The sequence below is a fragment of the Artemia sp. Qi Xiang Cuo genome, chromosome 16, assembly GCF_049724085.1.
Source record: "Artemia sp. Qi Xiang Cuo chromosome 16, ASM4972408v1, whole genome shotgun sequence".
Classification (NCBI taxonomy): Eukaryota; Metazoa; Arthropoda; class Branchiopoda; order Anostraca; family Artemiidae; genus Artemia; species Artemia sp. Qi Xiang Cuo.
Genome location: NC_142809.1, coordinates 58950551 through 59022639, shown reverse-complemented (window position 1 = coordinate 59022639; position 72089 = coordinate 58950551). Strand labels below are relative to the sequence as shown.

Sequence of the window (72089 nt, the reverse complement as noted above, 5' to 3'; positions counted from 1 at the left end):
TAAAATATTCCAACTCTTGCTTTTCAATGAAAGAAATTCAAGATTAACTTGTAAAAATCAAGAGAACGTAACAGTTACAAGTTAAAGCGCAACAAAACACTACAGACATATTTCAACTCATACATTTCAACAAAACAAATACAAAATGAACTTTGAAAAATTAAGAGAATGTAACTATACCAAGATAAACGACGACAAGACACTACTGACATATTCCAACTATTGCATTTCAACGAAAAAAATTCAAAAATGAACTTTGAAAAATCAAGAGAATGTAACAGTGACAAGGCAAAGCACAACAAAACACTACTGAAATATTCCAACTCTTGCATTTCAACGAAAGAAATTCAAAATGAACTTTGAAAAATCATGAGAATGTAACTGCGACAAGGTAAACCACGACAAGACGCTACTAAAATATTCCAACTCTTGCATTTCAATGAAAGAAATTCAAAATGAACTTTGAAAAACCAAGAGAAGGTAACTGTGACAAGGTAAAGCACAACAAAACACTACTGAAATATTCCAACTCTTGCATTCCAACGAAAGAAATTCAAAATGAACTTTGAAATATTAAGAGAATGTAACTGTGTCAAGGTAAACCAAGACAAAACACTACTGAAATATTCCAACTCTTGACTTACAACGAAAGAAATTCAAATTAACTTTTAAAAATCAAGAGAATATAAGTGAGAAAATTTCAAATATGAAAAAACAGATCTGAAAAATTCCAACTCTTTAATTTCAACTAAGAAAATCCTAAATTAACTTTGAAAAATAAAGAGAATGTAAGTATGACAAAGTAAATCACAACAAAACACTACTGAAATAATCCAACTCTTGCATTTCAATGAAACAAATTCAAAAAGAACTTTGAAAAATCAAGAGAATGTAACTGTGACAAGGTAAACCGCGACAAAACACTACTGAAATATTCCAACTCTTGCATTTCAACGAAAGAAATCCAAAATGAACTTTGAAAAATCAAGAGAATGTAACTGTGACATGGTAAACCACGACAAAACACTACTGAAATATTCCAACTCTTGCATTTCAATGAAAGAAATCCAAAATGAACTTTGAAAAATAAAGAGAAAATAACTGTGACAAGGTAAAGCATAACAAAACACTAATCCAATAGTACATCTCTTTAATTTCAACGATAGAAATTAAAAATGAATTTGTAAAAATCAAAGGAATGTAAGTATGACATGGTAAACCATGATAAAACACTACTGAAATATTCCAACTCTTGCATTTCAATGAAAGAAATTCAAAATGAACTTTTAAAAATCAAGAGAATTTAGAAATACAAAGTGAACTTTGAGAAATCGAGAGAATATAACTGTGACAAGGTAAAGCATGGCAAAGCACTACTGAAATATTCCAACTCAGGAATTTGAAGGAAATAAATCTAAAATGAACTTTGAAAAATCAAGAGAAGGTAACTGTGACAAGGTAAACCATGACAAAACACTAGTTAAATATTACAACTCTTGCATTTCAAGGAAAGAAATTCAAAATTAACTTTGAAAAATCAAGAGAATTTAAGTGTCACATGATAAACCCCAAAAAAACACAATTGAATTATTCCAACTCTTGCATATCAAGGAAAGAAATCCAAAATGAAATTTGAAAAATCATGAGAATGTAACTGTGACAAGGTAAACCACGACAAAACACTATTGAAATATTCCAACTTGCATTTCACGAAAGAAATTATAAATGAAGTTTGAAAAATCAAGAGAATGTAACTGTGACATTGTAAACCACTACAAAACACTACTGAAATATTCCAATTCGTGCATTTCACGAAAGAAATTCAAAATGAACTTTGAAAAATCAAGAGAATGTAAAAATCCAAAATGAAATAAATTCAAAATGAACTTTGAAAAATCAAGAGAATGCAACTGTAACATGGTAAACCATGACAAAACACTACTGAAATATTCCAATTCTTGCATTTCAAGGAAAGAAATCCAAAATGAACTTTGAAAAATCAATAGAATGTAACTGTGACATGGTAAATCACAACAAAACACTACTGAAATATTCCAACTCTTGCATTTCAACGAAAGAAATACAAAATGAACTTTGAAAAATCAAGAGAATGTAACTGTGACAAGGTAAACCACGACAAGACACTACTGAAATATTCCAATTCTTGCATTTCAACAAAAGAAATTCAAAATGAACTTTAAAAAATTAAGATAATGTAGCTGTAAGATGGTAAACCGCAAAAAAACACTAAAGAAATATTCGGACTCTTGCATTTCAAGGAAAGAAATTCAAAATAAACTTTAAAAAATCAAGAGAATGTAAGTGTGACAAGGTAAACCACAACAAAACACTACTGAAATTATCCAACTCTTGCATTTCAATGAAAGAAATTCAAAAAGAACTTTGAAAAATCATGAGAATGTAACTGTGACAAGGTAAACCGCGACAAAACACTACTGAAATATTCCAACTCTTGCATTTCAATGATAGAAATCCAAAATGACCTTCTAAAAATCAAGAAAATGTAACTGTTACAAAATAAATCCTGACAAAACTCAACTTAAATATTCCAAATCTTTCGTTTCAAGGAAGGATATCCAAAATAAGATTTGAAAAATCAAGAGAATGTAAGTCTGACATGGTAATCCACAACAAAACACTAATCAAATATTCCAACTCTTGCATTTCAACGAAAGAAATTCAAAATGAACTTTGAAAAATTAAGAGAATGTAACTGTGACAAGGTAAACCATGACAAAACACTACTGAAATATTCCAACTCTTGCTTTTCAACGAAAGAAATCCAAAATGAACTTTGAAAAATCAAGAGAATGTAAAAATCCAAAATGAACTTTGAAAAATCAAGAGAATGTAACTGTGACAAGGTAAAGCACAACAAAACACTACTGAAATATTCCAACTCTTGAATTTCAAGGAAATAAATCGAAAATGAACTTTGAAAAATCAAGAGAAGGTACCTGTGACATGGTAAACAATAACAAAACACTTCTGAAATATTCCAACTCTTAAATTTCAAGTAAAGAAATCCTAAATAAAATTCGAAATATTTAGAAATTTTAACTGTGACACGGTAAAAACCGACAGTAAAAAAATGAATTAATACGACTCTTGCATTTCAATTGAAGAAATCCAACATGAACTTTGAAAAATAAGGAGAATGTAACTGTGAAAAGTTATACCAGGAAAAAACACTATGGAAATATTCCAACTCTTGCATTTCAACGAAAGAAATTCAAAATGAACTTTGAAAAATCAAGATAAAGTAACTGTAACATGGTAAACCACGACAAAGCACTACTGATATATTCCAACTCTTGCATTTCAACGAAAGAAATCCAAAATGAACTTTGAAAAATCAAGAGAATGTAACTGTGAGAGGGTAAACCAGAACAAAACACTACTGAAATATTCCAACTCTTGCATTTCAAGGAAATAAATCCAAAATGAAATTTGAAAAATGAAGAGAATGTAACTGTGACACGGTAAACCATGACAAAACACTACTGAAATATTCCAACTCTTTTCAATGAAAGAAATCCAAAATGAACTTTGAAAAATCAAGAGAATGTAACTGTGACATGGTAAACCATGACAAAACACTACTGAAATATTCCAACTCTTGCATTTCAAAGGAAGAAATCCAAAATTAAATTTGAAAAAATCAAGGGAATGTAACTGTGACAAGGTAAAGCACAAAAAAACACTACTGAAATATTCAAACTCTTGCATTTCAACGAAAGAAATTCAAAATGAACTTTGAAAAATCAGGAGAATGTAACTATGACAAGGTAAACCACAACAAAACACTAGTGAAATAATCCAACTCTTGCATTTAAAAGAAAGAAATCCAAAATGAACTTTGAAAAATAATGAGAATGTAACTGTAACAAGGTAAACCACGGTACAAGCAGACAGTACAATGACCATAAAAAAAGTTAAAAAAAAGTAAAAAAAAAGCTAAAAAAAGTTTAAAAAAAGTTTAAAAAAAGTTAAAAGAAAAAGTTAAAAAAAAAGTTGGGGGGTAATTTATTGTACACAGTAATTCTACTGTGTACAATTAAAGTTAGCAGACAGATTGGAAATTACTACAGGACAATGGAAACGAATCACTACCATGAAAACATCACGCACTTTGAACAGAGATCAGCACGAATTTTTCACGGTAGTTGAATCCGGTCAATACACTGTCTGCTTGTAATGGCGGGAGTACTGTCCGCTTGAAACTGTTATAGCTATATGGGGAGGCACCCCCCTTGAAACTGTTATAGCTATACTACTGAGAACTTGTTGCAAAGACGAACAAGGGTCATTATTGCATCAGTTTCCAAAGTTTTGCAATCCGACCAAGCGGAATTTTTTTCTAATTTTCTTTGTAAGACCTGCTCACATTTATGGACATCGCATGAAGTGTACACAGAAACTGCATCAAAACTAGATAAGATAGTTTTTTTCTGTTATATTTTGATTTTTTAACTTCTCAACAAGATCTAGGGAATTTTTATATAGGATTTCTGTGTGCTTAAAAGAGGCTTAAAAATGGTAGCTAAGAAACTTCCTATACCCATAGCTGGAGAACTATAACAACTACAATAGGACGTTACGGAATATCTTTCTTATGGATTTTAGGCAGACCGTAAAACTTTGGGGCTGAACAACCTTTGGGGTAAAATTTTCTATACATTTGAGGAGTAATTAGTCTACTGTCTTTTAAAATTCTTAGTTCTTTTCTCAACTCTGTGTGTGTTTGTCCGTGGGATCGATTCTTATTTCTTTGTAATAAAAATTTGTAATACTAGAAAATGATATCGGTTGGAAGAACACAAGTAATATTGTTTGTGTGGATAGAAATTCTGTGAGAATTTTGATCTTCTACATAACTGAAGCCATCACAACCTCTAAAATAGAATTTTCTTATCGGTAAATACATTACATAGATTTTTTTAAATACATTGAAGTACTTCATAGAACTTGAAAAACAAAATAACACCATTTAAAATTGCTGAAAAATAAGTTCCTTGCAGTATTTGCCACCCCAAAGAAATTTCCTGATGGGGCTGATGATGACCTGCCTTGCTATCCACCCCTGTGCTGGTAGAAATGAGAATGTAACATTTTTGCTGTACAGCGAAACAATTTAATTCCTACTCTCCCTACCTCTTTCAACATTTATCTGAAGCCTCGTGAAGAGTAATCAGTTTGTCCATTAAGATGTAATTTTTTAGGAATCTACCCTACTCCCACCTAAACAATGTCTCACCCCCCTCTCATTATAGCTGATACGCAATTACAGATCACCAAATATAGCCTAATTTCATTGCAACTAAAGCGAATCAACTTGGTTGAATCCTGTACCGCCACCGTGTGGCATTTCTTCATTTACAACTGGAAAGCCTAAAATAAAGTTATTCATAATTTTGAACCAATTAGCTTCTCAGAATTTTAAATTGATTGCAAATTCAACCTCTTTGGGGCAAAGCTGTAGTTTTGTGCCCTAAAACAGCAAGAAAACAAGACCTTTCCCTGGTCCAATCTATATGGTCACTTAAAAAGGAGCTTTAAATTTACGTTTGAACGAGCTCCCTCCAAATTTTCTTGGACCTTCGGTTTGATACAGTCACCCCTGGGAAAAAACAAAACAAATAAACATGCATCGACGATGTTTCTTGTGAAAAAAAAAAGCGAAATTCCACAGTCTGAAGATTGGAGCTTGAAGCCTCTATGGCAGGGTTCCAATATTCCAATCTTCCACAGTCTTTGGGGGGAGGGTCCCTTTTTCCAAGAATCAGGCCAATTGTCCCAGATTTTTGGTTTTGGGTGGGTAACAATAAACTAAAAGAATTTTAAATGATTCGAATTACCATTAAACGCCAATACTGCCGGTGTAGCAATTGTCACGAGAATTAAATTTTTAGTTTTGGTGAATACTGGTCCAAGTCACTCTTTACTTCAAGTTTTTTTTTTTCACAAACTATTTGATAAGATTCTTTTGTGACGAAAATTGTTTTGAACTTGTTCATTTTTTTTTTTTTTTTTTTTAGTTGAATATGACAATAAAGATAAAGAGGGTAAATTTGACAGCCGGATAGTAAGTTTAAATTTTGTTTTTCTTTCGCTATTCTATTTTTTTTCTTAATGTATGAATATAAAACGGGTTAAAGTTTGAGGGGAAGAATTGTCCTGTTATGAAAGAGGTATATTTTACATGGTCGTTATAAAATCAAAACATGGTATCTGTGCAGTTAGGATGATTTTTGAGTATCTCTACTCCTTGTTTAAACTATTCTAAGGCATAGGAAATTGTATAAAGGTAAGTCTATAACTTTTATATCTACGAAAACAATTTTTCTGTAATTTTGGTTTGAGTTTGATTTTCTATTAAAATTAAATGCATAATAATTAAATATACTATTGATTAAACAAATTGATCCTTTTGCCAGGAATGCTTGCGGTTTAAAATTTACTGTATTCTGTGTCATTTTGCAGGCACTTTAGTTACTCTTTTTTATTTGAGAGTTCAAATAAACTTATTCCTACGAAAAAAAAATCCCTGAAATATATTCCATGCACCTAACCACCACTGATATTTTGGCGTTCAACCCCCCCCCCCCCAAAAAAAAAAAAAAAATCTGCCGGTGCCCTTGTATTTCACACAGCACTTTTGTGAACTAACTAGGCCAAGTTCTTCTTTAATTGCATTTCTCTTCTTTCAAAATCTTTGACTATTTTCATAATATAATGAAACATTCCTTTATCATGCCAGTCGATAAATATTGAAACCCTGACTGTTTATCACCTGAAGACAATATAAAACTGATGGTAACAACTTTTAGTAGAAACAAATAAACTTATGAAAATGTCTTTTTTGAATTAATTAGAAAAAAAAGTCAAGTTATTCCTTTCAAAATCCTCTACAAGTCCATGTTAATTTTATTGAACTTGTATGTACCGTTCTTTTTGACAAGTTGAAATGGAATTTGCACGAAAAAACCTAATTTAGAAAGCCCAGAAAAAAAATATAGCAAACTCAGATTAAGTTGCTAGATCAGGGGAACGGATAGAAACCAAAATTGATGCCTTTATGCGTCTGTTGTCGCCAGACAAGCTAAAAATATTTAAAATGGAAGAGATAGCCGGGAATTGTTCTATCCCGTTCCTCCATAAGATCATTTTTATAACAAAATTGGAGAAATTTGCTAGGACTGACAATATTGACAATATTGACAATAATCGTTCGAGCTTGAAAGTCATATTCTAAGATACAAATTGCTGAGGTTGAGCCGGGAGTGGGGGGTGTAATTAATGTTGCCTCGGCTGCCACTCACCCTAAGAAACGACCCGAATGAACCCATTATGAATGGGTCTTTTCCGTAACAGTATAGGTGCAACTGCCCCTGATCTCTAGGTACAAGGACCATACGTTATTAAAAACTCGGGAGAGTCCTGAAAATGAGGTTTGTGTCCTTGCAAATACGTCCCGCCACACACGGTTTGCTGTAAGCCGTGTACTGGTATAACAAAATTATGAGACTCTAATTCCACGATTTAAGAAAAGAAAAGAGAATGCGACTCTTGAAAAGATTCAAAGTTCAATATTTAAAAAAGGAGGGCTTATAGATGGACCCTCTGGTAGTTATTTCACAATTTTTACAATTCCACTCAGTGGCAAAAGCCTCCAGTTTCATTAACTTCAGTTCTAAATTCATTTTTATCCTTCATGAATAAAGTTTTTTTTTGAGTTTAGTATGAAAAATTAAGTTTTTAAAAGAAGCTTTTTTCAGCGGTAAGATGCCTTCCTTAAAATATGTATATGAAATACAACGTTTATGTGGCCAGTTCTGAGAAGGTAAGACAGTATAGGCTATTTATAAATTCAATGATTAATTCTAAATTGACTGACTTTGTTCACCTTTCGTGACGAAATCAGTTATTTCCGTATAGAAGTAATTGATCTTACCATCAATTAAGCCTTTTTTATTTCCTTTTACTGTGTAGCTTAAAGACTAATTCCGAAGATAGGAAAGTGTTCTTTGGGTTCAATAGTACTTCCAATCATGACAAAAATATATTTATCAATCTATTTGTTTGGCAGTGTTAGATGAACCTTAAAAAAATAAATAAGATTAAGATTTAAAACCCTACACCCCTTACCAGCTGGGTACCTAACAGTTCCCAGGACATCAAAATAAAAACATTTTTTTCGTCCCTAGGACCATTGGCCTATTCAAGTCTGAAAACAGCGATTTTAAAAGTTCTTGTTCAATAATCATGACGTTTTTACGGCAGTACCAAAATATTTTGACGGCAGTGCCAACAAAATAAGGCCTACATGTTATTCCAATATCTAAGATACACCCCTTTGTTTTTGCTGTATGAAATATATCTCCTTGTATGTTATATAGTGCATCAGACAATTAATGGTAGCAAGCAATATTTTGACATCCATCCCAGTAACAAGTAACCGAACCTCAAAAAACAGATTTATTATCAATACATAGAAAAATGATCTGTTTTTTATTATTGTGATTCCATATTTGAAAAAATTCATTCAGTTCTAGTTACCATAAACAGATCCTGGCCTGGGAAGGTTTGGATAATAAAAAGAAAATTAGGAAACCACGTCCCCCTTTCTTCAAAAGGGGTGTTATTGCTTGGTATAGGATTTTATTTATCAAAATTACTTTCTGTTGACTTGTATGTTTTCATATAAAACTAAGCGATCTTACTATCAATTAAGCCTTTTTTTCTTCCCCTTATAGTACAGTTTAAGAACTAGTAACGAGGAACAAAGAGTATTCTTCGGGTTAGTTCTTCGGGTATTCTTCGGATAATAACGACGGATACCCAACTGGCTTTCCATCACGAACAGCAAAAAGAAGAAGAACAATAGAAACTTCTTTTCATAAGACAGTGAAGATAATTTGAACAAATATTTCGGCCCAATGTCCAAGGGCTGTCCTCAGCAGAAAAAAAATATATAAAAGAAAAAAGACTCACAACAAAATGTGACTAATAAAACTAAAATGCAAACTTAGTTATGGTTGAACTTAGCTGGAGTAAGGATGCCAGGACTGTTTAGAAAAAAAAATGCGTTTTAGTTTTATTGGTCGCATGTTGTTGTAAGTCTTTCCTCTTTTATATATTTTTGTTTTCCTGAGGACAGCCCTTGGACATAGGGCCGAAGCTTTCATTCAAATTATCTTCACTGTGTTATGCAGAGAATTCCCTATTGTTTTTGTTATTTTTGATATTTTTCAGATTTAAAAGTACTTCCAGCCACGACGATAATACATTTATCAATTTTTCTATTTGGCAGTCTTAGATAAACTGTAGAAAAAAATAGACAAGATAAAGGACAGAAAACTTACGTCCCTTATCAGATTAAGTACCCAGAACATCAAAATAAAAATATATTTCATACCTAAAAAAAGCGATTTTCTAATTGTTTGTTTAATAATCATGACATTTATAGGGTAGTAGTGCATTTTGTTTGTGTTGCCATGCTGAATTTAAAAATAAATACTAATAATACTACTAGTAAAAACTCATCGCAGCACCAAGCCACCTGAGGCCAACACAGCTACGCACGCTCCTCCTCCATCCAAATCTATTCAACGCCTCCCTTTTTACAGCTCCAACGAAGTTCCCACATCCTATAAATCTTTCTTTATGACGTCCTCCCACCCCAGACGAGGACGACCTGCTTTCCGTTTAGCCCTAGACGGATGGCCGAAAACAACAATCTTCGGCAATCTGTCATCTTTCATCCGCACAACGTGCCCTAGCCACCGTAACCTTTCTTTCATTATAGCCCTAGAGAGCGGCACTGAATCACATTTTTCGTAGAGCCTATTGTTTTAAATACGGTCAGTCAGCCGGGTACTCAGAACAATCCTTAAGCAATTTTTCTGGAAAACATCTAGCAAATCTTCACCCACTTTTCGAAGCGTCCATGCTTCAGAGCCATATTTGACTACTGTCATCACTGTAGCTTCTAATATTCTAAACTTGGTTTGCAGACTTATCTTCCTATTCTTCTAAACTTTTTTTATCTGTAAAAAAAAAAAACAACCAGAGCCTTGGCTATTCTACTTTTAACATCTTCACTGCTCCCACCATTTTTACTAATAATACTACCAATTTAAGTGAAGCTGCCCACCTTTTCAATCTTTTCATTACCCAGCGTCATCTTTTCATATTCACTTATTCCTAGCCTTAGTCACTTAGTCTTCTTAACATTAATTTTCAAAACCTTTTCTAGCACCCTGCACTCACAAAACCTCTAAAAGTTCATTGATTTTGCTCACACTTTCCTCCAGGATGCTTAAATCATCAGCATAATCTATGTCCAGGAGAATTTTTCCTCTCCATCTGATTCCACGGTCTCCCATTGCCTTTTTTGTGCTCCTTAAGACAAAGGCCATCAAAATGATCCATATAAAGCGGGATAGAACCCAACCCTGCTTAAATCCTGATTTAATACAAAACTAGCTGCTAACCTGCTAATCTTTTATTTTTCACCCCAATTTTCTATTTTTTTTTTAATTTGGTGGCCGCTGCCACCATAAACTGCATAACCGCATATGGAAGTCTTTTTATTAAGGAAAAGAGTTCCCAGTGTTCTTAACTTTTTAAGATATATATGGTTGTGCAAGTTTCCACTTATTAATTCAAAAGGTCAGACTCATTTTCATTGTCCTTGCTAATCAATTAAGTTAGACTCATTTTCACTGTACTTCGTAATCAAATATCGGAAGTTGGGCTTCTGTAAGGAACCATGTTTGTCAAAACAGTCCCTATTTGTCCTCTTTTCAAGGATTGGCTCCACCAAGAGAAAATAATAGTGATTTCGATTATTCTAATTGACAAAAGGATTCTAATATAATTACGAAACAGCTCTTGGGTCAAAATTTTAGTCATGGCTTCACCAGTGATGACGACTCGGTCAGAAAAAACACACCTCACCAATGGTAATCATACAAGGCCCAGGGTTTAATCTCCACCGCAGTAAGATTGGGCGACAAGCATGCTACTTGTCCCTGTAACAAAAGACCCAGCAGCTGAAACGTCCATTTGTCCAATGGCTCCGGAGGGTCTTTATCGTTTTTTTATAACGGTAATCGTACATTAAAAACAAGACCAATAAAAAAGGCCAAGAAATAACAAAGATTGTAAAGTAAAACACAATGAGATAAATAGCAGATATTTCGGACCGGCATTCAAGGTCTGTCCTAAGCATGAAAAATAGAAAGGGATAGACGGACTAACAAAGGCAGAATATTGGAAAGAAAAAAAAACAGAGACGAAACATAATTAAACTAAGAAATAAAAACAACTAAAACCTAAAGAATGCACAATTACTTTTCTAATTGAAAATAGAAACGCTTCATCTTAAGCAACTTGGAACATTAATATGTAATTACAGCTAAATATTGGGAAGATTTACATTTACGCAAGTCAGAAAACCTAAGAATCCAGAATTAAACTATAAGCACGCATTATATAAATTTCATAAAGCCAGTTTTGACTAAATATAGTTCTTGAGTTACTTAAATGACAATTGTAGTTGTCGTTATGCTCACAGATGATTGTCACTTCCATGCCTGTTACTGTTGTTCGAAAAAATAAGTCAACAATATTTTATATGGATGTTGATAATGGGTGAAAAATATGCCGGAAAAATGACTTAGTTGCCTGATAAATGTGAAATTTTTTAGTCAATAAGTGACCAAACTAAAATTGATCAAGCAACTTCCCATTCTGGACGATACCTATTTACCCTTTAGCCCGTGTTCTCGATTATACTACATAGGTACTTGGGGAAGGGGTGGTTGAATCAAAGGGGGAATATTTAAACAGAGTTTTTTGCCCCTTGCTAGATTCTGGAAAATCCTTTTTTCGGGGTATTATAATTAAAAATACCTTTTTTGGCTAATTTTATTTATAAAATTGAAAAAGAAACTGAGCCCCCCCCCCCGCTAGTTCTTGAAAATAAATTTTGTCCCCCCTTCCTCCTACGCTTCTGTGAATTGACGCTTCTGATGTTACCCAGTTCACTGTATTTGAGAATGTAGTCTATCAACATTACAAGGAAAGGTAGTGAAAGAACGCAACCTCACTATACTCCTGAGAGGAAGCGAAAAAAGTCTGACTGTCACAGTTTTTGACGCGACATTCACTCGTTTGATGCATAACAGTTACAAGGGCATCTTGTTTCTCTGACTTTGAGACGCCGTAACTTAGAAAGTTCTTTGATAAACTTTGACGGTCTACAGAGTCAAAAAGCAAAGAAAACAAAAATGGGATTGAGCAAAGCCATTTACTAGCTTAGACCTTGCTTTTACAACCAAACGGAGCTTACGCTGATAAGCATGTTTTTTTTTAATCATTCATTATTAAGTTGCATCTAAGAGCTAAAATTACGTTCTCTGCATAATCCATCTTTTGAATTTTATACTAGGCTTTTTTCTACATGCGTTTCAACCGGTGAATGGAAATATTTTAACGCATGAGTCAACCCCTTATAAAGCAGAAACAGACGCAAGATCACGGATAGACCTTGATAGATCACGCAAAAACAGTCATTTTTTAGTGAAAGCCACAGACAAAACGTATATAATGTCATATATTCTTTGTCTGTGATGAAAACCACAGACGAAAATGATACAGATGTGTAAGTGGCCTATCTTACAATGTTATAAAAAAAGGGTCAGGTATTCGGATACCTTTTGGCTAAGTATTAAGACGTTAGTGGGTGCTAGAAGCCAAAGAAACTAACGATAGACGAGCACAAACACCTACCTGATTGGTCCCATTAAAATTTTTCAGTTGGAGGTCTGTATTACTTACATTTTGTCTGCGGTCAAAACGCAGCAGTGTGAGGAAGGGTCATAAATGGAAAATGACTAGACCCCGGCGCCACGCTGCTGCATCGACCAAACGGCGCCAACGAGAGGCCCGGTTGACCACCGCCGATTTTTCACCCCACCGGTGCACCGCCACCGACAGAGCCGGCGGCGTTCAGTTGACTTTGAATTAATTTTGCGGCAATTCTTTATTGCGTCAACCGCAAAGTTGGAGCTTTTCTTTTCTCGTGTGGTTAAGTATTTCGATTTTCCTGATTAGAACTCAAGCAGGGCTTGCACTATCCCCGCATGTTCGGGGATTTCCAAAGAAACTATGTGTCACCCCGAAAAAAAAATATGGTTCCCCGAATCCCCGAAAATCACCCAATCACGGTGCCACCCCTAGTGGTTTATCACTAGTGACTATCCCTGCCAAATATTACTTTGTATACTATAATTCTTCACTACTCTCTGATTCGTTAATTTCAGTCTCTTGTGTTACTTTGCATATAAACCAGACAGGTACAATTGCAATATACACGATTCTTCATATGTTGAAAAAAGTATTGTCTTTATGAAATTAAATTTTAAAAAAGTTTTCTTTTTTAACTGAAAGTAAGGAGCGAAATTAAAGGTTAAAACGAACAGCAATTGTTCCGTATATGAAAGGGGATGTCCCCTCATCAACGCTTCGCTCTTTACGCTAAAGTTTTTTATTGTTTTAAAAAGTAGAGTGGTAAAAAAGAGTCAAACTTTAGCGTAAAGAGCGAAGTGTTCCGAAGGGGACAGCCCCTTTCATATACGGAATAATTGCTGTTCGATTTCAGGTTTAATGTCGCTTCTTACTTTTAGTTTAAAAAAAACTTGTTTTTTTATTTAATTTCTGAACGTTTTTCAACTAATGCAGGTTTGAATTTGGCTAACCGTACATGAAAAATTAAAACAAAATATGCATATTAATTTTCTTAGATTTATTCCGGATATGAAGGTTCGCCCCTCCTCAATACCTTGCTCTTTGCGCTAAAGCTGTTAGCACTTTTTAAAAAGCTTCCGATTCTAATTAAACAGCCCCTTTGTTTAAATTTTAGTAAACAGTCAAACTTTAGCGTAAAGAATAAGGTATTGAGGAAGGGGCAACCCTTCATATATGGAATAACTTCTTTTCGTTTTTTAAATAATGCCTGTAAATTTGGCTCACCCTTTATGAAACATACCCTTCTCGAAAATCCTCCGTTTAAATCTAATCCTACGTAAAATGCACCCCCCGTCAAATTTCCTCCAGACAGTTCCTTATCGCTGAAAATCTCCCCCTCTCTGTAAAACTGCTTGTGGACGATTCACCCTGAAAAATTTTCCTTAGTATTTTTTCATTGGAACAAGACTTTAATCTATAATCGGTTTCTTGGTCACTCCAGATATACCCCCTTCCGTGGAAATTATTTCCCAGAAAACAAAACATGCGGAAAAAATCCCCCGGATAATCACTCCGAAACATCTCCATTGAAAAAATTTGGCATAGAGAATGTAAGAAAATTAAAAAGAATTTCGTATAGTAAACCTGTCAAAACCCCCCAGTGTAAAATTTCTCCTAGAATATTCCCTCGTCCAAAATTTCCCTCCCAAAGGAAGATTCTCCCATTAGAAATCTATCCCAAGCACGCCCCCCCCCCCAAAAAAAAATTGCTGTATACTTCCAAATAACAAATACTATATATAAACAATGGGCAAAGCTAACTTGCAGCCCTTCCCTCGGGGACTGTGGCGGGTCATTTTACACCTAAAGACATAGTTATAAGATTTTTCGACTATGCTGAACATAATGGCTATCTGAAAATTTTGATCCGGTGTCTTTCGGAAAAAAATGAGTGTGGTAGGTGGCCTGGTTGCCCTCCAATTTTTTTGGTCACTTAAAAAGGGCACTAGATGTTTTGATTTCCATTCGAATGAGCCCTCTCGTGATATTTTGGGACCAAAAGGTCGATACGATCACCCCTGGGAAGAAAAAAAATAAATAAAAACGTATCCATGATCTTTCCTCTGGCAGAAAAAGAAACAAAATTCCACATTTTTGCATATAGGAATTTTAAATCTCTACCATAGGGTTATCTGATACGCTAAATCCGATGGTGTGATTTTCAAGATTTTATGACTTTAGGGGGTGTTTACCCCATTTTTCGAAAATAAGGCAAATATTCTCAGGTTCGTAACTTTTGATGGGTAACACTAAACTTGATGAAATTTTTATATTTCAAATCAGCATAAAAATCCGGTCCAATTTGTGTGTGCTCTTGGATTTTATTGAATGCCACGGCGAATCTATTAACTATTATTTCAACTATATGCAGGGGTTCTGATACGCCACAGCCGTTCCGTTTCTTTCAGATTTCTACTTCTCTTGATGAATAACAAAGAAGACCAGCGTTCAGCCAGCGACTTGCAAAGTTTTTAATTCATGAGTAGGCCCGAATCTTTTGTAAATTCAAGCTGGGATTTGAGAAAGACTGAAGAAAACATTAATGTTTGCGGTCAACATTGATCGTGCTGGTGGCGCGCCACCGACAACTCACCGGCTGCGCGTTGCCGCTGTTATTTTTGGCTTTGTCGCCGCCGGTCTTCCTTTATCCGCGCGGCACCGGGGTCCAGAAGTGACTACTGAATACTTTTTGACATTAATAGATGGTGCACAAATTGCGAAATGGCGCATAATTTAAATTTATGTCGCGAGACTTGTTGAATATGTCAAATCCAAGAGAACTTCTTCTAAATTTAGCCAACGGTATGTCACCAAGACTACCAAAACTAATTTTAGAATAAATGAATTCAGCAAATGCTTTAGAATACTATATATCTATTTTCCCTTCAAAGGAATTATAATAAACCTAAAAAAACAATTAGCCTAGGCCTACAAGCCTTTCTTTTAATTCCCCACTCAGTACTGTTTTCAAAAACAATTTTTGCTACCATGAAGGTTGCATCCCAATCCTCCTAATGGGGCCGGATAGGTAAACATTTACCAAATCATATTATTGAGTTAAAACTAAAGTGAATATACCACTCAATGCCTTTTTTTATGCTCTTTACAAACATAAGAATCATTTTTGTCAGAAATGATGGTAAAATTCTACTTTAGCTACTTTTGGCTGTCTTGGAAAGGGGATAGGTTAGGAAAATCAAACTTCCATGGATGGTTCTACAGGCTAAAGTAAGCCCTAGGAAGGTATTTTGAAGTACCTACCCCCACTTCTTCTCCCTCTAGAGGGTCCTGAAATTTGCCTACATGACAGGTCTATACCCATTGAAATTTTGACAAAACAACATTTTACCTTAATTTTCAGTTATCAGCTTCTTTTTCTCTGGTTTTAGTTCTGAAAATGCAATTCCTGTTATTTGAGCAGAATTTTAAGACATAGCCTATAAATAGTTTATTTCCAAAATTTAGGAAATGTATTTGAATATCTTTAAAACCTTATAAATTGGGATTGAGCAAAGTTGTGAAGCTGAAAACAGTTTTGTTGTACTTCATTTAAGCAGAAGATCTATTTTGCAAGGTTTCACTTCTATAACTCATATATTTTTAAAGGTCATCAAAGATCAGGACCCTCTAGAGGGAGAAGGAGTGGAGGTGGGTACTTCAAAATATCTTCCCATGACATACTTTAGCCTGTAGATCCATCCATGAAAGTTTTATTTTCCTAACCCAACCCATTTCAAAGATAGCCAAAATTAACAAAAATAGAATTTTACCGAAATGAATTTTAGCCCCCATCCCTATATATTCACCAATTCAGGGTATATATTTGGGTAAATTTCTACCAAATCATATTATTGACTTATGCATAAAGTGAATATACCACTTGATTCCTTTATTTTATGCTGATTATGAATATAGTAGGCCTAATCATTTCTAGGTAAAGGTCTACCAAATCATATTATTAAGTTAGGACAAAAGTGAATACACCATTTGATGCCTTTTATTATGCTGATTACAATTATAATGATCATTTCTGTCGGAAATGAATTTCAGCCCCCCCCCCCCTATATATGCCAATTCAGGGAAATTCATTTCCAATAGAAATGATTGTTATATTTGTAAAGCATAAAAAAAGGCATCAAATGGTGTATTCACTTTGTTCCTAACCATGGTCGCCCATAAGCTGAATTCCAGGGGGGGGGGGCAAACTTTGTCAAATTGCTACTTTTAATGCTATATAATAGAAATCTCAGAACAAAAATATAAAAATAAGGCAGCATCATTCAGCCAGGGGGGGGGCAAGAGCCCCCCGGCCCCCCCCCCATATGGGCGCCCATGTTCCTAACTCAATAATATGATTTGGTAGAAATTTACCTATATTTGCACATTAGGGGGGTGAGGGTATTTTTATTTCTGATGTAAATGAGAGGTAAGTTTAAATTTTCCCCCCACCCCCTAATGTGCAAATATAAACCCTGAATTGGTATATATAGGGGTGGGGGCTAGAATTCATTTCTGACAAAAATGATTATTATATTTGTAAAGAGCATAAAAAAGGCATCAAGTGGTATGTTCACTTTAGTCATAACTCAATAATAGGCCTGTTTTTTCACTCATCAATGTGCTAAAATCTTACATCTTTTGTCAAAAAACACTTAAAACTGAATTCTTTGAACTAACATCTTACATCTTTTGTCGTTTTTGTGCAAACGTCTTTCATCATTCTGCTCTGATCAGCAGTCTGAGAACAATGATGAGTAGATCATCAAAGTTCTCTCATTGTTGTTCTATATGGCAAAACAGTGGCGGTCTTCATACTTTTTGCTAACATCAGTGAGCTGTAAGATCTTAGAAGAAAGATAAGTTAAAAAACGATAATCTTTGCAGAAAGATGTAAGATCTTAGTGCTAAAAAACAGGCCTAATATGATTTGGTAAATATGTACCTCTAGATATACCCCTAGGTCAAAGATTACCCAAAGCAAATGTAAAGTTTTACATCTTGGACTGAACAACCCTTGCCATAGCTACCATATGTTGGACTCTACTGGTGCTATAACACCCATCCAAAGCGCAGAGGAAGAACGTGATCTCGGGGTAATCATAGATAATAAGCTGAAGTTCCATAGTCACTGCCGAACTCAAGCCGCAAAGGCAAACAAGATCCTAGGCCTAATCAAGCGATCAGTGACTAGTCGCCACCCCAGGGTCATTAAGAAGCTTTACACAGCCCCTGTCCGCCCTCATCTTGAGTTTGGGATGGCAGTTGCAAACCCCCACTTTAAATGCGATGCAGAGTTGCTTGAAAAAGTCCAGAGAAGAGCTACTAGGCTCCCATTTGCCAACCAACAAATCCCATATGAGCAATGCCTAGAAAAGCTTGATTTGCAAACTCTGACCTACCGTAGAAAAAGGGGGGACGTAATTTTGGCATATAAGTTGATGAACAGCAGTGTTATCAAGCCCATTCTCGAACAGGACCAGTCTAGCAGAGCGCGAGGTAACCCCATAAAACTCCGCCAAAGATTCAGCAGAAAGCGTGAGAAATACAACTTCTTCACCAATCGCGTTGTTCCGTTGTGGAATTCACTGAGCGATTCAACTGTTTCCGCAGCTTCAGTTAACAGCTTCAAGACTGGCGTTGACCATGACTGGAGGAACAAGCCATGGAGGACGCAGTGGGATGAGCCTGCATCCACCACTAGGGTCTATTAGTGTGTGATATTCAACTGTCCTGTATACGTGTAGGATGTGATGATCCATTAATGAATTGTGCAACGAACTCCTGTCAATACTACCTGGCGACATCTACAGGTTCCTGCAACCTTAGTCGCTAGAAGATGCGATTTAAGGTAATTTAAGGTAATTAATTGGGTAAAGGTCTAGATTAGCCTAGGGGCTATTGAGAAGGAAACATGTCAAGAAAACAATTCCTACCTCATAATATGCAGAATAATTGTAGCCAACACATTTGGACTAGAGTTCCACTATGCTTTACCCCTGCTTAAATAATATATATGTAATATGTAGCTCAAATTAAAGGTAAAAATTTAGAATTGTGGCCCCTGATAAGGAGACATGTTAAGAAAACAATTCTTACTTTAAAATATGTATAATGATCCTAGCTTACTTATTATCCAAGGGGAGAAACTTTATCATCAAGTCTTTTCTCTTTTTCCCTTCCTTTTCCAACTTGAAAGAAAAAAATTACAATTTTGCCATGCTCTTGTTGCAATGTGTAAACCTTTTGAAATTGCTGCTATAAAAATTGTTTATTATAGATAGTGTTCATCCTGGTCATTGTTAATTCCGTTTTTTTAGGATAGATAAAGCAGTGGGAAAATTCAAAAAATGGCTATAAATATACATATACATACAGAGTATATACCCCCACTGCCCTAATGTGCAAATATACAACCAAAATTGCATTCTGATTCTAAATATAACCTTCATTTACATCACAAATAAATTTTGCCCCCACCCCCTGATATGCAAATATATACTGTGATTTGGATATATTTAGGGGTTGGGGTACAGTTCATTTGGTTATATTTAGGTTCAGAATGCAATTTTTGCTATCTATTTGCACATTAGGGCAGTGGGGTATATACTCTGTATGTATATGTATATTTATAGCAATATTTTGTATTTTCGCCACTGCTTTGTCTATCATTAAAAAAAAAAAAGAATTAACAATGACCAGGATGAACACTATCTATAATAAACAATTTTTTATAGCAGCAATTTCAAAAGATTTACACAGTGTAATGAGAGCATGGCAAATATTTTATGTTTTATTTCTTTTACATTGAAAAAAGAAGGGAAAAAGAGAAAAGACTTGATGATAATGGTTCTCCCCTTGGATAATATGATAACTAGGATCATTATACATATTTTAAAGTAAGAATTGTTTTCTTAACATGTCTCCTTATCAGGGGCCACAATTCTAAATTTATACCATATTAAATATCTAAAATACATTCCACCACCATTCACTACATTCATGACTAAAAGGGCATATTCATCTGTGTTTGCTCTAAGCAATTAGATATTGCACCTTATTTTCTAGATTTTTGTCTACTTTAATTAAAGCTTTGTTAATAACATCCATGTTTCTTGTTAAGATCAAAAGTTGTTTTACAAATCAAAATACTGTCTTACAGATCAAAAGTTGAAATAAAATTAAAAAATATATAGACTTAGAAGAACCAAGGACTAGGGCAACTATTGGAGACTGCAAATATTGTTTTTAAATAGTAAAAGTCAAATTTATTCTTTTGGTAAATTTCTACTTTAGCTACTTTTGACTATCTTGGAAAGGGGTTAGATTGGGAAAATGAAAATTTCAGGGATGGGTTTACATGCTAAAGTATGTCCCAGGAAGGTATTTTGAAGTACCTATCTCTACTCCTTCTCCCTCTAGAGGGTCCTGAAATTTGCCTGCATGAGAGGTCTATTACCTATTGAAATTCTGACAAAGCAACATTTTACCTTAATTTTCAGTTATCAGTTTCTTTTTCTCTAGCTTTAGTTTTGAAAATGCAATTCCTGTTGTTTGAGTAGAATTTTAAGCATTATTGTCAATGGTTTTTTTTTTCAAAATTTAGGAAATGAATTTGCATATCTTTAAAACCTTATAAATTGGGATTCAGAAAAGTTGTGAAGCTGAAAACAATTTTTTTGTACCTAATTTAAGCAGAAGATCTATTTTGCAAGGTTTCACTTTTATAACACAAATTTTTAAAGGTCATCAAAGGTCCAGGACCCTTTAGAGGGAGAAGTAGTAGAGGTAGGTACTTCAAAATACCTTCCCAGAATATATTTTAGCCTGTAGACCCATCCCTGAAAGCTTCATTTATATTTCCTAACCTAACCCCTTTCCAAGATAGCCAAAAGTAGCTAAAGTAGAATTTTACCATTCTTTTCCTCACTTGTTTTTCTGGTTCTTGTTTTGTCATGGTTGATTCAGTTTACAGGTACACAGGTTGAAACAAGAAAGACACATTGGCATGATGTATTGACAATATATAATTTGGCATATATATTTACACATTAGGGGGTAGGGGAGGGTATAAAGCATAGTGGAGCAGCATTAAAAATGTGTTAGCTACAATTATTATGCATATTATGAATTAAGGATTATTTTCTTAAAATGTTTCCTTCTCAATAGCCCCTAATCTAGACCTTTACTATTAACTTTAAAAGAATGTGAAATTAAGTGAATAAATTCAAAACAGATCTACTAACTAGCCTAGCAGCTGTAAAGGCCTTTAAAAGCTGTAGTATATGAAAGTTGTAAAGCAAAGATGGCTTAGTTTGCTATTGTTCATTTCCATTATTTTTGACAAATGAATCTGCCAAACTGTCATCCATGAGAAGAAAATAATTTGCAAGACTTGGAGAATGAATCCAGCCTGCCAAAAGAAAGTATTTCTGGCTAGGGGGCTGTAGTTCTTAATTCAAATTTTTGCACTAATGATTTTAGCCTAATTAAGTATCTAATTTTAATCTTTTCTTCATTTTTTAGTCTTTGCTAAAAAAATAGTATTTTTTGAAACTTTACAAAATTATAGCCAAAGCTTATTATTAAGCCTTTTTAATGACAGAAGCTGGTTCAATTTTTCCTTTTCCCCATAATATAGTTAGCAAGAAACTGAACACATCACTTTATGTTTTTATTTTCTCTCCAAATGTAATAAAAAATATTACTTGAGGGGCAATTTTTTTTGAGTCCTTAAAAGGACCCTAAAAGGTAATTTATTTTTGTCACTTTACAAAAACTGACCACTGCAAGAAATGGGTTTAAAAAGTGGTTAACAACATACCATTTGTTTGATAAATCAATTAGAAAAAAATTATATATTCCAAAGGTATTGATCTATAAAGGTAGCAGAAGCCTATGCTTCCTTTGCTTATTGGTATTTGAGCTGTTTAAGTTAGCCTACTACTTTCCAATATAATTTGATTACCTGATATCATCTTTCCTTCTGTTTTGTGATGTACATTTTTTTTTTTTGACTGCCATGATTCTTAGATTATGCTTAATTGCTGAAGGAAAATTACTGAGCAAAAAACTCATTTTGAATGCTGTACTGAATTTTCTTGAACAATTGCTATCCAATGGTGCAAAAATAGAATGCATTGTAACCTTGGCTGTGAATTTCTTTGCAACATAATTCAATCTGAGCAGCAAAGAAACTTCTTTATTCTGAACTTAATATGCAAGGCCAAGTCTTCAGTAATATCAAAGACAACAAAAAACATTGTATTGACATGTGTAAGCTCCTCAGTGGATTTATTGACATCACAATCTGTGTGCTCTTAAATGTGAATTCTTTGAATACTGAAAAATTATAACAGTGCACCAACCTCTGCTACCTATAATTCTCAAAGCATAGGGCCATTGTATTCTGTAGTGCTAAAAAATGTCCCCAAGACATCAGGGGATTCTTATGGCCATAACCATTTTATTGACAGCATATGCAAAGAAGCTTCAAAAGATATTATGGATCTTAAGTGATCAAATAGTGAATTAAATATTGTTGTGTGCTTGAGTTCAACAGCCAACAAAATAGTTGAGTGTGAAAGCTGCTCAGCCATCTATAAGTGCTTCTTTGAAAGAACCAGTCTTGCAGCCATTGTTAAACCAGTCCCTCAATCCTTAGACTTTTCTGACCTTCAGCAACTAATCTCCAAAAGTGCAAAGATAAGTCAAGTGTGGTGCTTCCCACTGCATTAAGGTGCAGTTTGAGACTTGTAGTGACATTGACTTTTTCCTAGAAGAATCAGTGTGTATTAGTTATGAATGTCTGCCTGTTCAGGAATTTCTCTTCCTTTCCTGTTGATGCCTTAAGCATCACAAGGTAGGTTACCTAGCAGTGAATTGCCAATCAGGTGCTATTTGTGTTTAGTTTGGTTCTACCAATCATGTATCTGGCCATTTGAATGTGTGCATAGCTAATATGTTGTGTGTATTATGCAAGGCTGCTGGTCACACTTGTTACAGTATGAAATGTCCAAATAATTGTCCAGCCAAGATTCAGCTTAATCCACTTGGTCAAAGTGCCAATGATCAGCCATAATGTCAACATGATGTGCTTAAATCTAAACATTAATGATGGGTTTGTCCAAAAGTCTCCAGTTCTTGATGAGTTTGTGTCAAAACATGATGTGATTTACTTACAAGAGCATCTTTTAAGTCAGTTAAGCCCTAGTCTTCTGAATATCAGAGTAGACCATCAGGTGGTCTTGTTTCTTCTGCAAATTCCCCTTTACATATGATGCTTGTAAACTCCTGTGATTACTTTCTTGCTGTTAAAGTTGATAATGTGTTTATCTATAATGAATATATGCCAACTGATTACCATAATGATACATCTGAACACTTTTTTGCTCTTGCCTCTGAAAAGTTATACAGAAGCATATCAAACATTATTTTTAGTAATTTTACATGTCCAATTGTTAAAGATTTTAATTGTAACCTATCTGCTCCATCTGCCTGCTGTTCTCTGATTGGTGAAATATTTGATAATCATTTTTATTTTGACAAAGACCAAGATTTCACATACATTTACAATTCCTTGTCTGTATCCAACATAGACCATGTTGTCACTTCTCTGTCCTTAATTGTCTCTCAACCAAAGATTCTTTGTGATTCTTCAATATCTGATCACCTGCCTGTATTGTTTTCTTTCTCACCAAATAAAACTCCCCAGATAACTACTCGTCACCCAAAAACACGAAATCCATACTATATACATAATTGGGCATTAATCAACCCAGAACTGTAATGGGATAGTGTTTCTACAGTCCTTTCCAAGATTAAGGTACCATTTGTCCTGCTTATCAAGCACTCAAAGCTGCCCACTGATGAAAAACACATCTTCTTTGATATTTACTGTGCAGAGATATGCATGCTTTACAATTTGCAGAATCTTGTGCTATTCTATTGAAGCATTCCCAAAAAACAGTTCCCAAGTGGCATGAAAACCAAAGTCTCTCCAATTCTTGTGATTCGGCAAATTTTTGGCTACATCTGTTGACCAAATGCAACTGACCACAGTCTGGTCCAGTTAATTTTATCTGTATTGCAAAAAAGAAAATGGTTGCCAAGGAACTTCTGAACCACTGCAAGAAAATCACAGATCATTCAGCACAAAAAATAAAAAAATAACCCTCATTTCCTTTGGTCAACTCTCTGTCCAAGGATCCCCAAAACCTTCCTTTCTTCTTTTGATGTTCCTCTATCTGAGTGGTATTCTTTCTATGAGGCCAAATTCTCTCCACCAGACCCCCAACTTGAACACAAATATGCTGAAGAGCTTGATCAATTTTTGTATGCATTCCCTGACTGATTTTACAGTATCTGTGACATCTTTGGATGATGCTATTATGTGCCTTAAGCCACACAAGTGATGTCAGCTTTCACAGCTGTCACAAGTATGTAGAGCATGAAGGACTTCATGCTCTACATATCAATGTGCAAGCTATATGAACTACTAAAAACCAATAGAGAGAAAAATCTCAATGAAAAAGACAACAAACGAGACTGCGGCCAATCGAGAAAAAAGACAAAAATGTAAAACAATGCGGATATTTCGCCTGTATGAAAATAAGGCGTGTTGAGCACGTCTTCAGGTTTTTGGGTTACCCATGGGGGCTTCTCTCTCCCCTGTATTGGCAAATATTTTCATAAATTCTATTGAAACCTCTGCTATACACTGTTTTAGAATCTCCCCTTGCTTCTGGGGTAGGTTCATGGATGATGTGGTTTGTATTTGGAAACAAGGGTTGGACTCCTTAGACCTATTTTGTAAGCATTTAAATAGTTTTGATAATAATATTAAATTAACAGTTAAGTTTGAGGAAAATAACAAATTGCCTTTTTTGGATGTTTTATTAATTAAAAGGGATCTCCACTTACTTTTCTCGATTTATAGAAATCCTATGCACAATGATAGGTATTTGAATTTTCATTTGTGCCACCCTATGTCGGTGAAATGGGGGTTGTGATTTCACTAGTGGATAGAGCCTTTGGATTTTGTTCCCAGAAATTTCTGGATTTGGAATTGTTATATTTGAGGGATATTTTGTTTTGTAATGGTTACCTGATTAAGTTCATTGACAAAATGATCGAAAATAGACGTGTTAAACATGATAGTTGGGTTATTGGGGTTTCTCAGTCTTCAGATTCAAAAGTATCTAAAATTTTCATTTCATTGTCATATGTACCTGGGTTGAGTGAGAAGCTTTCACAGATTTTGCGTAAATTTAACATCAATACATATTTCCAATTGTTGAGGCCAATTGGTAGTTTCTTTTGTTCTGGTAAGGATTTAACTCAGGAAAATTTAGCAAGGGGGGTGTATAAGATTCCTTGTTCTCGTGGGAAGTTCTATATTGATAGGAATCACATTGGTAGGAAGTTCATTTGTTGAAAGATTTATTGAACATCAAAACTCAATAGAAAAAACCCTACAATTAAGCAAGCCTCAAGAAATTTTTGTTTCAGCCTTAGCAGAATATATTTGGTTTTAACCAGGTCACATTGTACAATTGATGAGGCCTTAGCTATTTCAAATGATAAGGGGTATACTCAATGGGCGAGAGAAGCCATAGAAATTAAGAAACATATGTTTGCTAACCTTTCGATAAATAGGGACACAGGTAATTTAAATATTGACTTAATTTATGATAATCTTTTGAAAGGTGAATCAACAGTTAATAAGGAAGTTAAGATATTAAGTAATCACCAGGGGAATATTTTACCTGCTAGACCAAAACAATTTGCTTCTCTATCAGCCAGAGAGAGGGTTATTTCGCAACATAATAATTCACGTAATTTCCAGTTGTTTTTTTTTAAATTTACCTTAGTTGCTATGGTGTTCTCACTGAAGTAACTCTAATAGCATCTTTTCCCTATGTATATTAGTTCGCGCCAATTGTATATTTTTTTTCGGTGGTGGTTTTATTTGTTTTTAGCTGGGTTTTTTATCTTGTTCTTCTTGTGTTTCTCTCATTCTGAAGACGCCTTGTTTTGGTACAGGCGAAATATCTGCGTTGTTTCACATTTTTCGTCTTTTCTCTCCACTGGCTGCAGTCTCATTTGTTGTTTTTTTTTCATTGAGGTTTTTCTCTCAATTGGTTTTTGTTATGGCTGGCCAGTTTGGCTTAAGATTTTTAATATGAACTACTGTTCATAAAAGAGCTTAAAGAAAAATTTTACATACCTGCACATAAATTTGGCTTCATTATGGCATTGGATGTACAGATGCCCTTGCAGTTGTTACTAATGCTCTGCTTGATGCTTCGTATACAGATAGTTTACTCGCCTTGGCAAGTCATGATATTCACCATGCCTCTGACTCCCGGATCCAACCCCTTATGCTTCTAAGGGCTGTTAAAAGTGGAGTAAATCCAGCTTTCATCAGATTTCAAAGGAATATGTATGCTAAGCTACGAATTCATCTTAAAATCCCTCTTAAGCAAGACGAAATGGCAAGGCCATTGGATAAAATTGTACCAATTAAGAGAGGAGCCAGGCAAGGTGTCATTGCCTCACCTTGTTACTTCAATAACTATGTCCTTGAAGCTCAGGACCAGTGTGAGATGTCTTGCATTCTTTCTTGCCTTAAATCTTCTTATTCACTTATGCTGATGACATTTTTAACATCAGCCAAACTTTGAACAAAATTCCTGAAACTTTCTAAAAACTGCAAGTAGAATAATTAAAATCTGGTCTTCAATTTAACACTGAGAAGTCTAGGAGAGTACTATTAGTGACTATCCTCCTTAGTAGAATCCACATCGAACTAAGTGACCATCTCCATGAGGAGCAGCTTTGATTGCAGATCAAATCGTTTGTGTGGTAAATCCATATTCCCTTGAGAATGTTCTTAGAAGAAGCAATGAATGTTAAAACAAGCTGTACTTGGTCTTCCTAGACTTTGAGAAAGATTTCGACTCGTAGATTGCTAAACACTTTGGAGAGTCCTCCAATACTATGGGATCCCCGATAAGCACGTCCTAATCATCGAAGCTTTATACAAAGACACACAATATTGTGTGAAGATAAGTGACGGTAGCACCCATTACTTCCACATCATGAAAGGAGTGAAACAAGGTTGTGTGATGTCACCGCTGTTATTCGTCCTCATTGTCGACTATGTTTTTCGGAACTGTGGCTGCCATGTAATTCAGTTAGAAAATAAGAAACTTGGAGATGGTGACTTTGCAGGTGCTATCAGTTTCCAAGAGACGTGCAAGGAAAAGCTTCAGCAATAACTCAACCAAGTCAGAGACGCTGCCGAACCTTTCGTCCTCGAAATCAATGCCAACGAAACGGAAAGTATGGCCAACTCTGGATTTTCACTCCAACTACACTATGAAACCTAGACCATTGAGAGAGTCGTGGAGTTCAATTACTTAGGGAGCACCATCCACAACACCAGCTCCTGCTGCAAAGAATTCAATCTCAAAATGAACCAGGCAAATGTATTTTTCAAGATATTGACCCAAATTCGGTGTAACCAGCAGTACATTCTCTGACCTAAGCTGAGGTTGTTCAACAGCAACCCGCCAAGACCTCGAATCAAAATTTTAAGATATATATTTTCGTCAAAATAGTCAAAAGTTCAATAAATATACCTCTATGGACAGCATGACCCCCAGGACAAGCAGAAATAATGCAAATTGCCAATTATTTATGCATAGGTTTTTATAATGGAAAAAGTGGGCTTCTTTGATGTTGGGTATGCAATGAGGTTAAGGTCCTTATGGATTGTTCTCTGGGTCAAAAGATCACAGATTTTTGTGAAATAAGGAGGTCTAGAAATGAACCAAAGAACTGTTCGTTCTTTATCAGTTTGGAAATTGCAGCTGTAAGTCCTTGGGGCAGAGGAACCTCATGTGAAACAAGTTCCAGGGCACAGTCTCCTCCCCCCCCCCCCCAAGAAAAATGAGTCCCAAAAATATTTCCTTCACTGTATTGAAACTTATATCCTTGATTCCTTTGGCTAAGAAGACCTCAATTCAGAAGGAAATATAAAAAAGTTAATAATATTGGTTTCCCTGAAACAGGACCCAAAAAGGGCCAGTAACTTCTATGGAAGGGATGGTTGTTGGAAATTGGGGTCGGGCATATTTGATCAGAAACTAAAAGTTCTGGTGTCCTTTCAAGGGCCAAAAGTGATTGGAGGGTAACCAGCCTCCCTCCCTGCCCTTTTATTCTACCCGGTCCCCTATGACTCCTACGATGTTATTCGAATTTTTAGATACTGTAGTCATTTTGTTCAGACACGTCAAAAAGCTGAATAAGTATGCCTCTGGGGTTTAAATCACCCCACAGTTTGAGTGACCCCAAGTAATGTAATTGATCCATTTTTCACAGATAAGTTTTAGTAGAAAAGGCGCCCATTTTCGGTTTTGGTTATTGATCTGCTTCCAACCTGTCAAATCAGTTCAATCAGATTCTGGTTGTTTGATAATATAGTGGGGTTTTTGGGAACTGTCCCTATTTCTCAGTTTTTTTGTTGTTGTTGTAACATGTGCACCCATCAAATAGATTAATAAAGTCTGTTTTTGAACTGGTGCCTAATGGCAAATTCCTCTTCTAGTTGCTTCAAGGTCAGTAGATGAGATTGTGACACCCGAGGAGCTTCACTACATTCAGTTGGAGCTTGAGAATCTGCTGACTACAAGTCTTTTAAGGAGTAAATATCTAGCTGCCAGTGATGCCACTACTAGTAGTACTGCAGATACTGTAAAAGTAAGTTCTTTTAAAAAGGAGAAATTTTAGGTAAAATAGCAGGTTATAGTTGGTAAAATATGGTTGGTTAAAATTTGGTAAAATATGTTTTTGACTTTAAGTAAAGATAACTTGGAGTAAGGCCTATTAAAATTAGAAAAGTAAGTGTTATTGCAAAGTTGGCACACTGGAGATTTGAAAAACTTACATTTTGACATAAACATTGCTTTCATGTTTTATGTAATATTGCTCTGTAGTATTGCTATATAAAAAAGTAGTCCAATCAAACAGTTCGTGGGAACAAACTGTAAGGAGTGACCCGGCTCAATAGTAACCAAAACTCTAAAAAACGGAGTTTTGATACCAATAGATACATCAAAAGAATCAGGTTTTTATGCTGATTTCAAATATATAAGTTTCATCAAGTTTAATTTTACCCATCAAAAGTTACTCACCTGAGAAAATTTGCCTTATTTTCGACAAAAAGGGGGAAACAAGCCCTAAAAGTCATAGAACTTTACTGAAAATCACACCATCAGATTCAGAATACCAGAGAACCATACTATAGAAGTTTTAAGCTTCTATCTGCAGAAATGTGGAATTTTGTATTTTTTGCCAGAAGAAAGATCATGGATGTGTGTTTAATTTTTATTTTTATTCATTTTTTTTTTCAGGGGTGATCGTATCGATCCAATAGTCCTAGAATATTGTGAAAGGGCTCATTCGAACGGAAATTAAAAGTTCAAGTGCCGTTTATAAGTGACCAAAAAAATTGGAGGGCAACTTGGCCCCCTCCCACGCTCATTTTTATCCCAAAGTCACCCAATAAAAATTTTGAGGTAGCAGTTATGTTCAGCATAGCCGAAAATCTAATAAATATGTCTTTGGGGTTAACTTAATGCCCCACAGTTCCAGGGGGAAGGGCTGCAAGTTATGAACTTTGCCCATTGTTTACATATATTATTGGTAAATGGGAAGTATACAGACGGTTTCAGGAGGGATTTTTTCTGGTGGGAAGGGGAGGGGGTTACAGGGGAGGATTTTTCCTTGGGGGAAGGGACATTTCTATCATTGGGGTGCCGGATTTCCCAGCATTATTCAAAAAACAAAAAGAAATTAAAAAAACAAACAAGTTTTTTCATCTGAAAGTAAGGAGCAACATTAAAACTTAAAACGAACAGAAATTATTACGTATATGAGTTGGTTCGCCCAATAGTCAATACCTCACTCTATACGCTAAAGTTTTTTTTAGTGCTTTCAAAAGAGCTATCTATTCTAATTAACCGGCCTTTGTGATTCAGGGGGTTTGTGATTCGAACAAAATTCGAACTTTAGCGTAAAGAGTGAGGAATGGACTAGGGGGGCAAACTCCCTAATATACGTCATAAAAACATACGAATATAGAAGTTCGTTACGTAAGTTGATTCGTGAGTTACGTCAGAACAAAATTTCGAGAAAGCCATTTAGCCAAAAAAAAGTAAAATTAATATTCAAATTTTGTTTTAATTATTCTTGCACGGTGAGCCAAAATCAAAGCTGCATTAATTCAAAAACGTTCATAAATGAAATAAAAAAAAAAAAAAAAATTTCAACTGAAAGTAAGGAGCGACATTGAAACTTAAAACGAACAGAAATTATTCCATATATGAAAGGGGCGGTCCCCTCCTCAGCGCCTGGCTCTTTACGTTAAACTTTGACTCTGCCTCATAACTTTATTTTTTTAGAACAATAAAAAACTTTAGCGCAAAGAGCGAGGCGCTGAGGAGGGGACCGCCCCTTTCATATACGAAATAATTTCTGTTCGTTTTAAGTTGAAAAAAACTTATTTTTTTTATTTCAAACAGCTCGTGGTAATGAACTATAAGTAAGGAGCGACCCGGCTCAATGGTAACCGAAACTCTAGAAAACGGGTTTTGGATACCAATAGATACATCAAAAGAATCAGATTTTAATGCTGATTTTAAATATATAAGTTTTATCAAGTTTAGTCCTAACCACCAAAAGTTACGCACCTGAGAAAATTTGACTGATTTTCGAAAAAAGGGGGAAATACCCCCTAAAAGTTATAGAACCTTAATGAAAATCAAACCATCATATTCGGCGTATCAGAGAACTCTACTGTAGAGGTTTCAAGCTCATATCTACAAAAATGTGGAATTTTGCATTTTTTGCCAGAAGAAAGATCATGGATGTGTGTATATTTGTTGTTTTTTTTCCAGAGGTGATTGTATCCACCCAGTGGTCCAAGAATATCGTAGGAGGGCTCATTTGAACAAAAATTAAAAGTTCTAGTGCTCTTTTTAAGTGACCAAAAAAAGGAGGGCAACTAGGCCCCCTCCCACGCTCATTTTTGAACCAAAGTCACCCAATCAAAATTTTGAGATAGCCATTTTGTTCAGTATGGTCGAAAATATGATAACTATGTCTTTTACAATGACTGAATCCCCCAAAGTCCCCAGAGGGAGGGCTGAAAGTTATGAACTTTACCCAATGTTAACATACTTGTTTTTTTTTAAACTTGTTTTTTTTTATTTAATAATATGATAAAGGAGGGATCATCAATGTGCCAAAAATTAGCCAATTAAAAAACAGCCAAAAACTGGGACAAATTTTGGAAGTTTATTTCTGTCTTGCATTTGAGGGATTTTTTTAAATAGGTGCCACTCAGAAATGTACCCATCGTGTCTGAAGTGAAATGTTTAAACTCTGAAACTAAAGAAAAATATTCAGGTAGGGGTCAGTAAAATGGGGCCAGTCAGTAAAGGATCGACTGCCTTATTCCTATGTATATGCTTTGCCATTCAGAAGCTAAATTAGTTAATGCAATTAAAAAAAAAGATAAAAAAAACAAAAAAAAACAATGGTCTTTATTAAAGTATAAAACAAACACTAGTCACTCACACAATACATCAGTCAGCGTTGATGGATACCATGGGTATTACGCAAAGTCCCTAACCTAATGATCTATTCTGTTAGCATAAAAAATCTGTATAATCAATGGCGTCAATTAGGGGGTGGGGCAGGGGACATTTTTACCTCTGGATTTTTTCTCCCCCTTCTGAAAATACTTGTTTTTGGTATTTTCTTTTAAAAGTAAACTCCTTAGGTTTTGAAAAATATATTATGCCCCCCCCCCTACACCCCGTCTTACTCAAACATTAAAACAAATTAATTAGTGTTGATGGTTCCTGTGAGAATTCTACAATCTGATTCGTAATTCGAAGGATATAATTTGGTTTAGTCATTTAGGGAAAATAATTCACATTTTCTAAGGAATATCCATGAGAACATAGCCTGTGTACTTAATGTCTGCCCCAGGAGTGTCTTTTACTCTATGAACTACCTTTGTTATGTGACAGTTTCTATTGCAGTGTGTTGAACTCTCTCTATAATTGACTGGATAAACCAAGTGGTTGTGACGTTTAAAACACTTTGATCTGGAGTTAATTACAAAATCTTAATGCTCTTTCATCTTGTGAACAGAAAAGAAGTTAAGGGTAGGTTAAGACTGTAGAAAACCTATAAAATTTAAAACTATAACTATAGAAACTTTATATATAAAAACTCTAAAATACAGTAAGGAAAACATGAAATAATTACCTCCCGTGACTCGTTTTATGGGGAACAGAGGGAAGGGGAACATGCCCCTGTGATTTATCTGAAAACTCTTTTCCCCAATTTAAAAAAATAAATGCCTAAAAATTGTCGTTTTCCATATTTTGACGGGATTTACAGTTAAAAAAAGTATCTCGGGTGTCCAGCCCTTTGTCTTTTAAGTAAATGGTTTCCTTTTCACCTCAAGGGACGCAAACACTCCTCCTCTAACGTACCCAAATAGTAGTTTTTTCTCTTTAAGTGCTAATAATTTTTTACTTTTATATAAAACCTTTTTTATTTATTTTCTTAAAATATTGAGTAACCGTTGGGTCTTTATATTGAATTATAAGGTAAAGGTAATTTAACATCGGACATCACAATAAAAGTTATAGATTTTGAACGTCACACCAGACAAAAAGGGGAGGGTAGTGAAAATTCTCTAAGAATCGTCTAAGCGTCTCATTTGTATGTTTTAAGGGCCAAAAGTGGCCAACGGCTGTGGTGCTTTTTAGCCTTTTTTAGTTTTTTTAGTTTTTTTTTTAGCCCCACTTCCTTCCTCTCCTAAAATGGTTTTGAAAGATTTTTTTTACAAATATGGTTTACATATGGTTTACATATGGTTTATGGAGAATTTAAAATGATGTTCGTACTGAGAGAGACTAAATCTTTGTTGTTGTTGTTTGGGGTTTGAAGCGTTTGACCAGTAGGTCATATGCGTTCCTATTACTCGATTTTTCTGTGTATTCTGTAATCACCAGCTTGCTTGGGTGTCACTTAAGGTAATATTCACTGAAATTGATCATGAATCACTTATCTTGCTATTGATTGGGGGTTATTCACTTGCAGCAACTTTCTGCCCTGAAAAACGGGAATCAAAATAATGCAACTATACTTTGCCATACATCAATTGAAATATATGTACACCACAATTATAATAAATATTGCGATTTTACGTTATAACCTGTCGCATACATCCAGGTACAAAAATATAAGCAGATAAAATGCTGATAATATAAACGAAAAATAATAAATAGGATAACTGTAATATAAAATTTTATAGGGGGTGAGAAAAAAAATCTTAAAGGGAATGAACCAAAGCAGCAGTCTTAACGAATCTACCTAATAAGTTTGTGCTTATTTTTCTACCCCAAGGAGGTGGGGTGTGATGTCCCAAAACAGAACGCATTGTAAATGCCTTCTCACAGCAATTCCTTAGTATTTCCCTTTTTTCATAGTTTCTGCAGTTGAAAATGATGTGACGTACATCTTCGTATACAACATGTATCAGAATTGGGGCTAATTCTTTGACAAACCAAAAGCGAAGAAATTGTGATTCTTGTATTGTGCTAAGTCCTGTGGTTCCGTTCTCTCGATTTTAAGTTACGAACTTACTTTTTAGCAAAAATTCACAGCAAAAAGGGAAGAAGTAAAGCTTTTTTTCATTCAAAATATTTTCTCTTTCAGTGAAGAGGTAGTCAAGATTTACTAATCAAGATAGGCCAAGATTGCCGGAGTAATCTAAACTGCAATTACTATAAACATGATTTTTGCCCTTAGGGTGTTTTGATTTTACATTTCCAATGCAGGTAGTGTTTGGAAAAAATATAAAAAAAATTTTGGCATATCTCAGGCATCCATTGTTGCAAGTTATTATTTCTAGGCTTTTCGAAAACCAGGTAAAATAGCAGATGAGCCACAAAATGGAGTTAAAAGGTTCAACCATCAGAACTATTTTACTTTTTCGGTGAAGTGCAAGCGTGCAGAAGCCCGAATTATTTATTCAGGCTATATATGATATGAGTAACCTAATAGATCCAAGATGTTATTACTCAAAACTTTTTTTTTTGCTCTTAATTTGTTTATGACTTTAAAAAACTGAGATAACAGGTGTATGAAAAAAAAAGGAAAATGTTTTAGGGTCCTGTGTTCTATTGCGAAGCTTTTTGTTTGGACTGTTTGGAAGAGCAGATAGTTAAAAAAAAGTTGATGACATTGAAATATTAGTCTACTGTTTTTTAGCCAAAAAGTCCAGCAAAAAGAAAAGGAGTAGAAGGATCCCCTGTAACTAAGAAACCAAAGGAGCAAAAGCTACCTCCCACCGAGTCACCCACTCCTGCGTCAACTAGTAAAACTGCAAAGTTAAAGGTTTGGTTTTTAAATTATAGAAATTAGGATAAATCAGTCAAACACGTACTCTGGGGAACTTTAGCCCAAGTATTATGATACTCGGGGCAAAAAGTCTTATTTGACTCTTAACATTTGACTCCCCTCCCCCTCTGTGAGTTACATTACAAATTATTAGGATCTCCCTGAATACAATATCTCCCGTATAGAAGATTTTGCCATTGAATTTTTTCTATCTCTGCACGAAGTTATGTTTTTTGTTAATGTTGTCGTACGAAAATAATTTTCGATTTTGCTGATTGAGCTGATACCCCAATATTTTAGCTCTATTCATCCCCCCCTTCTCTCTTCCTTCTCATCTCAAAAACGACAAGTAGCTGAAATGTGTAATGCATGCCAAATTTCAATGTATAAGTTGTGTCTTATAAAATGTATTTTCATTTTTCAATTTAAGTAAACTTCTCAAATATTTGATTAAATTTCTTTATATTGAAAATTCTAGAAATGGAAAATGACTCTGGATGCTAGTGTTAAGCTAGATAGAAATAAACAACAGTCAACAATTGATTTAAAAAATGGTATCCGCTTTTAGTATCATGGGATTAACACTTTTGTTTTGTCCTATTTTTTTGTGCCCCCGATTTCAGTTTATTTGCAAGAAAGTGGCTGGGATCTGATTTTAGTTGTATGTTTGGAAAGCGTGGACCTCTGACCCGATTGCTGAATCTGGTATCACATTTCGGAAAGCTACTATAATGCTCGCCTGGAGCCAAACAGGTAGGTGTTTGTTTTTTCTTGAACCAGAGTCTACAGTAGGTGAGTTTAAGTGACTTTAATATTCTATACCAGGGAGGAATGACTGAAGTAGCCTTCGTTTCTTCGAACCATGTTTCTTAATTCGATTTGAGAGCTTCGTTCAAGCAAGCAGGTGGCAATTTGAAATTGAAGTTATAATTAAGTAGAAGAAGGTGTTTATTTGCAGCTATGGATATTCAGGCGTCTTCAATTAAGTAATATTTTTGACCAGTCATTTTCCATGTCATCATCAGGTTATTTTAGTATAACAGAACACAGAGTAAATACAAAACTAAAAAAATGGACTAGCTTTTCTTTGAAGAAACCGTAATTTAGGCAATCTCATTTATTTTTAGGGGGGCGAATTGTTTCTTTTAGAGAAATAGGTTTGAATTTAGTTTCCTAAAAGACACAACACAACAGATTATTGCAATTTCAGCTGCTTCAAAGACAAGCCAATCCACCTTTGTGAGCTTAAGCACCTTTTTTTAGTTTTGTCCGAAAATCATGCTAGCCTAAGAAACGATTCAAAAACGGAGCATTTTTCTACAACTCAAAGATGTTACGAGAATATAGATTTAAAATCATTGTATGATCTTGCTTCAAACAAGTTGCAACATACCTGCTTTTCGGCAAAAAAAAATAAATAAACAAGGAGCGCTTATAAAGGGGGGGGAGGGGAGGTCGAAGAACCAACTTTATCTTACTAACCACACAGATTGAAAATCCTTGCAGAATTCTGTTTGAAAAAAGGTGCGACATCCTTTTGTTTCTTCTTAAGAGTTGGTGGTAGGAAGAATAAGAGGGCATTAGAGGGCTAAAAAATTAAAGTTTGTTTTCAAGTTTGACTTAAAAGTAGAAATGATTTTTTTTGAGAATGTATGTATGAGTGTAAATGAGGGGCGCAAAACGAACTGGGCCCTACATGGCTTGATCTTTTAAACTTGGTTTCCTCAACTCACCAACTTTTTCCATTTATGTGTTATAACTAATATCGATTTGACATCTGTGTTATTTAAAACACTGACATCTAGCCTATGTTATGTAAAACATGACACTGACACGGACTGGACTTTACATAACATCCATTTTACGGACTGGGCTTTGCATTGACATCTGTTATCTAAAGCCCAGTCCGTTTAGGGCCCTTGGTACCCAAAAAGGGCACCTTTTCACTTATATTCACCGATTCTTGAAAAAACAACAATAGTTTCCACTTTTTAGTCCATTTTGAAAACGGGTTTTATAAAGATTCATTTTTTCTTATACTTATTATTACTAAAAATTATGGTAGTGGCGTTAAAGCGAAATGTTGTTAAAGAGGCCATGGGTTAATTTTGGCCCTTCAGTCAGGCAAGATGGAAATGCTTCCGTGGCTATGGTTCGAATAAGATGTAGCATCCAAACCTTTCTACTAATATATTGACATTTGGAGGAAGGGGTCTCGGAGGGGCCTCTAGCCTGCTTTAGTTTTCCAGTCTTCACAGATTGAAAATAGTTACGGGATTCTGGTTTAAGCAAGCCTCTATTAATACAGATTGAAATTTTTGCACCAAACCTGTAGCTATTTGGCATTGAGCTTTATATTGAAATGCCAATGGTTAATTCTAAATACAACACATTATTTATAACGAAAACATACTCTCCTAAAAGATACTAAAATAATATTCTGTGCCAATTTGTTTTTCTGAATGGCAGCTTAGTATTTTATAACTTATTATTGGTTACAATTCTGGACTGCAGGTTAAGTCATGTATTCTGCTTTAGTTTGAACTTTTTCAGCCCTGTTTTCTATTTACTTGTGTGTTTGTTTTCTTTTTTTTTAGTCCCATCGTACTCTACGAAAAGTATTACACTAAAATAAACTCTATATCATTTTTTTTCTGAATGATATCTTAATGCTTTGTAACTCATAATTGGTTCCCTTTTTGGATTACAGGTTGCATCATGGATGCTTGCTTAACTTGAACTTTTTAACCCTGTTTTCTGCTAAACGGTATTTTCGTTTTTTTTTCAGTCTCATCCTGTTACGTCTCCAATATCAGATGCGGAAGTGGAGAATGAAGATCTTATGCTACCCCAGCTTGACCTTGTTCGGCAGCCAAATCCAAAACAGGATTTCCCAAACAAATTTTGGGCATCTATTGAACCCTACTGTGCACCAATCACTGAAGATGATATGAAAGTAAGGCCAAATAAAATAGACGAATAAATAAGCCAAATCAATTGGCTTATTTACCGTACTGTGCACCAATCACCGAAGATGATAATTGAAAAATCGTTGAAAAATTGAAAAAGGGTCAATCCCTCCTCTAGAGTTTAAAAGATACATAAATAAATATACACGAATATACACGAATAATACACGAATAAATAAGCCAAATCAATTGGCTTATTTACCGTACTGTGCACCAATCACCGAAGATGATAATTGAAAAATCGTTGAAAAATTGAAAAAGGGTCAATCCCTCCTCTAGAGTTTAAAAGATACATAAATAAATATACACGAATATACACGAATAATACACGAATAAATAAGCCAAATCAATTGGCTTATTTACCGTACTGTGCACCAATCACAGAAGATGATATGAAAGTAAAGCCAAATAGAATAGCCAAATAGACGAATAAATAAGCCAAATCAATTAAATTCCTGAAACTAAACTAGCATTCCCCCTATGTGCTCCGATTTCCAGTCTTTGTTAGGTATTGGTATTGATAAAGCACACATGGGTGACTTCAATTTACAGTCGATATTTTCCAATTTTACTGGGGGTTGTGGAGGGCCTTTGGACTAATCTCATGGGGGATTTTAATGGACCACACATGATATAACGGCCTCGTAATATACCCGAATTTACAAATAAACCCAATAAATTAAGTTAATTAAAATAGCCGTCTGCCCGCCCAGGCTCCTAGATTCCCTTCTATGTGCAGATGTGAGTTTGAACATATTGTACACATGTCCAACTCTTATAGAAATGGGTATAAGAGGCTTTCTCTTGAGGGGGGGGGGGGGGTTGGAGGTCGGATCACAAAAGTGCACCGTATGGCCGAGATTCTTCATATTCCTCAGGGGGAAATTTCTTCACTGTTGGTGTATGCTAGATTGCACACGCCAGAGTTACTGGCAAGGTGCGTGACCTATTCTTGCCGATTAACTTTGCTTGGGCCTTGTATGTGCTGTAGATGTACTTATGGGATTTTCGTTTTTGCAACACAAAGTTTATACAAGTTCATCAGCGGATAGTGCCTTAGGGAGGGATGGAGGGGGATGCTTCAACATACCTTTCGGGGCGCAGCGTAGGCTCTGGAAACATTCCCGAGAGTGTCACATAGCTCAACTATTTTCCAAAATAGGAAAAAACCCCTCATCTTGAATTCTACCCATACTTTTTTCACCATTCTGTTCTCCTCGTAGTTCGCCAACACTTCCTAAATTGCTATTTTTTTTAAGAAAAAAGAGGGATTAGATTCAACTTTTTATAAAATTTTTGTCTTTTTGGGGAACATTCTTTTTTAGCTTTTGTTATGGGCTGTTTTGTTGTTGATTTAGTTTCTGTGATATCATTTCTTTTTGATACAGTACCAAAAAATTGCAAGAACATTGAATGTATAAATTCTCTAGCACTAATTTCTCAAAAAACCTTTTATCTACTTGTTGTTATTTTTATTACCTTAATTAGTTACTTTAGTTCGCTGTTCGGAGATATTAAGTTCCATGCTGGATCTGTTCAGCTCTGTGCTGATGATTAATAACACACAAAAAAAAAAAATGTTACTTTTTTGAGGGCCCAGTGACACACCAAATGGGATGTTTATAGGAGAGATGAAATTGAGGAACCCATTGAGAGTCTATCTCTAGTGGTTTACATCTAACACCGCCGCATAGCATCGTCTTCGGTGAGAGTATACAAGATGGTTGGTTATGACAAACAGCATCAGCCTCCCAATAAGACACTTTCCTTGCGTAATTATATCAATGAATTGTTTGTTGAGTGGAATGGGGAATCTCATTCATATTCCAGTCATTTTCCAGTCATCCCTGCGTAATTATGTCAATCAATTGTTTGTTGAGTGAAATGGGGAATCTCATTCATATTCCAGTCATCCCTGCGTAATTATATCGATCAGTTGTTTTTTGCGTGAAATGGGGAATCTCATTCATATTCCAGGCATATTCCAATCATCCCTGCGTAATTATATCAATCAATCGTTTATTGAGTGGAATGGGGAATCTCATTCATATTCCAGTCATATTTCAGTCATCCCTGCGTAATTATATCAATGTATTATTTGTTGAGTTGAATGGGGAATATCATTCATATTCCATGGTTTATTGCTCCATTCCACATCCAGTTTTGATTTGAATGATGCTGCAGTTGGAACAGTTATCGTGCCTTCACTGAGTCGATTCCAGTCATTAATCCTTTGTTCAGTAACAAGGTTTGCTTATCCTGGTATTCACAGTCTGCTTAGGAAGCTTTTTTGAATGTCCTGTTTGCTGGGTTGTAATAGTTGGTTCAAAAAGATTATTTTTCGGTTGGCCAAGATATTTTTGGGTTAAGATTTTGTCGCCGTGGTGGGGTCGGGATGCTAGAGTTGGAATTTTAATTTTTTCCAGCCTTGATCTGTTATACACCTGGTTGTGCGTCTCTGAACTCCTTCGACTAATGTTGTATCATACTTGTAAGAAGGAGAGGTAAGACAAGCAACAAAGTCCTGAATAGGTCTCACAATTGCTTTGTAGGGCTTTATAAAGAATTCCTGTGAACGGCTTAAAATAGTACTTTTAACTAGACCGGGACTAGAATTAGCCTTTGATACCACTCGCTGCCAGGGCTCATGGAATTTCTATTGTTCATCAACGTGAACTTTTAGGTTCCTTTCACCCCACCGGATTTTCAGTAAAATGTCAGGTTCTGACTCGGAATGGAACATGGTTTACGAATTACGGGGATTACGGTTGCGAAAATGATAGACACTAAATTCGGATACGTTGAATTCCATGCTTGAATTTTGGATAATTTTGATTGTGTACTAAATCTGTTAGCAGGACCGAACATTTTTAAATCGTCAGAAAAAAGAGTAATATTGCTTTCTGTTTCATATATCATGCCACTTATATAAATGAGAAATAGAGCAGGGTCTAGTACTCTACCCTGTAATACACCACTGATCACCTCAAGAAAACTTGAGGTGACTTAAGAAAACTTTAACGTTACAGGTGAAGAGTCAAACTTGATGTGTACGGTTTAAGAGAAAATCTATTGTCCACTCGACAACATCTGTGTGGATACCCATTGCTTTAAGTTTCAAATTGAGCTGTTTATAACGGATCTTGTCAAAACCCTTAGCCAGGTCTAGAAGAATCAGGTCCACTGGGATACTGTTGTCAAGAAGACTGGTGACAAAGTTGTATGTCTCAGGAAGGTTAGTCTGACCCGATTTTCCTGGGAGGAAACGGTACTGGTAGGGGGATAAAATATTGTTGTTAAGGTAATTGGCCAGGTTTTGCCAGGCCAGAATTTGAAAAAAAGGCTCTAGAGTCTTGGTTATGGCAGACGTTAGACTTAACGTTGGACGTTAGAGCGATAGTTCTCGCCCTTTGCACGATCCTCTTTTTTGAACATTAGTTTTATACGTGTCTCTTTCCATTCTGATGGTGTTTTCTTGAGTTCAAGGGATTTTTGGAGGATGTGAACAGAGGGTAAGCAATCTCTTTAGCAAGGTTTTTCTACAACCTCGGGTGAATATTGTTGTGACGGAAGACTTATTGGTATCCAGGGCCTCTAATCGCTTATGGACTGTTTGCGGTGATACCAATATAGTTGACATTGGGCTGGCTATGTTATAATACGGAGTAGGTGGTATATGTCAATCAGGCTCAATAGTAAAACGGATGCCAATTCATTGAGCTGTTATGATATGTTTCGTGGGTCCCTTTCTTCGTCCCCTTCTGATGATTGTAAAACATCTATCGATCTTCTTCGGAAACTCTGGCTGGATACACAATTCCGAAACTAATTTGTTTTTTATACTGTTAATAGCAAGCTTTTACTAAAAATTTGTATAAATTTGTTGTAGTAAGGTTTCGTAGTTTATTTCGAGCCCTAGCAAACTTCTTGTAAACGTCTTTGTTTTTTTTTGGAAGTACATTTACAACAACGATTCTTTTTGTTTCTCTCTTTGCATATTTGTGAGGTCATTTAGCGTAATGTTTTTTGGCTCTTGAATTATTTTAACTGACGTGTGTTTCTTTTGTAGCACAGTTAACTGACTCCTTGAATTATTCCATCGATCGTCCATAATCCCCCAAAGTAATTGCTTCCAGTCAACATCACTTAATTCTCTTCTGATCGCCTCGTAATCAGTGAATGATCGTTATCTGTACTCGTTCGTTATCATATGAAAGACTAAAATTACTTCTATTACATTGTAGTCACCGTTTCCAAGAGGATGCATGTAACTAATCCTCTGGAGTTGTTCCTTATTTTGGACAAATAATAAGTCCAAGAGTGTCAATTTCTGAGATAAACGTTGTCTTGTCGGTTGATCAATTGTCACGTATACATATAAATTATGAAGACACTCAGTAAACAAACTGTAAGAGCCTTTATCTGTTAGTGTTGATCCATATTGGAAGCCTTCCTTCTAAACTAGGCCAGGGAAATTAAAGTCACCTGCCATGAGGCTTAACATGCGGATGACTTGCATAGTTGCAAGCACCCGTCCCATCTCTATGAAGCCAGTAGTGGAAAAAATCCTATAAATGCAGCCCACTTGCTGTAGTATCATTTTCATTATCAGAAAGATCAAACCATTTAGCCTCAACAAAGGCCAAACTATTAAAAATGTTTACGGGATGAATCGTGCAGCATATTTCCGCGTCTACAGTTAGTTGAGGGTAAGTTGGAAACACTACCGTATCCTGGGACCTTAATAAGAGATTTATCTAGTCCGCTGCTACTTAATTAAAACAGACTTCGGTTAGGTCAACATTAAATTAAAGAACAGAAAAATCTAGACTTGCTGACCGTGTTTGATCCTTACCGCCTGCCTTGTTTTTTGAAACGATTTTAAAGTCACGAATGGCAAGATTTTTTCTCGCCTGCTGCAACCCGCTGTTATTCCACAAGCTGTCTGTGTTTTTCATGATCCTGTTTAGAACGATCATGACAGGATTGTTCTGTTCCTTTTTGTGTAAAGGATTCTTGCAGCATTTTCTTCTTGATTTGGAGAAATTATACAGTGAACACGAATGGCGGGGAATTATTATTGAACGCACCAGGTCCAGTACTTACACACCTAAGGTAAGTTATTGGACCACAGGAAATTCTGTATTGATTAGTGAGGAACTTTTTGACAGCAGCAAAAACTGTATTATTTTATTAAATAAACTACTAGGTTGTTTTTGTGTCATTATCTGTCTCTCTCTACGCCTATAATTTGGCGCACTTCTGCTACCAGTCACTGATGAAAACCTGAACTCATGACCTGAACCTCCACCTGCACTGTCTCTTTTGTTTCTTCAGCGCTACACTTAGAGGCCACAGCTATTTCAGTGCTGTTCACTTTATCTCTAATTCGGCCAATTCCTAACGAAGACTGTTTTTTGATGGTGCAATTGAATTAGAAAGGCTTGCCTTTCCCTTGGTTGATTTGACTTTAGTGGCATTATTTTCGGGAACAGCCAAAAACTTACAACGCTGCAGCAGCAAATGGGCCGATACATCCAACTTCCAACTCAAAAGAAAACAATTATTTGGCAACATTTTTCTGTCAAATATTCAAAAAAACAGTTAAACAGTGGTAATGGTTGAAGGTCAATCAAGGTGACAGCGTTTTAGTTTTCAACAGTTCATTCACATATAGTCTAATACAAAAGGTAACAGTTATTTTCTGCTCTTTAATGGTCTAGAAATTGTAAAAAATAACTGAGGATATTTTATAGAAACCACTTTTCAATCACCACAGAAAAAGCTATATATGACCAGGTTTTGTCACAATCATCAACTGATGTTTTATTTTTTATTTGATATTGTTTCGGTTTTTTGTTACTTTGATGTGTCTTGATTTTGGACAGGATTTGACATCACACCTCCATACTTTTAAATATATGCAAATTTGTTTTTAGACTTTGGACGACATTTTGGCAATGCATAAAGATGATGAAGAATTATGTGCATCATTGCCCCCTCTTGGGCGTCATTACTCGGTAAGATGGGCTGAAGAAGATCTTCAACATGAACAAAAGGAAAGTGCTCATTTGGGCAAAAAAGGTGAAGGTGAAGTTTCCATCGGCTCTGAAGTTGAGAAGATGTTGAAAAAAGCGAAAGAAGAGGAAATGCCTGGTATGATTTCCCCTAATAAATACAAAAAATCGCTTATATATCAAGCTGTAAATCCTCGCTTTCCGATACTACTTACTTTAATGTTTAGTCAAACTCAAATGGCAAAAAACAAATTTGTCTTTCTTTTTTGGCAAAAGCGTTCAAATTAAGTACATACCTATTTGTTTATCCTGACAACAGGATAGTACCAGATAAAACAAGGTTTAGTCCTAGTTTGGTGATCGACAATGAGCTTATTATTTTTTAGCGTCTTAAAGGCCTAAAATAATCGGTAAAAGTCTTGTATGACAGCTATTTGGGAAGTAAATGTAAAGGTAAAGAATACGGCATTGGACTTTACAGTCCCTACCGGCGGTGCTGATCTCCGTTTATTGGCCCTTCAGCCAGAAGGTGCAACGGGGGGTTGGGGACCATCATCCTGTGCTTTCGCACACCCTTGCCGTTTACCTTCTCCAGATTTCTCCAGGTACACATTTAGAGCTGGGTTGACTCCTGCTGAGCTTACAGAGTCATGGCACTGACCCCCGTCTCAAACTAAATAATTGGATACACTAAGATTTGAACCCTCTCCCTCTCGGACAAAGAATCCTAAATCCAGCGCATCAATCCACTCGGCTAGGACGGGAAGTGGTTAAGCTATTTGAATGAGAACTAAGCAATAGATCTGCAGACCAGTAAGAGGTAAAATCCCAGCTCAGTGCAGGGTCACCAAGGGGGGGAGGGGGCAGGGAAGTAATTGCCCTTCTAGATTTCGATTTTTTTTGTACCATTAAAGAGATCACGATTTTTAGAATTGTCAAAAAATTTGACACTTTTTTTTATCCTAATTAAAAAAAGAAGACAAATCCGTGCCCCCCTACATTTTTTTTGAATGTGTGTCTCTGGCCCGGTGGCTTTTTACTAACTGAAAAAGCTGTTGAAATAGGGGAATGAAGCTTTTAGGAATGAATCTACAGCGCAAATGTGGCCTTGCTGCTGTCTTCACGGCCTGCTTTTTTTTTTACTTTAAAGATTCCCATGTTTTTTAAATATTTAGTATTTTAAACACTTTATTTAAATATTTAAGTTTTATTTAATATATAAATCTTATTTAAGATTTAAATGAATCTTATTTTTGTTCATTTTAATTTAAATTTTATAACTTTTTTGATATATAATTTCTTTTTGTATTTAATCAAACTCCTATAGTAAGCCAAAGAAAAGGAATGGAGTAAAAATTTATACACCCCTTAGTGCTATAGTCTACAGTATCCGCTACACTGCCACAAATTTTACCTCCAACACTTTTAATTCTCGATCACTCTCAACCTCTATTCGATCAATTGCGAAAGAAGTTTGGTTATGTCCTTCCATCAAATGGAGGGTCACTACTTTGAGACTCTTCATTTGTTAGGCTAGGGAAAAAACGACTTTGATAAAGCAGATAAATATTCGTTTGCTTCTTCTTAAACGTGTTATTTCTTAGTCTCGTTTGATAGTTGGTCGTTTCTTTGTCACAGGAGAAGAAGCTTCTTAAGCTCAGTTTCAATTTGGAAATTCACAGACAAAAGGCTGAACGCCGTTAGCCAATGGGAAAACGAGCTTTCTCGTAATTTATTAAAAATAAATTTTATCGCTCGTTCATTGGTTGATTTGCTTTCCATTCTTTCAACAATGATTATGAAGTTTAATGACGGTAAGATAGGCTTAGCATCTACGCTGTTTTAGCTTAGTAGTAAACAATACGTATACACATTTCTAGCTGCAACATTCGGACCTTTAACTCAACGCCTTGTTGGAGCTCTATTAGAAGAGAATATTGTGACGTCAGTCGAAGGAGGTATACCACTGGAGACAGCCAGCGAAGGGGCGGTGCCTCTTACGCCTCAGCAAGCAGTTTCGTTTGAAAGGAATATCCGCAAGGAGCTTGAAGAATTAGGGATATTAAATGCAGACGAGCCTGACGAGGTTTGTGAACTAAGTTAGCCCGATTTAAACTCATATATAAATTTGGTTTCGGTGCCAGTATTTTTTCTTTTATTACTGCTTCTAGCCAATATATGTTTTTTGTTTGTTATTTATTTTGTTATTGATATAAATTTGAATTCAATGCTCTACAAAAAATATAAATCATTTTTCGGTGAGACGGGAGAGGAGGGGGGGCTGGACTGCCGACGCATTAAAATCTTATCTCACTATCGTTCCTAACGTTCCTAACACAGAAGGAGGGGAATGGGGTAATGGGAGATTCTCCTCCCCAGATTACTGGTCTACTTGGGGCGTAACCTGGTTTAAGCCTATACCCGAATTTATTTTTTATCTATACGTGGCCGTATTTTTACTTCTTTTGTTACTGACGCTTGCCTATAAAAATGATTTTAGTTCGGTGTTTTTTTTTGTTTTTTTTTGTTAATGACACTAACTTGAGCAAAGAAGGTCTGTGATCCCAAACTTTACTCCCTCTTATGAGCCAATTTATGAGTGTAACCATGCTATGTTTCCTACGTTATTGCTGTCAGGAAAAACGACGTGTCCATCAAACGTTTCTTCCTCATGAAAATAAGTAGAAGCAGTAGAAGATATCAGTTTACTAAATTTATGTAAATGGCTATAAAAATAGTAACGATAAAAAAATATTTACACCATAAATGCCGCTAAGTAACAGAAGAGATCCTTTTTTTTTTACTTTGAACTAATTACTTATATTGCCACACACGATGAAATCCAGACTAGACGTCACTAAAACGGACAAAATTCATTAGGAGGAAACAAATTCCACACTTTTTTTGGAATTTGATTCTGGTTTAATGGCTATACATCTAATCCATCGGAAATCAAAACGCTTTATGCTCATCTTTCATATTGTTTAGTTAGAAGTCCCGATCGCGCTTGTAGTATCTACAATATCAGTATTTGTGACGTCTTAAAACCAGGTTTGTCACTCCCGGTAATTTATCCCTGTTTTTTTTAATGATTTTTTCCTCTCAAGGAATTGTTTCTGCTCTAGTGTCGTCCGGTGATTTTCCTGCAAGTTTGCTTTCATCGTCGAACTGGACCTTTTCTGGAATCTTAAGTCCCTGTAAATATCGGCAAAGGTTACACCCGAAATAATTTCAAGGGGGGGGGGCTGAAATTTGTACATATTCAACGGAAGACAATGCGCACAATATTGTCATCGATTGAGAAATTCGATGACATTTAAATCCTGATACTTGAATCAGGATTCAAATGTAGTTTCCATAATTAATATCTCTTACCCTATGCTAGAAGAGCCCTGTGGCTGATACAAAAAATAATTTTCAGTTAATCAAAATGTACAGTTGCCGTAGTACATTGGCAATGGATTGTTCTTCAAAAATGGGGGGTACTAGTTCAGTTCCCTCTGCGGTAAGGATCTGACCTTAGTGTATCCCCAACTAAGGTTGCATTTACCCTGTTGTGACACAGCGGATTGATACTCAGCTTGGCGATATGGGGCCCAGGGATCGATGCTCGCTGTGGTATGGCTGGTGTGGTGGGGCAAATGGTGTGACGCTGTGGCAAGGCTGGGCGACAGGCTTGATTTTCGTCACCGTAAAGAAGACCCAACAACCGAAACGTCTATTCGACGCCATGTGCGCAAGCAATGGCTCTGGATTTTCTTTATCTTTTTATCTATCTCAATCAAACTGTAATATAAAGCCACAAATATACTATTCTTAATGTAAAAGTCTTTGCGATAAGTTTGGTGAAGAGTTTTATTTTATTAAGGCTCTTAGTTCTTTATATTCGAATTTGGTTTCAAGGGCGTGCCAACCATCTACCGCTAGTAGCAAGTTAAATTAAAAAGAAACAAGTTTTTTCAACTGAAAGTAAGGAGCAACATTAAAACTTAAAACGAACAAAAATTATTATATATATGAAAGGAAACAAACACAACTTAAAAACAATAGGCCGAAATATTCACCGATTTAAATTGAACTGTCTTGGAAAAAAATTCCCTATTGTTTTTAAGTTGTGTCTGTTTGATATGGAAAGGCAGTGTGGTCTTCGTCAATATTTGTGTCTAGCTTATAGGGAGCAGTTGACCTATGATATTTTTTATTTTATTTGCTTACGTAAAAAAACATACAAATATTATTACTCAACAAAAATTTTTAGAATCCAGGAGAACTAAAAATCTTACTCCATAGTTTTTAAGATATAATCTACATCTAAATACCGAAAAAGAAGGGAAATACGCTCATACACTACGATTAATTACATTGGTCCATATTATTAAGGATGAAAAACAAAAAAGACATATCATTTCCTCAAAAAGAAAATCCCTCGAAAAATTTTTTTTTTGAAAACCTGTCCACTGTTGATTTTTCCAAAGTTGTTCCATTAAAAAGGATTTGGTTCCGCCATGATTTTCGCTCGTCAAAGGAACGACATTATACAAAATTGGAAAAATTGAGAGAGGAGTTGTCAATGACAAACCGTATTCTCCAAGATTCCCTCCTGGACCCGGTATGGTTAACCTCTCTTCTAGAACATTTGAAACCCAAGAAATCGAAACACTGGAAAAAGGCCCAAAATTCTCTTTTCTGCCGAAACAGGTTCCTGTGGCAGATATAATCTCGTCTTTTGAGTCTGCTTTGCATGAATACTACCCATCTGTTTCAAATCCTGTTGAAATTAGGTCTTGTCTCATTAATATCATTTATCATAGCCAAAAAGTGACCAAGCCTCCAATCACTTTCAAATTAAAAAATTTGTACGACATAAAAATATTATTTAACCTCCGCGAAGACCCATCTATTATAATAACCAAAGCAGACAAATGCAACTCACTTGCTGTCAAGGATACGGCAGACTATGACTACAAAATCTTTTCACTTTTAAAAGACACAAGTACACATAAACCGATCACTCATGATCCTACTGATCAATTTGCAAATAATATTATAATTGAATTAAAACAGCTAAAATAGAATGATAAATTCACACCACAATTGTACAACAAATTTTACCCCCGTGGTAGTTTCCGTCCAAAATTTTATGGCTTATCAAAAGTGCATAAACGAGGCATTCCCCTAATACCTAATATAGCATTTACTAAAGCTTCCACATTCAATATTGGAAAAAGGCTTTGTACAGCTTTCAAACCTTTACTGTATACACAAAATTTCTACAAAAATCAGTAATTTGGCAGATTTGGTTAAAAAGCTTAATAACACACGTATTTAAGATAACACAATAATAAGTATTATTTATATTGTTTCCGTGTACACGAATATAGATGTTGCTACTTCTGAGCAATTATTAAAAACCAAAATACAAGAAAATTATCACTTAATCAAAAACTCAGTGACAAGGATTGACGGTGAAGTTTTCGTTAATTTTGTTTAAATCTGTAATAAGTTTTCACTGATTTTCAGTTTTGTGATACTTTTTATCAATAAATAAATGGGTTACGAATGGGAGCAGCTCTATCCGGCCTACTGGATATTATTTATGTCGAAAACCTTGAAAATTGGGCATTAAATTCATTTTTTTAACACATGTCTATTGGGGTCATTACATGGATGACGTAATTTCACTTTGCAATTATGGAGAAACTGAACTTCGGGGTTTCCTAAATCATCTTAGTACTTATGATAGAAAGTTTTCAGTTTACCCTAGAAATTGAATTTGAAAATAAACTACCATTTTAATATATGCTAATTATCTTTAATGCTAATAATTTGGACTTCACTATCAATGGAAAACCATCACAAAACTATAGTCATGTTCCTATTAATTCTAATCAGCCCCCACAAGCTAAAGGAGCAGTTGTAACTTCTCTCATTGATTGTGCACTGAACATTTGCTCCAATTTATACATAAAAGCAGAAATACATTTTATGAGAGATATTCTTTTTGGCAATGGATACTCAATTCCTTTTGTCAGTAATACGATTAACCGTAGACTAAAAAGACATTTTCGTAAAATCAACGATATTTCACAATATGAGGCTCCGGAAAAACCCTCTAATATAATCTATCTTCCGTACATCCCAAGAATCAACACAAAAATAAAAAAAATATATTTGCACAAAAAACAATCTGTATTTAGTTTTCACCAATAATTTTAAAATCACAAATTTCTTAAACTCCGGTAAAGATAAAACCCCAGTTACTCGCCAAAGAGGGGTTTATCAACTACCATGCGATTGTGGCAATTACTACATTAGCAGAACTCATCAGAATCTAGAAAAACGGATACAACAGCATAAAGAAGACACAGACAAAGCATTAAGTGCTAATAATTCTAATAACTCTTTTGATCCTGCTTTAGCTAGCCATATATTTGATAATCCCAGCCACACAATACTATTTGAAAATCTTCTCTCATTAGTCGTGATTTGGGGATAAAACAGGTGGTCCGGGTATCAATCGAAATTAGGCTCAAAATAAACTAAAGTATTTCATTAAATAGGGACTTGGGAGAATATTCACTGAATTCTTTATACTCAAATTTAATTCAAAATGATCTAGCAAAATAATTTATTAAACAAATTGAAAATAGTATTGAACCCGTTACAAAGAGGCATTTAAAACTAGCTGCTAAAAAAAGCAAGATTCGCTTTGAAAGCCTGCAGTTAATAATTTCATTTTATTTCGTTTGAATGAATTCATGCTCTCTCATCATTTTATTTGTCAGTCCTGGTTGAATTTCGTTGAAGTAAGGATACTGGGGCTGTTTTAAAGTTTTTTTAAAAGTGTTTTTTTAAAAACCATTTTTAGTTTTAAACTTCGTATTTTAATGTAAGTTGGTTTTTATATATATTTTTTCTTTAATGTTGTGCTGAAGACGGACGGCCCTTTGACATAGGGCCGAAATATTCACCGATTTAAATTGCACTGTCTTGGAAAAAATTTCCCTATTGTTTTTAAGTTGTGTTTGTTTGATATGGAAAGGCAGTGTGGTCTTCGTCAATATTTGTATATATGAAAGGGTTTGCCCCCTTTTCAGCAACTCGCTCTTTACGCTAAAGTTTTTTAGTACTTTTAGAAAAGCTTCTTATTGTTCTAATTAAACGACCCTTGTGCTCCAGGAATCCTTCTTAAAGAATTGGGACAAAATTCAAACTTTGCGTAAATAGCTAGGGGTTGAGGAGGGGACAACCCCCTTCATATATGTAATAATTTTTGTTCATTTTAAGTTTTAATGTTGTTCCTTACTTTCAGTTGAAAAAACTTGTTTTTTTGTTTAATTTATGATCGTTTTTTAAATAACGACAGGAAAGCTGGTCCCACCTCCACGGAAAAATCCCCCTCCCCGCGGAAATATCCTCTAGCTAGACAATTCAATCCCGGTAAAAATTTACCCCGGACAATTACCCTTATCAACTCCACGCGTAAAATTGAGACGAAAAAGAGGAAGCAAGACATATAAAAAGACATTCTTAGACCACATTCTTAGACAAAATCCTCGTTTTTTCACCTTTTTTGATTTTATTTTTCATTTTGTTATTTTCTTTCCTCTCTGAGTTTCATTTGTCATATAAAAAGAATTTTGTATAGGAATTGTGGCAAATTCCACCAGTGTATAACCCCCAACAGAAAATTTGATCAAACAGAAAATTGGCTGTCTCAAAACTTTGATCATACGATTTTGGAAAAAAGGGGCCGGGAGGGGGCCTAGTTTCCCTCCAATCTTTTGGGTCACTTAACAAAGACACTAGAGCTTTTAATTCTCGTTTCAATGAGCCCACTCCCGATATTCTACGACCTCTGGGTCGATACATCACCCCTGAAAAAAACAACAAAAAAAACAAATAAACACGCATCTGTGATCTTTTTTCCGGCAAAAAAAAAAAAAAGAAAATTCCCAGATTTTTGGCAAATAGGAGGCTGTAAGCTCTGAATCATGGTTCTCTGATACGCTGAATCTGATATTGTGATTTTCATTAAGATTATTCGACTTTTAGGGGGTGTTTCCCCCCTTTTTTGAAAATCAGGCAAATTTTATCAGGCTCGGAGCGTTTGATGTGTAACATTACACTTAATGAAACTTATATATTCGGAATCGGCATAATAAACCAAATTTTTTGATATATCTATCGGTATCAAAATTCCATTTTTTCAGTTTCGGTTGCTATTGAGCCACGTCGCTCCTTGCTTACAGTTCGTTACCATGAACTGTTTGATTGGAGGAATTTCGATTTTCTAAATATACTGTGAATTTGCCTCCTCTACGCTACATTGGGGGATGGAATGGGAACGTTCTTTTCTTAGATTAATTAAAGAAAAGTTTTTCCTCAAAATAAGTTTTTTAAAGAAAAGTAAAGAACTCCATTAAACAAAAAATGAGCAATAAAATCAAATAATCTACCAAGCGTCAAACTACCACAAATCAGCATCAATAAATAAATGAAACCCAAAACGAACAGAAATTACAATAAATAACCGAGTAAACTCAAAACCAGCAAAAATTAACTTAAGTTGGGCTCAAAACCCCTATGCCTTCCAAAGGCCAGAACAAAATTTGCGCTTTACTGAAAAAAATATAAATGTTTTTACTTTTATAACTTTAATAAATCAAATAATATTAACATTTTGATTACTAAATATCAGTATATGTATATTAAACTGACTATGCACATTCATTTGTATTTTTTTCAGTAAAGTGCAATTTTTGTTCTGGCCTTGGGAAGGCATAGGGGTTTTGAGCCCAACTTATGTTAATCACTTTAACTATTAAAAAAGGCACTAGCCCTTTCAATTTCCAATTGAATGAGCCCTTTTGAAGTTTCTACGATAACGCTATCAATAAAAGCCTTATATGCTCCCAGGGCATAACTAACAACCCTTGCCCTGAGGGTTTTGGGGGGGGGATGGGTTGTCATTCTTAAAGACCTAATTTCCAAAACCTTCAACTACGTTAAAGAAAATGGCTATCTAAAAATTTTGCAGAACTTACAACCCTTCCACTGAGGGCTCTGAGGGGGTTGTCATCCTAAAAGACCTAATTGCCAGAAATTTTAACTTGTTTGGACAAAATTGTTATCTCAAAATTCTTATTGAATGTGTTTGGGGAAAGAGTGGGCGTGAGAAGGGGGATATTTGAGCTCCAAGCCATTGCGACTATTAAAAAGGGCACTAGCCCTTTCAATTTTCAATTGGATGAGCCGTTTTTGATGTTTTTATAACATCGCTTTCTATAAAAACCTTACATGCTTCCAGGGCATAACTTACAACCCTTGCCCTGACAGTTGTTGGGGGGGGGGGGTGGCTTTTCATCCTTAAAGATCTAATTTTCACAACTTTCGACTGCGTTGAATAAAATGGCTATCTTAAAATTTTGACTGGATGTGTTTGGGGAAGATTTGGGCGTGAGAGGGGGGTTGTCCTTAAATCACTTTCGACTATTAAAAAGGGCACTAATTCTTTGAATTTCCAATCGAATGATCCATTTTTCAAGTTTCTACGGCAAAGATTTCAATACAAAACCTTATATGCCCCCAGGGCAAAACTTATAACCCTTGCCCTGAAGACTGTGGGGGGAGTGTTCTGCTCAAAGGTATAATTTCCTGTACTTTAAACTGCGTGGAACAAAATGGTTATCTCAAAATTTTGATTGGATATGATTTGGGAAAGGGTGGGCGTGGAACGGGTGTTAGTTGCCTTCCAATCACTTTCGACTATTAAAAACGGCACTAGCCATTTCAATTTCTAATCGAATGAGGCCTTTTTGAAGTTTCTACGACAACGCGTTCTATAAAAGCCTTATATACTCCCAGAGCATAACTTATAACCCCTGCCCTGAGGGCTGTGGGGGAGTGTCCTCCTCAAAAACATAATTTCTATCTGGAAATCAACTACGATGAACAAAAAGGTTATCAAAAAAGTCGGATTGGATGTGTTTGGGGCAAGGCGGGAGTGAGAGGGGGGTTAGTTGTCCTTAAATCACTTTCAACTATTGAAAAGGGCACTAGGCCTTTGAATTTCCAATTGAATGAACCTTTTTTGAAGTTTCTACGACAACGCGTTCTATAAAAACCTTATATGCCCCCAGGGATTAACTTACAACTCTTGCCCTGAGGGCTGTGAGGGGGTTTTCATCCTCAAAAACCTAATTTACAGAACTTAAAACTACGTTGAATAAAATGGCTATCTCAAAATTTTGATTGGATGTGTTTGGGGGAATGATGGGCATGGGGGGGGGCTAGTTGCCCTGTTATCACTTTCGACTATTAAAAAGGGCTCTAGCCCATAATGTCTGATAAACTGAGCCAGATTTGAAGTTTCTCTGACAATGCCTCCGATAGAAACCCTATATGCCCCGACGGCATAACTCACAACCCTTAGCCTGACCGTTGTGGGGGAGTTTCCTCCTCCGAAAAATAATTTCTATGTGGAAATAAACTACGCTGAATAAAATGGCTATATCAAAATTTTGATTGGATGTGCTTCAGGAAATGGTGGGTGTGGAAGGGGTGTTAGTTGCCTTCCAATCACTTTCGACTATTAAAAAGGGCACAAGTCACTCCAATTTCTAATAGAATGAACCCTTTTTGAAGTCTTTACGACAAGTTCATCGATGCGAAGTGCCCTGGTCTAAAGAAAAACAATAATAAATAATACATTGTGGCAACATCGTTCTTATATGCCCTCAGGGCATAACTTAAAACCCTTGCCCCGAGAGTTGTGGGGGAGTTTCCTCCTCAAAAACATAATTTCTATCTGGAAATCAACTATGTTGAACAAAATGTCTATCTTAAAATTTTGATTCGATGTATTTGGGGGAATGATTGGCGGAAGGGGCTAGTTGCCCTCCAATCACTTTCGACTATTAAAAGGGCACTAGCCACTCCAATTTCCAATCGAATGAGCCCTTTTTGAAGTTTCTACGACAACTCCTTCGATACGAAGTGCCCGGGTATGGAAAAAAAAGAAGATAATAATACATTGTGTCAACATCGTTCTTTACTAAGGCAGCGCTATTGCGCTGCCTATGATATAATGAACTTGTGAATTTAAGGAGAGGTTTGTTTAATAGTGGCAATGATGAGCTGCTACTAGGGATCCATAAATCAACCTCTCCTAGCTCCAACATAGGAGCAATACGGAATTTTACTTTATAAGTTTTACCGGGTATAAGAAGTCTTTTTCTTTAATTGTATCGGTAGCTTTTGTATACGGATCTATCGGTTTTGAAGTACATATGTATTTATGTACACATAATTGTATATTCCGTAACAGTTTATCCTGTGTATATTTGTAAAATAAAGGTGAAGAACGAGTAAAGATTTTAGTCTATATAAAATTGATATCCTAATTAATTTTAATGATCTATTTTAAAGTTAGTTATACCAATTAGGGTTAAGTAATTCGTTTATGGCTATTATTTATATAGTAAAAAAAAGGTTGCTACAAAAATGAACCCATAAAAAATATATACTCCACCTTTTACAAAGTTTAATGAAGAAAGAAAAGAGTTGATATTTCAGGACATATTTAACAAAGAAAACAAAGAAAAATAGAACCATTAAAAGACAGATCTGCGCCCTTAGATTAGAATATTAGAAATTGCAGTCCTGACAGTGGTTGATTGACAGTGGTTGACATGACAGTGACTCTGAAGCCTGGACGAATCAAATGGTTGAAGAAAGTTTGTTTTGTGTTTTCCAAATGAATTGTCAAAGGATACTCATAGATACTTGTTTGACTAACTATGTGTCAAACAGTAAGCTGTACGATTTGACTTTCTCGGTTTATAATGCAAGAAAGGCCAAGATAGATAGGCCAGGTTTTATGGATGAAGGATGGCAGATTGCCAAAGATTGTGCTTTTTGGCCATGTATTTGTGGCAAAATTAAAAGCAGGTCGTCCCTGAATGGTGTGAGAAGCGGTTATAAGAAATTATTTAAAAGAAACTTGAGCTACATGGGACGGTAAGGGGGGCGGAATTGAAAATTTGAATAGATTCTTTATCCCTTAGCAACCCCATATTGAGATTTCGTCACCTTATTCTTTTTAAGTTGTTTATTGATTTTGTCGCACGAATATAATTTGCAATTAAAAGTCAGTGTAGTTTGGTGTCTGTTGGATTCACGCTTGTCGTTGCACTTAGGGTAAATAATTACTCCACGGGCAAGCTTTCCTTGACATCATAATTAGATTAATTAAAGTCGGTAAATGAACTTTCAGAGAGTTTCAGGATTCGATATCTGAGTCCATTCCTGAAATTTTCATTCACTTGGCTCTGCTCTTAACTTTGAAACATCAAACAAGGTCTGCCTGGAAGGTATTTTTCTTTACCCAGACTAAGTGATCAAAGATTAGCACTTATGCAGAGATAAATTTTTATGCTTCCGAACATTAAAGAGAAAGGAAAGAGCAACGCCGACAGTTAGATACGGTTCTGTAGTACACTTGAATAATATTGCATCAGTGGCTCCAATTCAAGCCGAGGTCCGAGATACGATAATCCATGGAACCAGCTAACCATTTCATTATCAGTAATGGTACACAAAAAGGGCTGTAAGTATTAAAAATAACCAATTGTTATTTCTAATTCCTGCAGAGACTGTGCAAGGATTTACTAAGAGAAGGTTAAATAAAAACTAGCGTATATTTAACGCTTTTATTTTACTACTAACTGTATTTTCTGGAAAATGTGCAGGAGACCCCCAACATCATTTCCAGTTCGCATCCTCTGGATACTAGAATGCAACCTAGCATACTGTTTGGAGTAAACTACAAGATTTTGACTGACGTTCTACTTAATGTATTTATCATAGCAGGTAATTACATAGAAAACTTTAAAGTAATCCTTAGATCTAGCTTCCACCCGTTGAGAGTACGTGAACCCCTGATTTAGGCTGTGACTAGCTTAACCTAACCTTAGACCTTAATCCCTCCTGTGCCATTAGAGACACCTGGGCATTCAGAAATAGCTGTTAATCATCCCTCATTTGTGCTGCTGTGCAGGTGTTTTGCAATTGGGGTTGGGCTGTCGTGTGGATGTGTGTCAAGTCTTGCTGGTAGGTTCCGGGTTTGAATCTTATTTTTTCGTCCTCCTCTTCTCTTTGGATAGTCCTCCTCTAGTTTTCGTCCTCCTCTTCTCTTTGGAAAACGCTAGTACTGTTTTACAGGACCATTCATCCGTTGCTAAATTAAACCTGACCGATTTTAGGTTCAAGCTGATGACCAAATCGCATTGGAGATTCGTCGATGCCAAGGAGAGCTTCGTGCTTTGTCTGCACACAACGTTCAGCAGCTTAGAAAGCTTCAGAGACTGGGCAGAAATCAGATGCAAATGCAGCTATTAAAAGATAAACTTAAAGAAGTTGATAACGAGGTAAATATAACCATCAAACTCGGCTCTGATGGGATTCAAAGTTGGAGCGACCAGAATTTGTCTAGAATATAAATATAACTTGCTATTATTTTGTATTTATTTAAGTTTATTTTATTTATTTGCTATGAAGTCATTTTGTTTTCTTTTTTGTTTTCGGTTTCTGTCGTTCGAACTATTTACCGTATAAACACTATTGCCGTAGCGTATGCCACTAGCGTCCAATATTCTGCAAAATCGAGAGATTGAGACCCAAGATTGAGACCCAAGGGTCTCATTTTGTGACCTCCAGCCTTACCAATTAAAGATCATGTATGACTCTGATTTCATTAGTGTGTAACACCAGCCTTATATGTATGATCAGCCAGTGGATTGAATGGAACAACATTTAAATGCTACGCCCCGGACCATATGGGGAACCCAAAAGAATAAAAATAACAACAATGTATATAAAATAAATATAAGTAGTATATAAATAAAATACAAATAATTAATAATACATTGAAAATAATAAAATAATAAGACAAATAATTAGATATTAAAAGAAAAAAAAAACTAATCAAAATCCAGCAAGCTTCACCGTCATTACTAACTAATGCTGCAAGTTGAAGTGAGATATAAAAAGAGAAGAAAGCTTTTAGATTTTGATGTGTAACCCTAAGTCGCACTTTTTGCTTGTTCTTATCTCAGAAACTAAAGTCAGGTTATAGCAGGAAGTGTAATCGGTTCAGTAGCTGACCTTCCGTCGTCTGATCCTTTCGTCACGTTGGTAAACTTTTTCGCTGTTTTTTTCGGATCATAACTGAAAAATGTCAATTTTTGAAGGCCAAAGATCGTCCTTTTTAGCCAACCATCTAGGGCCAAACGAAAAGCACCCCGAATGGGGTGGGAATAGGTCGTAAGAAAGGATTTAAAGGGTGCTGGGACTTCTTGGGAGGGTGTAAAGAGTGAAGCTTTGAATAGATAGGGAAGGATGAGTAGCAGGCGCAGCTGTGTTGACTTCAGGCGGCTTGATATGGCAGTGAGTTATTAGTAGTAGGAGTAGTAATTAAAAAAATAAAAAAATAACATAAATTTCAGATTAAAGTTAGGAAAAAGAAAATATGTTTTCATTTAAAAAAAAATAGATATTAATAAAAGTTCCGTTTATGACCGTTTGGTATTCAATTATGTTTTTACAAGTTAAAAGGCAGAGAATTATAATTTTTATCAATTTTTATGAATAATTTTGTTGAACTGAATCCACTCCTCCGAGCCAAGTCATAGGAAAAGAATAGAGGCCAGATTTGGAAAATTTGGGGGTCAGATTTCGCCCTTAACCTGAGTGGTTACTGGAAGAATGGAATTAATAGCAAAAGCCAACACGAGTCTGATCTCATTTCTTTTTTTCTATCTCTATGATTATCTAGTTCCGAGTAAAAAACAAAACAAAATTAGCAAACTTGGGAGTTTTAAAAGTCTTCATTGGCAATACTGGGGTTTCTCTTATTTAATTTCTCTCATTGAAGAAAAGAAAATTGATGTTTTGAATAGATTAGACAGAAGAAAAGTTTTATACTCAATTTTAAGTAAAGCAACGACATATAAGCATTGTTTAAGAAGTGCCCAAAACGTTGCCAAATAATTTATGCGGGGTTTGCTGTTTTGCGAATATTTCGCCTATGATGGGATGAACGCAAAAGCCCAAATTCTTTGTGGACGGCGAAAAAATCATGTTGAGTTTCCCTTTCTTAAGATGACGAAGAAACCCCATCATTTGGCGTTAAGGAGATGCAACGATAAGGAGACCAGAAAGCTCTAACGCTCTCTTGCCTGGGGAAATTTTGATAAAAATCAATTGAACTGAAAAAAATGCTGAAAGAACGTTGTCAGTCATGTATATTTTACTTAAAAGGCTTTGATTCTTACCTTTTGAACTTTTAAGCGAAGGAATGTACTCAAATGAACTTCACTAATCGATTCAGAAAGAAAATACAAAAAAAATTGTATACAGCCTAATTTAGAATCTTTGGTTATTCGGCCACTTATCGTATGGATCCATAATGGCCGTTTTTTTTTTTTTTTTGTACACTGGATAAAAAAAAAATCATAGTTCTACCAAATTGATGTTTGTCAGATGTTTCTTCGTTCACATTCCTCAACTTGTGACCCACTTTAGCAGACTGTGAGGTTTGTTGTGAATTAATCTGGCCGCCAATTTTCAATTTTAAAATTTGCCAAATAAATTTGTTCAAACGTACTGACGTTTATCCTTTGACTTGGGATTATAAAACTGCTACAAATATGATAAAACGAGTCGAGGCTCTTTTAACACTCGCGAAGCAAATTAGTAGAGGTAGACATAAGGGAAAGTTTTAGTTCTTGAATCAATAAAAACCCAAAACGGTTAACTTTATATCGTCGAACAAGAATTCAAGGTACGTATTGGATCGAAACTCGCTGTGTCAGAGTGAGGCAATGTCTCATTCTTACGTAACTGAATAATTTTAATCCATTTTTATAACTCTTTTTTTTTACATGCTTTTGACTTTTTTAAACTTATCTCTCATGACCAAGTCACGTTTCATATCACCTTAATCACCTTAATATTTAATATCTTTTACATTTTACTAAATTTTACTATTATATTTTAAAGAAGACTCAGTGTGCCTAAAACACTTTTTGTGTTTAAAGTATATAAGGTATATATAAAGTATATATAAACACTTTTTTGTGTGTATACACTCCATAAAGCACTTTTTATGCTTGGAATACTAATAATAATAACAGAATTGTTATGAATGAATTGTCGTAACAAATAATTTTTTTTTTTTTTTACAGCATTTAACAACAAACACAAACTTAAGTTTCATGGCCAAACACTGGGAGTTAGCTATTGCGTTTGCCACTTCAATTCGTTTGCGTTTGCCAATTTTCTCAAATTTCAGCTTCTTTTTCTTTTTGACTATTCGGGGACGCTAATGTGTAATCTCCATGCATTTTCAGGCTCTGCGACAGCTGACATTTAACCGAACCTCGGGTTTGGGGTTTTCTTCTAAGGGTAATTATTACATCCATTTTAATTTCTGGGAAACGCTGAGCTTAAAATATTGTTTTAATCCTATATGCACCATGTTCTCAACATTCTTATTTCACATGCCCTATCCCGCCTGAAATGTCAGTACTATGAAATTACCAAGTGTTGTCATCTCAAGGGATTTGAAATGGAGTTACTTTTTTAACGGTATCTCACAACGTGCACTAGCCATATTCCCCCTCCTTGAACTCCTTGAAAAGTTTAATTGTCCCAATCACACTACTTGGGTATTTTCCTGTTATTTATGCGCTCAACCCTTGGGTACGTCTATTTTGTTTGGCATCCTAGCATCTCCAAGGAACCTAAGCAAGATGCCTAAGAATTATCTTTAATACCTCCCTTATACCGTATAATTTTATACCTCCCTTTATACCTCCTCTTTTTAAAAATTTGCTCGTGTTTTGTCAATAGTGCTATTCATAACGCCCTGGAAAATTTGTTTTCACTAGTCATCCCCCCACCCCTTGAACTCGCCTTCCTCGTTATGCATAACCAAAATGCCAATTTTATAGTCATATAATTTCTCATAGAAAGATATAGAAAAACTGTTTTCCCCTATTTAATTGAAATGTTAAATAAGTCAATCTCCCCCCCCCTCCCCAATTCTTACCATTCATTGTTTAAGGTTTATATACTTATTTTTGGACATCTTGTATGTTTAGTTTATATTTCACTAAATTTCTTCAATTTTGTACTGATTATTTAACGTATGAAGTATTTTTAACAGCATTACAGGGAATTTTATTGGATTCATTTGTTCTAAAATTAATTTTGGTGGCTTCGGTAACGTATCGATGGCTAAACTTAGAAGAAGTTCTCTAGGACTTGAACATTAAAAAGTCTCGCAACAAAAAGTTAAATATTTTGCCAACTTGCAAACGATCTGTAAATATAATGCAAGTTTTCACCGGCCGCTTCCCATTTATGACCCTTGGCTCACACTCACAGACAAAATGTATGTAATAAAGATGTCCAACTAAAATAATTTTTTTTGGTACTAATCAATTTGGTGCTTGTCGATCCTTAGTTTCTCAGACTTCTAGAAAACAGTAACGTCATCATATATAGCCAGAAGGCACCCGGATACCCAACCCCCTTTTTTTTAGCATGGAAAGAGAGGGTATTTACTCATCTATACTTTTATCTCTGCTCATACTGCTGCGTTTTTATTAAAAAAGGCTGTTTTTGCGTGATCTGTTAACGTCTATAGGCTGTCTTACGTCTGTTTCAGCTTTATGATGAAATGACGCATGATTTAAAATATTTCACCTTACGGGTTAAAATTTAGCAAAAAGCCTAGTTTTCAAAATTTCAAAAGATAGAATATAATGAGAAATAAATTTAAGCTCTAAGATATAAACCAATAATAAATGATAAAAGAAAACTCCCTGATAAAAGAGAAGAAGATTTTTTGTTTTTTTGATGCTCCTGTTTTGGTGTTTTTGGTACTTTTATGATAAACGCCCTCTCGCTCAAGTTGTTCATTCATTGACGCATTATAGAACCAGTTTTTTTCGTTAGTTTCTTTCAGCTTAGTGTGATACAAGACAAAGAGAAGTGGCAGAATAGATGTGACAGACAGAATAGACAGAATTTCCATTGACCTTCAGAAAGCGTCTGACCCTGTTAACCACAATATTTTAATTGAGAAACTTGTCAGCGAGTTCAATATTGATCTCTTACTGGTGAAATTGGTTGCCTCTTTCTTAACAAATAGATCGTAGGTTGTCAAATACAAGAATCATTATTCAAATCCTCTTTCTGTCCACAATGACATACTCCAAGGTAATCTCCAAGGTCCTTCCTTTTTCAGTCGTGATTAACCGCCCCGTGAAGGAATTTCCTGACCGATGGAAATATGTTGATGACCTAATGGTTGTTGAAACTTGCTTCAGAAATTTAATAAGAGACCCTATGAGTATTCTCAGTGAAATTGGAGATGAGGCCTTGGACTTAGACATGACAGTAAACCCCTCTAAGTCTATGATAATGCCAATTTGTTTCCTCAAATCCTCACCCTGTTTTCTTAATCATACCCCTCCTTAATCCCATCCACGTTAAAGACATCATCCATAGAGCTAATGTATATCGCCCTCCTTAAGATCCCCCCTCCCCACTCCTTAAGGATTTACACGTCTTTCGTCTGCCCGCGTCTCGAATATGCTTGTCCAGTTTGTCACCCTGGTATCTCTCGCGAATAATCTGAAAAAATTGAATCAATCCAAAAAATAGCCTTGCGAATAATTTTCAAAGAAGGCAAGGTGCCATACTCTCTGATCCTAAAAAAGCTAGTTTTGAAACCCTTGAGCGAAGGAGGGTTTCGTTGTGCCTCCGTTTTGAAAAAAATGCAATAACAAACCCTCGGACGACAAGTATTTTCCCCAAACGTCTCTCCCCATCTAGATTGCGGCCGCCTCGAGCTGTTTCTGAGCCCATCCCTATTTTATCCCCCATTCGCAGCGTTACTTCCAGATATGAAAAAAATTTTGCCCCCTTCATCACAGAAAAAATGAATAAAATATCCCACTAGTTTCTCCCTTTTTTTTCTCTTTTTTTATTGGCTGATGGTGCAGCTCAGGTTCTTGCACTTATTTTCTTGTTTCCCCCTCCCCTTCTCTGTTTTTTAGTTCCCCTTGTAATTTTTATATATTTTATATTTCGTTCTCTTTTTTGTTTTTATTTATTTATTTTTGTCCCCTCCCCCCTTTTTTGACAAGTTTTTATCTTTTTAACTCTTTTATTGAATTTATGCAGTTAAATTATTGATACATTTTTAGTGTGCCTTTTAATTCTTTTTCTGATTTGTATTTGTTTAAGTTTAGTTTGACCAGTTATTATCTCTTTAGCTTTTTAATTAACTTTTTACAGTTTAATTATTGACTCATAAAAGATTGATCATTATGGTTTTTTTTTCGTTGTTGTTTTTTGCATTTTTGCCAGTTTTATTGCAACCATATGATTTTTGTCGACCCCGAAGTCTGGATTCAGCCCTTTGTGGGCTTGTTATAGAGGTTTTTTTTTTAAAATAAATATCTTATCTAGATGGAAAATATATTATTTGGGCTGTATATTTGCACATTATATGGACAAGTATTATCTGCACAAGTATTTGGACAGTGGGAAGTTAGAAAACAAAAACAATTCTTACTACGTAATATGCAGAATAATTATACCTAACATTAGGCATGCAGACCCGCTGTACTTATCCCCCCCCCCCCCTCTAATGTGCAAATATATAGCACAAATTTGTTTCTGCAGTATTATATTTTTATTTTACTTTGGCACATTTAAAAAAAGTCTGTCGGCTGTCGTTGCTCTGAAGGATGAAACTAATGAAGATAATGGGAACATATTCTAAACCAAATTTTAAACCATATTCTAAATATATCATATTCTAATATACCATATTCTAAACCAACTTAGAACATTAGGTAGGGCGTATATCATACAAGTATCGTGTTTTTATGGAAGTGAATTCGGCTCTACTAGAGCTTGTGATAACATTTTTGAAATGAGTGTTATCCAATTTGATTTTACTCCTGCTCGTGGTAAAAAATTCAAATGCCTGTATATGAGCTGAGTTGTTGCCCATCTATATTTTACTTATCATTGTGTCATCTTTATTTTACATATCAAATAATATACATAAAATTACCCAATGACACCTTTAATTATGGCGTGGAATATGTTGTGGTGAATAAGGGTATTATTGAAGCTGGGTGTAAATTTGTCTTTTGATTCCAGGTATTAGAGCACCATCGCCGATTCTTTGCTCTGCGGCAGAAGAAGAAAGAACCTTCTAAAAAAGATAAGGAGATGGCGTTGTTAGCGATGAAAGCGCGTGAAGAAATTTTGAAACAAATTGATCGTTTTGATCACAAGTAAACAATTTGTATTTACAGTATTTTATATATTTTCTTATTTTTTATTTTGTCAAAAACTCTTATTGACATTAAATTTTAGTTTCTAGCTTTGTGTAAAGCAAGTTTTAATATAATATAAATTTAACTTTTTTATCTAATCTTTTTGCTTTGTCTTAACTTTTTAGTCTGAAAAACTCTTACTAAGAGTATTGTAAGGCTATCATATTGTCGATCGAGAGGTGCCATCTTTTTTTTTATGGGAGAGGGCTAAGGTTGGAGAAAATCCTATTTTTACTCTATAAAAAGTCTCTTTTAATCCTGCACTTATGAAATTACCCTCAGAGAGTAACCCTTTTTACCTGATCTGTAAAGCTAGGTATTGACACAAGTCAAATTTAAGTTCAGTAACCAAGTCTAACGTCGAAGTGTAGCTGGATTTCACGGGAAAAATGCGTTCATATGTGTGAATAATTCGTTCGTTGAACAATTCCTCTTTTCAGTATTTTATAAATAGATAAATGCTTTGTTTATGCATTGGTAAAAATGTAGCATTTAATTTTCTGTCGGAAAGAAAACTTCATCTTTTTTCAAAAGTTTTTTCGTGGAATCATTGGATTCTTGGTTTCTTTTGAAATTTTTTAGGAATACTTCATGGAATATAAGATCAAGTAGTAATTAAAATCTAGTAGTTGCGGGCATCAAACCATGGCTAATTGTAGAAAAAGCCAAGACAGATAGTTCGGGTAGAGGGAAATCTGGCATAAGCCATTTTTAGGATTGTATATAAATAATGTCATTTCTCTAGTTGATAGATAAGTCTATCATCCATCCGTCCATACATCATTCCTGGGGCAGAAATAAGGTAGATAGTCATAGAACTAAAGGATGAAAGATCGGATTGATTTTGGGCTGACGCGTGACGGCCAATGTCCACTGGACTCGTACGCAAAATGGGAACTGTATTTGCTTGGACTCATAGGTGAACAAGTGACCTAAGCCTAATAGGCTTGGCTGCTTGTAGTCTCAGGTGGAATACCGTGTCATAGGATTGACACATGACCAACAAGCCCCTGGTCCCGTAGGTGAACGGCGAGACCTCACCGTTTTCTCATCGTTTAGTTTTCCAAGTGTTTTGTTAAATGGTACGGGTAAACGGGGGGAGTAAGTATGACTCTTGTATTGGACAAATACTTCTGTGTTAGCTTTTGGAAAGGCTGAATTTTGATAGCTTGGAGTTGTTTTTATTCCTGGGCTCACCAAATCATCACCGTTTCCTCAAAAATCAGCTGTTGCAAGCGTGTGTTTTATCCCTATTTGGTATCTGAGTAGACGATGGTGTTAAAACAGAAAAGCAATCACAAAGAGACAAGCGGCAAAGGATCAAAAAGAAAAAGTAGCAAAGGATCAAAAAGTTTAGAAATAGAAAAAGAACGTTATAACCTCATACCTGCTTTTATGATTTAAATGTGTGACATTTTAGTGCAATAGTACCTTCGCCACTGTGAATATGGGCGTTTTTAATAATTTTAGAACACCTCAGTAAAGTTCTTCAAGAGCACCTCAGAAACTACAGAGTAGCATTAACTAGATTCTAAACCTAAAATATGTTTCTGAAACTATATCTGCCCGCCTAGAGTCTCGGGCAGGTTGAATAAGAATTTAAAAATGACACAGGACCGTTAGATTGCCTAGAATGACAGGCAAACAAGCGTCCAAAACCTTACAGTTAGGTTTAAAATCAAGGTTAGGTGGAATTAAATTCAGGTTGCCAGGTTAGGTTAGGAATGTGTTGACATGGGTAAACGGCGGGAGGTTAGCTTCTATCCGGGATTAACTCGTCGTTTTTGACAGAATAACCGTCTTCCGTCAGCACTAAAAGGCGACTTTGTTGAACAAAAAATCTCACATGGCAGCAATTAAAAATTAGAAAAAAAAACGATTGTCTGTCAAACCTGATTTGAAAAGAAATGTTTGAATATTTCGTTTGAAAAATGAAAGTAAATACAAGAATATTGAAATTCAAAACACTTTGACCAACAGCATCAAATACCACCCTGCCCTAACATAACAAATTGCATTTGACCAGTAGATGGTATGGTATTCTGGACCTCTTCGGAAGGGATTTCTAAATGTTGGAATAATGAACAAGTTTGACTCACGATAAAGCACGATAGGAAAAATTAAAATAATGGCAAAAAGCACGATGGCAAAATTTCAGTTACTACAATTCTCGACAGAAAACATTATAAAAGTAAGATGGTCAGCATTCAACTTACTCATTGCACTTGAAGGTAGCTTAGGTTAGCATAAGAACTCTAGGTACAGGCTCTATAAAGATTATTATACATGAAACAGTTCTTGGTCAAACATCAAAAATCAAACTTATCAAACAGGCTTTTGATGCTGATTCAAAAAATATGAAATTAATTAAGTTTAAGGATGCCCGTCAAAAGCTACATGCTTGAGTAAATTTGACTGATTTTCAAAAAATGAATATCTATTATCCATAAAAAATCAAAAACTTTTTTTTTCAGACCGTATAGATTGTTTAGAAGGAGTTGCAGTAGAAGCTTTGAAAGGGGTTCATTCGATTGGAAATTGAAAGGTCTAGTGTCCGTTTTAATAGACTGGAGGGCAACCAGGTTTAGACAAAAAAAGTGTTTTGTAATTGTTTTCGTAATTCCTGTATTAAAGATAATATTTATAAAAATTTATATTCCAATACTAAAAAATTTATATTCCAATTTAGTTTTATAATTTCCAAACTATCCATATAAAAAGTTATTCACTGAACATCACTAAAATGTTTACTGAATTACACGATACAAGGCATTGCACGTACGAACATAAAGACTGTGAAAATCCTAAGCCCTGACATAGCGATCCTAATGCAAATCACACCAGATCTAGCACATAAGATAGCCCTGGAATAGACGCTTCAACCTTCCATCTACGAAAATGTGGAATTTTATATTTTTTCACAGAAGAAAGATTAAGGATGCGTGTTGATAGTCTCAGATTAGTGTTCCCTGAAGGCGAGAGAGGGCGTATTCAAACGGGAACTAGATTTTCCAGTGCCACTTTTCAGGAACTAAAAATATTTCGCAATGACAATGAGGCCTTTTCTGGCATTTTTAGGCATCAAACTATGATTTCCCCCAAACAGGGCCAAATTGCCACCCATTGACAATTCTGAGATAGGAAATCAATTTTTGGGTATGAATAAATGTGTTTTCAGCTTCCCACTTGCAGAGAGTAACGACGCACTGTGGGCTCTTTGTTCTTAATGTGGGCTCTTTGTTCTTCATGCTGTCTATTCCATATAAGATAAATAAGCAAAGCAAGAAAGTATAAGGGCACTAGCAAAGTACGAGCTATATATCTCATCTCCCTTCATTTAGACTACCCCCGAATAAGGTTGATGCAGGGTGGTACCTCCTATGTTATTACAGAAATATGTGCCTGACTTATTGTAATGGTTTATTTAACTAAGCTGATTTTGTTTCTAATATAAAGATGCATAAGTGCATTTTAGCAATTATGAAGAAGTCGTGGTGGATCATACTTGTAGGTAGGGGCTAGGTGCCTTAAAGAGTACATTTTAACGGCTTAATTTCTAAGCCTCATTGGGTATTCTGAAAATAAAATGTGTTTTGAAGAATGGATTTCTAATCCCTCTTGATTCCTGTGAATATTTTGGGCCTATGCCTTTAGTCTATCCTTACAACATTTTCCATGGTGAGAGTTTTTGTAGAATGAATTTTTCCGGGGGGGGGGGGATACTCTGGTTGAAATATTCTACGAAGGGGGTTTTTCTGGCAGGATTTGTAAATAATCAAAGTAAATAAAATTAGATAGAAAACTAATTCAGCTGAAAGCAAAGAGCAACATTAAATCTTAAAACGAACAGTAATTATTTCATATATGAGGGGGTTTTACCGTCCTCTACCCCTTTCTCATTACACTTTAGTTTTTAGTGTTTAAAAAAAGCTTCCTGTTCCAGCTAGATGGCCCTTGTATTTATGCAGTCATTCATAAGGAATTGGGAAAGAAGTCAAACTTTGGCGTAAAGAGTGAGGGGTAAAGAAGGGAGGGTTTCTTTTCCTTTTAAGCTCTAATGTTACTCCTTACGTTTTAGTTGAAAAACTTGTTTTTTATTTATTTTCAATTTGAGCCTGCTATAATTAAGAATAAAGTTTTTTTTAGCTTATGACTTTCGGCCGTTCCCCTGGAAGCCGTTTCGGCCGTTCCCCTGGAAGCCGTGTACCGTCACGATTAGTTAAAGATTATATTTCTTAAAGTGCTACCTTTCTGAACCAAAAATCTTCACTCTGCAAATCAACACTCTGTAAGGAAACGAAGGCCCAAAATGCTACCTTCCCTAATGTTAAGTAAAAGCTTGAGCTGAATAAAATTTTCAAAACCTGTGTTTACTAGTTTTTCAATAATCATCTCCTTTCTGTGTTTATTTCTGTTATTTGGATACATCAGTTTCAGTTTTGTAGTCCTTACTGAATTTCTTTTTATCTCTATTTTGCTAGTAAAACAATCTCAACCTAAGGTACACTAAGTCCTTGCTATTTTTACACATTCTGTTTATTAATAACGTTGAAAACAAAAAGGACAAAGTTCAAATCTAATTTTTTAGTAACTTAGATCAGCGGACAAACAGACCAACCTACGAAAATGTACCTACTGTCTGCTTTACGAAAGAACGCATTTGGGGAAAGTTACTTATCTACTTTGGATTTATATCTTTATGTACGGAAATACATCTCTTTCTCGTAAGAGGGAAGTTCTTTCTGATGTCTAGATACACATCTGCCTTCAAAAGCTTTATTATCTCCTTATAGATTATCTCTTTCCATAGGAGAACGTCTTCCATATAAAGGAGACTCCAGAAGTCGAAAATTCTACTGGAAATGGTGCAGTAGCTACACCTGTAGTTAATTCTACCTTAATTCTGCAAATAATACCGAGTCTGAATACACTGACTCTTCTTTAAAGCATGAGATTCTGCAGTTTTTTGAAGACAATAGAAAAGATGTCGGTTCAGTCCTTCTTAATGTCAAAAATTTCATTATTTCAAAAACTAATTTCAAAAATGTCATATAAATTTAATGCTTCGATTGCTTTGTCTGCTCTTGTCAAAGAGCAAGAATAAAATAGAAATGGAAAATGAAATAGGAGATTCTGACACAGATAGGAGACATTCACAATCGCAGATATCAGAGCCACCTAGTTCCGACATAGATTTCAGCGACCTAAGCCCTGGTAAGTGCTGAAATTGTTTGGATCTATCTGAAAATCTAGTTTTAAGGGCAATACAATATTCTCGTCTGTGTTGCAAAGTCTGTGAAAATAAATATGCAAAACTGATTTGTCGAGTTTGGTAACGCTTTTGGTGAGTAGAAATTCATATATTGTAAACTTGTTTTATTCACAAAGACAACTACACCTTCAAACGGCTTGTTGTTATATGGTTTTTAATTTGTTTTGGCAGATTTTTCACCCAGTTTTTTTTTTTTTTTTTTTTTTTTTTTTTTTTTTTTTTTTTTTGTGCCAGCAACTACCAAAAACTGTACAAATGCTTATGGAAGTTTTTTCATTGAAGATTGAATTCTTGTTTTTTTTTTTTTAATTTATTAAGATATTTATGCTTGTTTGAGTAACAATATAAGCCATTCAAACAGTATTAGTAACCATGATATAATTGTTGTTGTTTTTATCCTCCTAGAACTTGTAGTAGTTTTAAGATTCAATAAAAATTTATTTTAAAGAGTCAGATTTTAGGCGAATTTTCTACCTGATAGAATCTGTGTTTTGTCTGCCCTTATCACAGTTGGAAGCACCAGTTTGATATGCAATAGAAATGAACTTGAAGATGATAAAATCAAGAAATGATTGATGTTGAAAGTAAAATAAAAAAACATATTAGATTATGAGTGAAGAATGTTGTTGTTATATTTATGTTCATATATCTTGGTTTGTGTAATTTTTCTAGTAGTAAAGTATAGCCTAATTAATCTCGTGTGCTTAGTCTAATAAAAATCTTTTCAGTTTGCATTTTAGTTCCGATGTATTTGGGTATTTAAATAAGTATTTTAGTATTTAAATACAAAATACACGTCTAGTCACGTCTTTGGAAACACTATTTAAATAAATTATTTCTATTTATTTTGGAAACACTATTTAAACAAGTTTACGACCGAGTATTTTGTATTTGTATTTAGTTACTTTTTAAAATATTTTAGCAATCCCAGTATGACATCATTAATATAATTGTGAGATACAACTTAAAACCACTTCAGCAGAAGTCTAGAGACAGAGCTAATAAGTTATTTGTGATAGGCGCTGTGACTTAACAACTTTCAACATCGTAGGCTTCACAACAGTCTAGTTCCAGCTGGAGTAACCACTCCCTTTTTCTGAAGAATTGTGATTTCAATTATAGTTCCAGACTGCTGCAGAAAAATAGTTATCTTATCTTCTCCTGCTTTACATTTATTTTATCCAGTGGCAACGTATAACAATATTATCGTAATATAATGTTAAAGATCTAACAACTTAATATAATTCAATAATTTTTAACATTTAATTCACAACTGAACAATTAATAAATTAATCAAAACATTTAAAAATTTATTTAACAGCTTAACAGCATACTACTAATTTGTGGCTGTACGAAAGATTTAAGGAAAATAAGAACTCCCTGGGACAAGGTCGTACCCAGAGGGGGGGCTGGGGGGGATTGACCCCCCCCCCCCCGAAATGTTTGTTTGACTCGTAAAAACGTAACAAAAATGGATATAAACAATTTTTGTGTGCGTTTTTTTAGTCTTTTTTTGTGTAATCCCCCCCCCCCCGAAAAAAATCTTTGAGTAAAACACCCTCCGAAAAAAAATACATGGTACGGCCTTGCCCTGGGAGGGTATAAAGAGGGAGGCTTTAAATAAATTGGGACGGAGGAGGAGCATGCGTAGCTGTGTTGACCTCAGACGGCTTGGTGTTGCGGTAAGTTGTTGTTGTTAGTAGTAGTAGTAGCAGTAGTAGCATTAATTTATAAATATTCATAAAAAAATAGTTTAATATTTTTCTCCTACATTTTAACTGTATCTACAGGACTGGATTTCCAATCTCCTGAACCTTGGGCCCAGCAAGCTGCTATGTTCTTTTTTTATGGAAATCGTTCGGTTGTGGCCGGGAAAATTATGAATTAAAACAAATTACTGAAATTTATTTGCTCATTAAATTCTTTTAAAGATTCAGAAACTGACGAATATCTAGAAGTTGATTAGTTTTTAGGAATAGCGGTGCTTAGATCCTCTGAAAGATTATATCTATTGTGTTTTTTACTCCTATTTTTTTCTCCTAATGTCTAATGTTTTAAAATCAAAGCTCTTAGAATAAAATACACAACGAAAAACGTTACTGTAAGCTTCCACCATGTGCCATTTCCCTGTGAGGGACAACTCAAGCCAACTTAACGGCTGTTATGCCAACTGTTACTGCTATGAATGACTGATACTGTCATCAACCAAAAATTTTACCCACGGAAATTCTGAAACTTTCTAATAATCTACCCAAGGGGTAGCTCAAATTTATATCGTCTCGTTTTTCTCGATATAAATCTGCCGACAATTTGATTCGAGAAGTATAAGGTCTTTAGTAAACAGGTGTAAATGTACCTGCAAGTGTCTGTGACGGATCAAAATAGTCTCGTTTGCACGCTCGGTGGGTTTGAACACTGATTTGACGTGTGTACCACAACAAGAATTTTTTCAAAGCTGGTTTTAGAGCCAAAACACGGGAATGGAATTCCTTCTGCTTAAAACGCTGTATGATTGAAAGGCCAGAAAAAGAGCGGAGATTTTTTGAACACATGACATGAACTAGTGCTCAACAACCAAAGGTTTTTATTTGATGTCAAAGGAATGAAAGGACGGATTGAAGCTCATACATTCTCACACGGCGATTGGGATTGGTTCAAGAAATATGTAGATTTTTGTTAGATGCTTAGGGTGTATGATGCTTAGGGTTTTCATTAATATTCATTTCAGTTGTCAGTTCAATCATTCAGTACTTCAATCTTTTCAGTCATAATTCAATCATTTAAGTTTTTAATTATCACATTTGTAGTTTGTTTTTGAATATGAACGCCAAATATTTCGGAACCCTGATTTTGAACTTAGTTTTTCAGCAGGTCCTGGGTTCAGCAAACTCGGAGTGAACACGAGAGAACATGGTGGCTGAAGACAGTTCGTTGCAGATTCGTGTTGAACCGGAAGTTCACAAATCGCATGATGCGGAGCTAGGTGCCAACCCGCGTTAGAGTCCGCTGCCTGAAAACGAAGTTAAAATAACCCTATATAACGTACGGTTTCTATGTGGCTCAACTTTTTGGGCGAACACTG

General features: G+C 35.2%; 1 protein-coding gene across 1 annotated transcript; it reads left to right on the top strand.

The window, feature by feature from the left end:
• The first annotated feature begins 15583 nt into the window (after positions 1 to 15583).
• Ada3 (transcriptional adaptor 3) lies at positions 15584 to 63795 on the top strand. The gene is made up of 8 exons (XM_089102257.1): positions 15584 to 15639; positions 28448 to 28599; positions 34195 to 34320; positions 37112 to 37279; positions 43232 to 43448; positions 45190 to 45395; positions 56575 to 56739; positions 63557 to 63795. Exons 1-8 carry the CDS (start codon positions 15600 to 15602, stop codon positions 63695 to 63697), a joined length of 1215 nt encoding a protein of 404 aa, XP_088958383.1. The 5' UTR covers positions 15584 to 15599; the 3' UTR covers positions 63698 to 63795.
• Positions 63796 to 72089: the final 8294 nt, after the last annotated feature.

Excerpts from the sequence above, each read along its gene's own strand:
- Ada3 (XM_089102257.1), top strand. The coding sequence starts at position 15,600 with ATGTCAAATCCAAGAGAACTTCTTCTAAATTTAGCCAACG. Across the intron at positions 37,280-43,231 it reads TCACTGAAGATGATATGAAA|ACTTTGGACGACATTTTGGC; the intron begins GTAAGGCCAAAT and ends ATTTGTTTTTAG. Across the intron at positions 45,396-56,574 it reads ATGCAGACGAGCCTGACGAG|GTTCAAGCTGATGACCAAAT; the intron begins GTTTGTGAACTA and ends GACCGATTTTAG.